Consider the following 72,089-nt stretch of genomic DNA (forward strand, 5'->3'; position numbering starts at 1 on the left):
TTTATCCACAAGTTGATTTTCAGGAGTGGTTAGTGTGATGAAGGAGCCAAAACAGGATCATGTAATGCAGCGTTTGTGGGGGCAGCTTTAAACAGGGCATCCAGAAGGCCTTCCCAAGTGTTATATTAAACCTGGGAACTGAGAACAAGAAGATATCAGACATGCAAAAACCTGAGGAGAAGAGTATGCAAAAGCACTGGGGCAGAAACAAATCGATGTCTTTGAGGAACAGAAAGAGTGAGAGAAAAGTGGTTTGAGGTGGATTTATGTCAACTGGAAGAGAGTCAGAATGGCCTGGTGCAGACCTCTGTACACAGCCCCACTATCCTCAAATTGGCAAGGGTGGTTGAGAGTCATAAGTTGAAGGAGATTCATGTAGAGGTGAAAGACACAGAGAAGGATTCTGAGGACTGAATCTAAGCCCTAGATACTTGGTTGGCCTAGACCAGTGGCTCTCACTCTGATCACAGTCAGGGCTTCTTTTTATAGCAAATATTTCATAAGATTCTATTTACTATCCTGAAATTGTAAAAAATAATATAAACTGGGAATTCCCTGGTGGTTCAGTGTTTAGGGCTTTGTGTTCTCACTGCCCAGGGCCTGGGTTCTATCTCTGGTCAGAGAATTAAGATCCCATAGGCTGCATAGTGCAGCCAAAAATAATAAATAGTAATATTAACTATTTACATGGAATCAGGAAGACCACAAGAATAAAGCAGCCCCACCTTTTATCTTGGCTACTGTTGCTTTTTCCTGAAACACCGTCTGTTGTTGTTGCTGTTCAGTCAGTAAGTCACGTCCAGCTCTTTGCGACCCCATGGACCGCAGCATGCCAGGCTTCCTTGTCCTTCACTATCTCCTGGAGTTTGCTCAAGTTCATGTCCATTGAGTTGGTGATGCTATCTAATCATCTCATCCTCTGCTGCCCCCTTCTCCTTTTGTCTTCAATCTTTTCCAGAATCAGGATCTTTTCCAGAAGCATTGTCTACACTGGCCGAATCATTATTCTTCTGAAAATAAGCAACATTCAGTGACTTAAGGAAGTAAGATGATGAGGAACCACACTAATCACACTTTATCCAAACACAATGTTATGTGTCAATTATGTCACTATAAAGCTGGAAAAAATGATAATAAATAAATTAAAATATCAAAAATAAACACATAATTAAAAATCAGTATAATGCCCCAATTATAATAAAAGAGAAACATTTATAATAAAACAATTTCAAATACATAGTGAACATTTTCTTTCAGCTTTGTAACTTTTTTCAGTCTTTATTGAATTTGTTACAATATTGCTTCTATTTTATATTTTGGTTTTTTGGCCATAAGGCATGTGTTATCTTAACTCCCCAACCAGGGATCAAACCCCAACCCCCTGAGTTTAAAGGTGAAGTCTTAACCACTGGACCACCAGAGAAGTCCCCTGAGCTTTACAACTTGTTACAGTAATTTTAGGATTTTTGTCAAATTTGGGGAAATTTCTATTAAGCCTCATTCATTTACGGGCTTTAAGATTTCTTGGTGTTTCAAGTTTTCTTGTGCAATGACTAATCTTCAATGCTCTCCGAATCATCAACTTTCATCAACGAGTTTTCATACCCCTTCAGCGCTGGGCACTGCAGGACACAGGCACACCCCAAGAGGACTCTTGGTCCTGAATCTACATCACAGTCCAGGTGATGAGGAGCAGTGGGAATTTTCTGAAAGCCAATCCTCCCCTGGAATTAGTTATATAATGGTATCTTACCTAGGGCTTCCCAGGTGGCTCAGTGGTAAAGAATCCACCTGTCAATGCAAGAGATGAGGGTTTGATCCCTGGGTTGGGAGGATACCCTGGAGAAGGAAATGACAACACACTCTAGTATTCTTGCCTGAAGAATCCCATGGACAGAGGAGCCTGGTGGGCTACAGTCCATGGGTCGCAAAGAGTTGGACACAACTCAGTGACTAAACAACAATGACACTTATACATAGCAGAGTCTGTGAATCCTATAAACATATTCTACTAAACCTAACCCTTACCTTGGCTTCCCTTAAGCTGGATCACAGAAATGTTTGTCACATGAAGAGAGGGGAAGTGTGACAGACCTGAAAATAGAATGGAAAAAGAGATTGGTCTTGACCAATTAAATATTACACTTTTGTAAAATTTAAGAAGCTGTATGACCATGTGAGTGGTCTGTGGGTCCTCACAGGCCTATGCATCAGAGGCCCTGGACCTGAAACTTCATTAGCTTCACTGTTAATTTCCCTCTGCTCCAGCTCAACCTCCTTGTGCTTTTGACCCTAAAGCCATCAAAATCCCAACTCTGAATTCAAATTTCTCCTTCCTTGATTGCTGTCCTGCTGAGCACTGCTGGGGAAAGATAATACCACCATGTATGATGTCCCCTTTCAGATGTGACATTTTGAACCTCAGTTAGGCTCTGAATCATGCCTTGAGGTTCAATAAGTCTTGTATTAGTTCCCAATCCACTTCCCTAAACAGCAGTTCTCAATATACCTCACTGTTCGTAAATACTTATCCTAGGCTGCTTTCTCTCTCCCTCTTTTAAGATTCTTATAAAGTTTTATCTATATATATAAAGTTATATATATATATATAAAATCTCTGTACCCATCCTTACCCTGTATCCTCTTTATTCAAAGTCCTCACTTAGAAACTTTCAAATATGCAATTACATTGCATATTTATTAATTATAATCATCATGCTGTACATATATCCCCATGGCTTATTTTCAAACTGGAAGTTTGTAGTTTTTGATCTGCTTCATCTATTTTCCCCACCACCATCCTCCTGTGTCTGGTGACCATCAAACTGTTTGTATCTATGAGCTACATTTTATTTTGCTTGTTTGTTTTTGTTTTTTAAAATTCCACATGCAAATGAGATCATATGGTATTTGTCTTTCTCTGCCTGACTTATTTCACTTAGCACAATGCCTTCAAGCTCCATCCATTTTGTTGCAAATGGCAAGATTACATTCTGTTTCAGTGGCTTAAAAATTACATATATATATATATATATATATGCATATACATTTGCATATGTGTGTGTGTGCACTAAGTTGCTTCAGTCATGTCCAACTCTTTGTGATCCTGTGGACTGTAGCCCACCAGGCTCCTCTGTTCATGGGATTCTCTAGGCAAGAATACTGGAATGCATTGCTATTTCCTTCTCCAGGGTATTATCCCAACCAAGGGATGGAACCTATGTGTCTTATGTCTCTTGCATTGACAGGAGGAGTTCTTTACCACTAGTGCCATCTGGGAAGCCTATATGTATATATATACACACACATATATAGAAGCCTATATATATATATATAGAGAGAGAGAGAGAGAGAGAATGTTGTTCATTCATCTCTTAAGGGGCATTTACTTTGCTTCCATATCTGGAAGCAAATAATGTTATTGTAAATAATGTTGTAATGAAAACAGGGAGGGGATGTGCAAATAACTTCTCAAGTTAGTGTTTTGCTTTCTTTTGTTAAATACCCAGAAGTGGAATTGTCCTGTTATTATTGTCCTGTAATTTTCTTTTTTAATGGCATCTTTGCTTGGACTGGAATGCAAAAGTAGGAAGTCAAGAAACACCTGGAGTAACAGGCAAATTTGGCCTTGGAATATGGAATGAAGCAGGGCAAAGACTAATAGAGTTTTGCCAAGAAAATGCACTGGTCATAACAGACGCCCTCTTCCAACAACACAGGAGAAGACTCTACACGTGGACATCACCAGATGGTCAACACCGAAATCAGATTGATTATATTCTTTGCAGCCAAAGATGGAGAAGCTCTATACAGTCAAGAAAACAAGACCAGGAGCTGACTGTGGCTCAGATCATGAACTCCTTATTGCCAAATTCAGACTTAAATTGAAGAAAGTAGGGAAAACCACTAGACCATTCAGGTATGACCTAAATCAAATCCCTTAGGATTATACAGTGGAAGTGAGAAATAGATTTAAGGGCCTAGATCTGATAGATAGAGTGCCTGATGAACTATGGACTGAGGTTCGTGACATTGTACAGGAGACAGGGATCAAGACCATCCCCATAGAAAAGAAATGTAAAAAAAGCAAAATGGCTGTCTGGGGAGGCCTTACAAATAGCTGTGAAAAGAAGAGAAGCGAAAAGCAAAGGAGAAAAGGAAAGATATAAGCATTTGAATGCAGAGTTCCAAAGAATAGCAAGAAGAGATAAGAAAGCCTTCTTTAGCTATCAATGCAAAGAAATAGAGGGAAACAACAGGATGGGAAAGACTAGAGATCTCTTCAAGAAAATTAGAGATACCAAGGGAATATTTCATGCAAAGATGGACTCAATAAAGGTCAGAAATGGTATGGACTTAACAGAAGCAGAAGATATTAAGAAGAGGTGGCAAGAATACACAGAAGAACTGTACAAAAAAGATCTTCATGACCTAGATAATATGATGGTGTGATCACTGACCTAGAGCCAGACATCCTGGAATGTGAAGTCAAGTGGGCCTTACAAAGCATCACTATGAACAAAGCTAGTGGAGGGGACGGAATTCCAGTGGAGCTATTTCAAATCTTTAAAGATGATGCTGTGAAAGTGCTGCACTCAATATGCCAGCAAATTTGGAAAACTCAGCAGTGGCCACAGGACTGGAAAAGGTCAGTTTTCATTCCAATCCCAGAGAAAGGCAATGCCAAAGAATGCTCAAACTACCACACAGTTACATTCATCTCACACGCTAGTAAAGTAATATTCAAAATTCTCCAAGCCAGGCTTCAGCAATACATGAACTGTGAACTTCCAGATGTTCAAGCTGGTTTTAAAAAAGGCAGAGGAACCAGAGATCAAATTGCCAACATCCGCTGGATCATGGAAAAAGGAAGAGAGTTCCAGAAAAACATCTATTTCTGCTTTATTGACTATGCCAAAGCCTTTGACTGTGTGAATCACAATAAACTGTGGAAAATTCTGAAAGAGATGGGAATACCAGACCACCTGATCTGCCTCTTGAGAAATCTGTATGCAGGTCAGGAAGCAGCAGTTAGAACTGGACATGGAACAACAGACTGGGTCCAAATAGGAGAAGGAGTATGTCAAAGCTGTATACTGTCTCCCTGCTTATTTAACTTCTATGCAGAGTACATCATGAGAAACGCTGGACTGGAAGAAACAAGCAGGAATCAAGATTGCCGGGAGAAATATCAACAACCTCAGATATGCAGATGACACCACCCTTATGGCAGAAAGTGAAGAGGAACTAAAAAGCCTCTTGATGAAAGTAAAAGTGGAGAGTTAAAAAGTTGGCTTAAAGCTCAACATTCAGAAAACAAAGATCATGGCATCCGGTCCCATCACTTCGTGGGAAATAGATGGGGAAACAGTGGAAACAGTGTCAGACTTTATTTTTCTGGGCTCCAAAGTCACTGCAGATGGTGATTGCAGCCATGAAATTAAAAGACACTTACTCCCTGGAAGGAAAGTTATGACCAACCTAGATAGCATATTGAAAAGCAGAGACATTACTTTGCCAACAAAGGTCCGTCTAGTCAAGGCTATGGTTTTTCCTGTGGTCATGTATGGATGTGAGAGTTGGACTGTGAAGAAAGCTGAGTGCCGAAGAATTGATGCTTTTGAACTGTGATATTGGAGAAGACTCTTGAGAGTCCCGTGGACTGCAAGGAGATCCAACCAGTCCATTCTGAAGGAGATCAGCCCTGGGATTTCTTTGGAAGGAATGATGCTAATGCTGAAACTCCAGTCCTTTGGCCACCTCATGCGAAGAGTTGACTCATTGGAAAAGACTCGGATGCTGGGAGGGATTTGGGGCAGGAGGAGAAGAGGACAACAGAGGATGAGATGGCTGGATGGCATCACTGACTCGATGGACGTGAGTCTGGATGAACTCCGGGAGTTGGTGATAGACAGGGAGGCCTGGCGTGCTGGGATTCATGGGGTCGCAAAGAGTCAAACACGACTGAGCAACTGAACTGAACTGAACTGAACTTGCCTGGTTTTGGTATCAGTACTTTGGCCACCTCATGCGAATGCTGGCCTTAATAAATGAATTTGGAAGCATCCTTCCTTCTATTTTTGGGAAGAATTTGAGAAAGATTAGTATTAATTCTTCTTTGAGAGTTTAGTAGAATTCACCAGGGAAGCCATCTGGTCCTGGAATTTTGTTTGCTTGGAGATTTTGATTATTGATTCAATCTTTTACTAGTAATTTGTTCATATTTTTATTTCTTTATGATTCTGTGTTGAAAGATTGTATATATCTAGGAATTTATCTATTTCTTCCAGGTTGTCAAATTTGTTGATGTATAATTATTCATAGTAGTCTCCTATGATCCTTTGTATTTCTGATATTTAGGGTATTTTCGCTTTCATTTCTGATTCTATTTATTTTAGTCTGCTCCTTGTATCCTTGTATAAATGGAAAGGTGTTGTCTTTCTGGCCTATCCTCTCCACCTGTACTCTGCATCATGTTCTGGGGACGTGGATTCTTTAATTATCTTTCTTTTTTCCATCCTCAACTAATCCCAGTCAATTGCTTTCTGTTCTTAGCCTATAAATAAACTCAAATATCTCTAAACTTAAAATTCTTCTTGATTCTGCATCCAACACTTTTCTGTTTCGTTTTCCCATTATAGTCAAAATTCTTTAAAAAAAAGAAAAAAGATTGATGCTCATTATCTTCATTTCCTTACTCACAGTTGCCTCTTCACATAGTCAGATGTCCACTCTCATGACTGTACTGGCACTCCTTCCTTTAAGATTTCTAGCTGTTAAAGAAACTTCTAGTTTCTAAATTCCAGGAGAACTCTACTCTTTAATTTACTTGACTTTCTTGTACATTTGACAGTATTGGTCAGTCTCTGATTTTTAAGAAATATTGATTGCTTTATGCCTGTGTTATCTGAATCGTTACAGCAATAATTTAAAGTGTCCTGTCAAAGTATAAATAATTTTAAAAGATAAAGTAAAAATTTTCAAGTGCTTTAAAGTTTCTCTGGGCATTTAAAATGTGTACTTAACAAAATATAAAGGTAGTTGGTATTGTTACCTCTCTTCAGATAACAGATGATCTAAGAGCAGTCCAGTCTCTTGTAATTGTACCAATACATATAAATAATCATTATATATAATTATCATATATAATAATGTACTTTATACATTATACTAATAATATACTAGTATATATATAATATATAAAAATAACATAACATCTAACATATATGTTAGTGCTATTTTTAAAGAATTAATGATTTATGTTTACCCACACAATTATTAATTTCTTTGTACATTATTCATTTTTCTATCTTTTGCCTTCCATCTGCAGCTACTTCCTTCTCCTTTATTAAGTACACATTTTCAAAGTTTCTTAAATAGAGTCCTGTTGATGGCAAACTCTTGCTTAACTGAAAATTTAATATTTTGTCTTTATTCTTGAAAGAGAATAAACAATCCTAGAACAACAGCTTTGTTTTCTCAGGACATTGGGTATTTTATTTGACTACCTATTTTTGCTGAGAATTCAGATGTTGCTCTCCCTCTTTTAACATGAATGTTCTTTTCTCTCTGTCCACTTTTAAGATGTTCTCTTCTTCTTTGGTATATTGCATATCACTAATGTGCCTTAAAACACATTCTGCTTGAAATTTGTAGCTTGCCTAGAGTTAAAATTGGTTTCTTTAATCAATTCTTTAAAATTTTAACCACAATATCTTCAAATATTACCTCTCTTGCAGTCTTGTACTTGCCTCCTTCCATAAATTTGATTAGTAATATTTTGGACTTTGTATTGTATGTTTAATATGCTCTTTAATATCTTTAATACATGAAACACTTTGTTTTTGCTCTTTGCTTGACAACTTTGGAACATATAATCTTTGTTAATGTGAGAGCAGATCTCTGCTATTTCTGTTGATTATTGTTTCAATGTTTACTTTGTGTTTTAGTATTTGTGGTTTTCTTTTTCTTAATATGATTTCATTTCGAAACAATGTAAAATCTAGCTCACAATTCTGAATTCTTAGAAGAAACTTTTTCTTAGGGTGATATTTTTTCCCCTTTCTTACTGAAGAGAAGCAACTCATACTGGGCAAGATTCTTGTTTTCTTCTTTGGCTGAGTTGATTTATTTATTTTTACTCTTGTACTATAATAAGATTCTCACATTTCTAAAGCATCTCCTATTAGACTCTTCCTCTTATTTGCTCCTGCTTTGTGTACGCTGTGTGGCTCTTAAGGTGAAAGCTCAAGTTCTCTGGAGCTCAATAGTTATTTCTCAGGGCCAGCTTGACTCTCTAGATCTATACTTGCATTATGATTTTTGCTTCTGAGGATTCCTTACTTACCAGTTTGGCAATTCATTTGAAAATATTTAAAAAATTTTTTCCAGCACTTTTTTCCAGAAGGAGGATTGTTCAGGATATCTAGTGTGTCAAGTTGCTGGAATGAAAGACTCTCCTGATTTCTTGATAATTTGTTTTTCTCTTGGCTTGAGATCTTACTAATTTTTCTCTCCCATTTGCTTTTCTCAGCCTTTGTTGGATCCTCTTTTTCTGCTCATCTCCCAAAGGTCAATGTCTCACTGTATTCTATCCTTTACCCTTTTCTAATCTGCTTAGAAAACACATTCTGCTCCCGTCTTCCACAGTCAGCTCTACACCGACTGTGTAGAGCTAACTTGGGGAGACCCCAAGTTATGCAGTGTCTAGCCAAATCAATCTTTGAAGCTCTGGATCCTTGCGTCTAAAAGCCTGCATTACTTGGCCTTACCCATGGCATCACAAGGGCAATGTGTCCAAACTTCACTTAATCACACTCCCCTCACCTTCTTTTTTTATTTTTTGTTTAGAAAAATGACACCAACATCCATCCTGTTAACCAACATAGAAACGTGGGAAGCATTGCAGACTCCTCCCCCTCCCACATTTTCCATCTGCAATTGATCACTAAGTCTGTTGACTCCACTACCTTAAAACCTCATGTATACCCCTTCTCTACATCACAACTCCCACTACCTAATTAATTAAAACCTTCATCATTTCTCTCCTAGATTGATGTAATTGCCTCCTAAATGTCTGCCATCCATCCCCAGTCCTCACTGGAGTCAAAGTAATCTCTCTAAAACACATACACGATCATCTCATAGCCTGCCCCTTCCCCTACCTAAAATTCATCAATGACTCTCTATAAGGCACAAGATAAAATTCACATTCCAAGTTCATCTCTTCTAGTCCATCTTAACCCAGATGGGAGACAAATTGAAATATTTGCAATTCCCCCAGCACATCATACTTTCCATGATGTGCACACGAATTCCTTTGCTTAGAATTTCCTACCTCTTCTTCTTTGACTGGCTTACACATTTTCACTTAGTAGACACAATGTTCCTGTGTCTATTAAGACAGAAATCCTCAAGTGTCCCATCTACCCAACTCGACTGAGTGTTTTTCCTCTGCACCCTTGATTCATTCATTCAAGAAAATGCATTGACTTTGTATTATTTATATCATCTCTCTATGTATCACTATGGTGCTATCTTGGGCTTAGGAAAGTAATAAAAATCAAGAAACAACTTATTACATTGTAGTGTAATAAATACAAGGCAGAGAGCACAGCGAAGGGGAACCTGCACCAGCCTTGAATGAAGAGAAAGGGTTGTTCATAAGCTGATATAATTGCTTCCTCTTCTGGTTCCCTATAGGCTTCCTAGGTGGCTCAGTGGTAAAGAATCTGCCTGCCAGTGTAGGAGAATTAGGAGATGCAGGTTCAATCCCTGGGTTGGGAAGATCCCCTGGAGGAGGAAATGGCAACTCCCTCCAGTATTCTTCCCTATGGGCTCCTCTGTTCATGCGGTTGCAAAGAGTTGGATGTGACTGAGCACATAGCACTTGTTACCTACCCTTGATTTTTTTTTATATCCCTAGCAGCCAATCATTTGTGTATCAAATAAATTAGCATATGATTGATGATGAAATTTTTTATTTTCATAAACTTTGCTGATTTAGTTTAAATCAGCCTAGCCTTGGCTTGTTATTAACATACTAGATATCATGAAGCTCTAAGTAATTGTGTTCATATTTCTAGTGGGGCTTTTCTAACCCTGGGAAAATGCTGGACCCAATGGGACTAGCTAAGGCCAAATCCAAGAAATGAGATGAACATATATTGAACTATATTTTTAGAATTTTTATACATTCATTTTTGTTTTTTCTGAAAGGCACTGTAGAAGTTTCTAAAATGTATTCTGTTCAATGGGATAAAATATATTATCAAGGGAATGAAAGAAGGGAATAAGAAAAGGGGTATTACAAATCTGGAATAAGATAAATAGTTGGAAAGACTAGAAAAGGGCAACCAAATTGACTGTAAGCTTCCTAACAGCCAAAACAAAGAAAGATCATGATTAGAGACAGTTCTCTGTAAGAAAAATAAAACAAACCACTTATTCAGAAAGAGCACAATTTTATCAAAAATTGATTCCCAAGGAATTTCTCTCATGAGCACATAAACTGCTGTGTGATGTGGTAGACAACAGTCCCACCATGAGCCCTTCATTTGCTCCAATCACAGATGTAATGAGTCTGTCTCATTTTAGACTTGTGGGGACTTGGCAGAAGGCCAGAGAACAAGTCAGAAAAAAGCTGTCATACAGGAATAAAGTTTGGTGAAGCTCTTGAAAAATTCCAAGATTTTCGAATCAAACAGTGGAGGATTGAGTCTCAGTTCAGTTAAACTCAAAATATGTGAACTTGATCCTTTTACTTAGATCCTTCCTTAGATCATTAGTAAACACTGTGATGATAATCCTACCTTACTGGTTCTACAGTTTGGTTAAAATTTCAAATAGGTAATAACAACAAACATCCACTAAATTCCTCCTCTGTGCCAGGTACTGTTCTAAGCACTTTACAAGGATTATCTGATTTAATCCTCTAAAGTAAAGTCTGTCAGTTGTGTCCAACTCTTTGCAACCCCATGGACTGTAGCCTACCAGGCTTCTCCGTCCATTGGATTTTCCAGGCAAGGGTACTGGAGTGGGCTGCCATTTCCTTCTCCAGGAGATCTTCCCGACCCAGGGATTGAACCCAGGTCTCCCGCATTGTAGGCAGATGCTTTACCGTCTGAGCCACCAGGGAAGTCTTAACCCTCTAAGCAAGTCCATTATGTGGGAACTGTTATTCTCATCTGCCAGCCAGGGAACTCATACTAGAAAGGTCAGGCAATTTGTTCAAAAACACAAATCTAGGAAGAAGGGAGTTGAGATAATCAGCCTAGACAGACAGACTGTGGAGTTTTATCTCTTAAAGCATTCTGTTCTATGATACTATATATAATTTTAAGGCATCTCTTGATAAAAATCATTTCTCACAACCAGAGTCTTGATAGCAGTTTCATGTTAGAATTATCTCATGATAACCTGAAAAACAGATTTTCTCTGTGGCAATTAAGGTGAGATCCCTTTACTTTGCCAAAGGTAGGGTCATCAAGTTCCTCTAATAAAAATCAAGGAGTCCAGTTGAATAAATAGTGGGTTACCCTACGGAACTCTGAGACCAGAAGAGTTAATCCATGTGTTCTGCTTACTGTCTGTGGCAAAGACAGCCCTTTGCTATCTACTCACCTCATTTATTCAGTTGACAGACAGCTGCTGGCTAATTGGCCTGCTGTGTTGCCTCTTTGGCTGGTGTGTGTGGTAAGTCAAGTCTGGCAGGAGGCCTTAAACAAAACTCACCCAGCGTGTGTTCAGCTGCACTAAACTCTAAAAATAGAAAGCTCAAGCTCTGCAGAGCTGAGGAGTTGAACATCCAACCAGGCGATAGGTTTGTCATCTCCAGGGTGGCTTGTGTTTCCTATTAAACTGGGGTTGAAATGACAAGAGGCAATCTTTTGAGCACTCGAGTCTAAACAGAATGGCACATGACTGCTATGTGCAGGGCCGTATCCTGGCTATAAATCATAACAACAGCCTGAAACTGAGCTATCACAGACCCTTAACTCTCCAAAGTGTGGCCTGGGTAAGCCATTAGGAGAAGTCAGCCTTTGCAGATAGAGGAATTCCATGCCTCAGAGCACAAGGCACACCTTCCTATAATCCACGCCTTTGTCTCACCCAAACTTTTTTTTTCTGGAATTTTCCTCTAAGCTTCATGACTCAATTAAGGGTTAAAGAAGATTCCATTTTCCACATTACAGTAGAGAAAAGTGGCAGCATATCAGAGAGAGGCAGTATGCACCTATGTTTAAGTCAGCCTGTCAGGATCGACATACTGGCTCCATCCTTCACTAACTTTGTGACCTTGGACAAGGTATTTAGTCTTCATGGGTTTCATTATCATGCTCAGCCTTGGTCTCATTATCTGTGAAACATGGGCAATAAAAGTACAAACTTCACAGAGTGGTTTTGAGACAAAAGTGAGATAATCCAAATAAAGCACTTAACATATGTTCTAGAGAAAATGCTCAAAAGTTATTTCATCACAATGATTAATATCATGTATCATCTGGAGATATCTTAGTATACTCATACTGGAAGCACTTGGGAGAAAAGTGGAGAAGATCTTGAATTATTAATAACTTTAGAAATCCAAAGTGATGTAAGAACTCAATTATATTCAGGAGTGAAATACTCCATAAAACACTATACTCCCCAGGAAAAGTCTTTTTCATTTTGATAATTGGGGATTTCCTGTTTCTCGTTCATGTATCTAAAGGGAAGTCTGCTCTTTAGTATACTTATCCATTTACACAAAGTTAAAGTTGTAAAACAAAGTTCCACAAGGCAGAGAAAATCAAATACAACTATCAATACCAATCATCCTTGTCATAAATCTGAATGGACAGTGAAAAATCACTTGAGAACAATATACAGTATTTAAGAAAGACATAATGAAGAAACATAATTGGCACTAGAGGAAATAGAATCAGTGAAGAAGACTAGACTAGAAAATAGAAGACTAGAAAAAAGTAGAAAAAATAGAAAGAAAATAGAAGACTAGGAAAAAACTCTACCAAGTAACTTTGGGAAAATTTAAATACTATTTCATCCAAACCAAAGACAGATTGTTATGACAGAGAAAATAATCAGAGAAGGAAAGCATTTAGGAAATTAAAACATTAGTGGTCCTATAATCAATTGCCAAAAATTAAATGAAAGGGGTCAAGTAAGAGAGTAGATTTGGATGAAGGATATTGGTTATCAAGAAAGTAAGTGGACAAATCTTCCTAGACCATAAGGCAGAAATTATTGGCCAGCAATTTGAAAAAGTGTAATGAAAAATAAAATTAATAACAATCTGACAACCTGAAATGAAAATTCTAGATTATGTCAACAAAACTTTGAGCATAGGTGCAATGGAAGAAGCATGCTGGTGGTCTCATATATTTTAGGAGGGATGGGTTGTAGAAGCTATTATCCATTTTGTTTGAAAATATGTTGAAATACAATTCATCAAAATTTACATATTATCATTAGTGGTGTATAAGTAAAATATGCAGTGTTCAAATCATTTGTGAGAGAGAGAGAAAGAAAACTCAGACAAGAGAAGCAGCATAATCTGAAGGTTAGGATCATGGTTTCTAGAGATAGATTGATAATATCCAAGCCCGGGTTTGGCATTTAGCAGTTACGGGACCTTTAGCAAGTTACTGGATATTACTAAGCCTTTCTTCTCTTGCAATGTAAATCATAGAGTTATTTTAAATGTTAAAAGGTATAAAAACTAAAAAGTACTTGGAATATGAATTGGTACACTGTACAGTATAAAATATTCATCAGTTCGGTTCAGTCACTCAGTCGTGTCCGACTCTTTGCGACCCCATGGACTGTAGCATGCCAGGCCTCCCTGTTCATCACCAACTTCCGGAGCTTGCTCAAACTCATGTCCATCGAGTCAGTGATGCCATCCAACCATCTCATCCTCTGTCATTCCTTTCCCCTCCTGCCTTCAATCTTTCCCACAATCAGGATCTTTTCCAATGAGTAGGTTCTTCATGTCAGGTGGCCAAAGTATTGGACTTTCAGCTTCAGCATCAGTCCTTCCAAAGAATATTCAAGACTGATTTCCTTTAGGATTGACTGGTTTGATCTCCTTGCAGTCCAAGGAACTCTCAAGAGTCTTCTCCAACACCACAGTTCAAAAGCATCAATCCTTTGGCACTCAGCTTTCTTTATGGTCCAACTCTCACATCCATACGTGACTACTGGAAAAACCATAGCTTTGACTAGATGGACCTTTGTTAGCAAAACAATGTCACTATTTTTTAATATGCTGTCTAGATTGGTCATAGCTTTTCTTCCAAGGAGTAAGCATCTTTTAATTTCATGGCTGCAGTCACCATCTGTAGTGATTTTAGAGCCCAAGAAAATAAAGTCTTTCACTGTTTCCCTTGTTTTCCATCTATTTGCCATGAAGTGATGGGATTGGATGCCATGATCTTAGTTTTCTGAATGTTGAGTTTTAAGCCAATGTTTTCACTCTCCTCTTTCACTTTCATCAAGAGGCTCTTCAGTTCCTCTTCACTTCCTGCCATAATGGTGGTGTCATCTACATATCTGAGGTTATTGATATTTCTCCTGGCAATCTTGATTCCAGCTTGTGCTTCATTCAGCCTCACATTTCACATGATGTTCTCTGCATATAAGTTAAATAAGCAGAGTGACAATATACAGCCTTGATGTACTCCTTTCCCAATTTGGAACCAGTCTGTTGTTCCATGTCTGTTTTTAACTATTGCTTCTTGACCTGCATACAGATTTCTCTGGAGGCAGATTAAGGTGGTCCTGTATTCCTATCTTTTGAAGAATTTTCCAGTTTGTTGTGATCCACACAGTCAAAGGCTTTGGCATAGTCAATAAAGCAGAAGCGACTTAGCATGCATGAATGCATTGGAGAAGGAAATGGCAACCCACTCCAATATTCTTGCCTGGAAAATCCCAGGGACAGAGGAGCCTGCTGGGCTGCTGTCTGTGGGGTTGCACAGAGTCGGATATGACTGAAGCGACTTAGCAGCAGTAGCAGCAGCAGATGTTATTCTGGAACTCTCTTGCTTTTTCTGTGATCCAATGGATGTTGGATCTAGATGTTTGGTCTCTGGTTCCTCTGCCTTTTCTAAATCTAGCTTGAACATCTGGAAGTTTTCGGTTCACATATCATTGAAGTCTCGCTTGGAGAATTTTGAACATTACTTTGCTAGTGTGTGAGATGAGTGCAATTGTGCAGTAGTTTGCAAATTCTTTCCTATTGCCTTTCTTTGGGATTGGAATGAAAACTGACCTTTTCCAGTCCTGCAGCCACTGCTGAGTTTTCCAAATTTGCTGGCATATTGAGTGCAGCACTTTAATAGCATCATCTTTTAAGACTTGAAATAGCTCAGCAGAATTCCATCACGTCCACTAGTTTTGTTTGTAATGAAGCTTCCTAAGCCCACCTGACTTTGGACTCCAGGATGTCTGGCTCTAGGTGAGTGATCACACCATCATGGTTATCTGGGTCATGAAGATCTTTTTTGTACAGTTCTTCTGTGTATTCTTGCCACCTCTTTTTAATATCTTCTGCTTCTGTTATGTCTGTACCATTTTTGTCCTTTATTAAGCCCATTTTTGCATGAAAAGTTCCCTTGGTATCTCTAATTTTCTTAAAGAAATCTGTAGTCTTTCCCATTCTATAGTTTTTCTCTATTTCTTTGCATTGATCACTGAGGAATGCTTTTTTATCTCTCCTTGCTATTCTTTGGAACTCTGCATTCAGATGGGTATATCTTTCCTTTTCTCCTTTGCCTTTAGAGCCTCTTCTTTTCTCATCTATTTGTAAGGCTTGTAATGGTGGAGAGTTCTGACAAAACATGGTCCACTGGAGAAGGGAATGGCAAACCACTTCACTATTCTTGCCTTGAGAACCTCATAAACAGTATGAAAAGGCAAAAAGATATGACACTGAAAGATGAACTCCCCAGGTTGGTAGGTGCCCAATATGCTACTGATGAAGAGTGGAGAAATAACTCCAGAAAGAATGAAGAGATGGAGCCAAAGTGAAAACATTGCCCAGTTGTGGGTGTGACTGGTGATAGAAGCAAAGTCTGATGCTGTAAAGAACAATATTGCATAGGAACCTGGAACATTAGGTCCATAAATCAAGGTAAATTGGAAGTGGTCAAACAGGAGATGGCAAGAGTGAACATCGACATTTTAAGAATCAGTGAACTCAAATGGACTAGAATGGGTGAATTTAACTCAGATGACCATTGTATCTACTACTGTGGTCAAGAATCCCTTAGAAGAAATGGAGTAGCCCTCATAATCAACAAAAGACTCCAAAATGGAGTACTTAGGTGCAATCTCAAAAATGACAGAATGATCTCTGTTCATTTCCAAAGCCAACCGTTCAGTATCACAGCAATCCAAGTCTATGCCACAACCGCTAATGCCAAAAAAGCTGAAGTTGAATGGTTCTATGAAGACCTACAAGACCTTCTAGAACTAACACCAAAGAAAGATGTCCTTTTCATCACAGGGGACAGGAACGCAAAAATATCCATACACGTCAGCTATCAATTAATACTACAAAAGGTGGGAAAAATAGTAATAGACAACTTCAAATCACAGCAGTAAGTCCAAGTATATCAGTAACCATAATAAATGTGAGTAGGTTATATTTTCATGTTAAAACACAATTTGCTAAAGTGAGTAAAGATGCAAAAACCAGATATATGCTGCTGGTCCAGGTGAAACAAAATATTTCTAAAATTTTTAGTATGAATATAAAGGATGCACCAGACAAACACAAAAACTATTAATAGTAGACAAAACTCAAGCAAAAATCATTAACTGAGATAAACAGAATTCTTCTGAGAAAAGTGTACATTCATTCACTTATTTATTAACACTAACATTTATTTTTTGAGCATCAACAATGTACCAGCTATTGTCAAATTGCTGGGAATATAACACTAATCTAGACAAACATATTTGCTGCCTTCAAGGACCTTTTATTCTAGTGAAAAAAAGATAAGAAATAAATTTATGAATGTATAAATATAACTGGGAGTGGTTAGAGTGCTATAATAATAATAAAAGGAGATTAAAAATGATGAAGGCTTCTATTTTAGTATGGTAATCAGGAATACCTTTCTGAAGAGATGATCTGAATGGAGTAAGCAAGTCATGTGGATGTTAGGGATGAAATGGTAGGGAAAGTGTTCCTAGGCAGAGTGAACAGCATAATGTCTTCCCTACACACAATGCATACACAAGTGCAAAGGCCCTGCCTGCTGCTGCTAAGTCCGACTCTGTGACCCTACCAGGCAGCCCACCAGGCTCTGCCGTCCCTGGGATTCTCCGGGCAAGAATACTGGACTGGGTTGCCATTGCCTTCTCCAATGCATGAAAGTGAAAAGTGAAAGTGAAGTCGCTCAGTTGTGTCTGACTGTTCGTGACCCCATGGACTGCAGCCTACCAGGCTCCTCCGTCCATGGGATTTTCCAGGCAAGAGTACTGGAGTGGGTTGCCATTGCCTTCTCCGGATGCTCTGCCTGAAGCAAGAACAATTCACCAAAAGAGCATCAAATTAAATAAAGCAAAATCTGCAGGAAATACAAGAAGAAATTCAGAAATTCCATGATGGTGGGTTGCTTTGTCACTGTCTCTCAGAAATTTATAAATTAAACAGCTAAAGATATAAATTTAAAAATCAAACTAACAATATTAGTAAAATATATGTGTATAGAACTTATGAATGAAGAAACAAGAAGAACAGATTTTCCTCAAACAGACAGGAAAAACTGGTTCTATATTTATGAAAAATATCACTAAGTTCCATAAGTTCAAATGAATAAGTGAATATTCTCTAATTATAATGCAAAAGTAGATACTGAAAAAAGTTCAATATTATATCCACTTAGAAATTAAAAAAATAAAACTAGGATTTAAGAAGAAGTCATAGTGTTGCAGACCATTTAGAAACATATAAAATCAATGTACTACATTAAAATATCATTACTCAAATGACTATGTGTTATTTAGTGCATTTTTTTTCTATAAAACAAGAAAGAATATAAATAAAATAGCATTCAACTAAAAATATTAAAAAGTATACACATTCACTGGTGGCTCAGTGGTAAAGAATTTGCCTACCAATGCAGGAGACAGGGGTTTGATTCCTGGGTCAGGAAGATCCCCTGGAGAAGGAAACGGCAATCCACTCCAGTATTCTTTCCTGGAAAATCCCATGGACAGAGGAGCCTAGCAGGCTACAGTTCATGGAGTTGCAAAAGAGTCGGACATGACTTAGCAAATAACAACAAAAAGTGTAAAAGGTAAATGAAGGGGACTAATAAAGATAAAGCAGAAATTAATGGAATATAAACCTAAGAAATTAATAGAAATAACAATCTTCAATTAAACAAAAAAGAATTTTTCTTTAAAACATCAATAAAATAAATATTTAGCTATTTAAAATCACATCATAAATCAACAAAGAAGAAAAAACAGATGCAAAAAGATTTCCAAATTAGAGAATATACTTATCACTTATTTCTTCTCTTTTACGAAGGGGACCTCATAGCATACATAATCTTAGTTCTCTGATCAGGGATCAAACTTGTGTCCCCTGCACTGGAAAATGCAGAGTCTTAATCACTGGACCATCAAGGAATCCCCCAGGGTGTGAGTGTGTCTGCTGTTACTTCAGTTGTCTCCAACTCTTTGCGACCCATTGGTCTATGGACTGCCAGATTCCTCTATCCATGGGGTTCTCCGGGCAAGAATACTGGAGTGGATAGCCATAACCTCCTCCAGTGGATCTTCCCCACCCGGGACTGAGCCCATATCGTTTATGTCTCCTACCTTCCTTGGCAGGTGGTTCTTTACCACTAGCACCACCTGCAAAGCTCGGGGATTCCCCTACTCATCACTTTTTCCATCATTGAATTTGGAATGTATGAACCTGATGACTCTAGAAAAATGTAAAGCAAGAAAGACTACCATATTTCTGACACCATAACTGAAAAGAAGAGTATCAAAAATCTAATAGATAAATGTTACTCATGGCCACACATGTATAGATCATTAATAAATATATGCAAGTAAAATCAAGCAGCTTCTAGAAAAAAAGAAATACATTATACTAGAATGGCTCAACACAGGAAACGTTGAGTGTAATGTAATGTTTTACATTTCTAGATTAAAAGACACAAAAATACATAGTAATTTTAATAGAGAACTCATTGCCAACCTGAAAAATACTTCTAATAAGAATATAAAGAAGTCATCTTTAGTTTGATAAAGGATGACTACCAGGAAAGTCCTGTAAACCTCAAACTACAGGGTGAAACTTTAGAAGTGTTCTCATTGGCATAAGAGCAGGGTAATGCATGAGAGGCCACTGAAATGACATTTGTCAAGAGACAACTTGTTGATTGGAAAAATAAAAAGCACTTGAGTCAGTCAGCATTTCCACAAAGCATTCTTATTCCATTCGTAACTTCCAAGTGAGACTTGTGCATACTTTTTAACCAAAGTAATTACCTGTTTTTATTGTGTGTATGTGACACTGTTAAAAACGCTCCCTTCTAAGGAAGGCTGTTCTTTAGGAAAAGGTCTTTTTTTTTTTTTTTTTTTTGCTTAATTGTAACTTGCTAGACACATTCCTATTGAGCATAGCTCATAAGACAGGAGTGATACTGACTGAACAAATAATAGTTGGCTTTAAGTGCTTTTCTTCTTTCATAAGAACAGTTCAAATGCACAATTAGGTATTTTCATGGGCTCTTATGTTCTATGGGGCATAATAGAGCATAAGCTCTATTTTATGGGGTTCCTTGTAAAGAATCTGCCTGCAATGCAGGAGACCTGGGTTCAATTCCTTCTTTGGGAAGATCCTCTGGAGAAGGAAATGGCAACCCACTCCAGTATTCTTGCCTGGATAATTCCATAGACAGAGGAGCCTGGTAGGCTACAGTCCATGGGGTCACAAAGAGTTGGACATGACCTAGTGACTAAGCAATAACTATAACTTTCTAGTCTGTTCCATTGACCTGTGATTTGTTTTGTTTTTATTGCTCTAAGTTCTCACTTTCAACTAATTTGCCTTTGCCATTCATGTAGATTTATTCTCCATATACCTATAAAAATCTCCAGCAGGGATTGCGATGAGGACTGTTTTAAATTTGTAGATTAATTAGGGGAGAATTGGTATCTTCATAAGATTCCTTTTTTCATCCAAGAACTTGGACCGCCTAACTAATCAGATTTTCCTTTAGATCTTCTATTAGGATGTTGAAATTATCTCTAGAAGCTCTGTGTACTTCAGGTTAAGTTAGATCTTAGATACTTTATTAGCTTTTATAAATAATATATTATACTTTAATAAAACATAAAGCTTTTATATTTTCTAATTGATTACTGATAGTTTGGAAATATGATATTGATCTTTTTTAAAGTACTGAAACTGGATCCCAAATTCTTTCAGTTCTTCTGAGTTTGGCTATTCTTTTTCCCCCCATGTAAAAAATCATATAATCTGCAAATAAGAGCAGCCATATAAGTTATAGTGCCCAGGACAAAATGTAAATTCAGGGTCCTTTACTTAAAAAGCAGGAAAAAAAAAAAAAAGGTAGCTGCTAAGAGTACTAAAGTGTACAATTTTTTTCAGTGGTCTCTCTCTTGGCTTGCTATGGCATTTTACTTTAGCTATTGAATATTGTTCTAAGTAAAGTGAAATTAAAATTTTTAATCATCAGCTCAAATTTTACCATTCATTTTGGACTGTGCAATGCCAGCTTAAAAATGCAACCATGAGAGGGTTTAATTTGTTTTCAGAATTATACATTTTTTCATAGCTCATGCATGCCTATGTTACCAGAACAGTAGAAACGATATGCATAAGACCAACCCAACTAATTTTATTTCACTTCTTGATATGTGCTGAACATTCGAACACTGTCAGCCTTCTACTTACTGGGGAATAAAGGACTGAAAGGAAAGGGAGCTGTGGGTTGCCCTATCTTTCCCTTTTGTTCTGTGTCATAATTTTCAGCATGAGTATTTGGTTCATACAGGGAAGTGACATGAATAGAAGAGTATAGGTTTCTTTAGTCATTCAAATTTCCTTCTTTTTTTTAATTAAAATTCTTAAAATGTATTAAAATTCTACAATAATTAAGACATTTTGAAAGTAGCACTGTAGCTACTTGGCAGGGATGTCACTCTTAGACTTACAAGTGTTCTAACCTTTTGTTCAGAAGAATCATCCTCGTGACTTTATTGCACCAGGTGAGACCCCATACCTTAGAAGAAAATTAGGCTGTCCTTTCTTGATTTCTGCTTTCTGAGTTCTCCTGTAAGTGAGCTGTAAACAGGAAGTCCATAGTGGTCCATTCTGTATAATCCAGCTGAGGTCCTTGGGGAAGAAATGTTGGCTTTTCATCTTATATCAGTTTCATTTACTATCTTTTTTTTTTTTCTACCATGAGTGAGAATAGTTAATAAATAATCTTTGAGAAAAAAAAATAGAAAATAATTGTGTGTGTGATTTTATCTTTATATACTAATAATCTTAATATAATGAAAACTCTATACAAGTCAATAAATAAAAGATGAATACATTAATAGAATATTAGCAATTGACATAAACATGAATATATAAAAATTCTTAGTTTTAATCAGAACAATAAAAATTAAAATTATGTATCTTATCTATCAATTTATCAAGATTTTTAAGTACTTTTTTTTGGCGTGGACCATTTTTAACGTCTTTACTAAATTTGTTACAATATTGTTTCTGCTTTATGTTTTGGGTTTTTGGCTACAAGGCATGTGGGATTTTAGTTCCCTGAGCAAGGACTGAACATGCACCCCCCCGCCCCCCGTGATGGAAGGCGATGTTTGAACCACTAGACCCACCAGGGAAGTCTCAGTACTTAGATGCTTTAACTTCTGCAAACATATATATCATAAAGTTTACTGTTTTAAACATTTTTAAGAGTATAATTCAGTTTCACAATTATGCTGCTTTGCATTCATGATTCTTAGAATATTTTTGCCTTCCTTCTGCATTTAAAGTAAGTTCTGAGGCTGAACTGAAAGGCTGTCTTCTCCTGGCTGTCAGGACCCCACTTACTTTGTCATCAATAGTACATGCTTATCTTTTACTTGTGAGTGTTGGTGAACTCTTGTGCATTGTGGGTCCGCCAGAAGTCTGTGCCCATGAGGCATCATGAACCCTAAGTGCTTAGGCAGTGGAAGAAAGAGTGTACTGTACCCTTCCTCTCTGATCCCACGAATGTTCCATTGTCCTATTAGATTGCACTTAACAGTTCATAAATAAAATTATTAAGAATTTGAGCACAGGCAGAGCACTACACCAAGCATCAGACCCTTCTGAGTGAAGGGTCAGAGGTGGCAAGCCCATGAAGTGGAGCCTTCTGCAAATGATGGCCATTACACTTTTCCCCTTCCAATTCCTACACTTTTTATTTTCTGTTTCATCACATAATTTGCCAGTGATAACAGTAAGCATCTACTCAATTATAGATGTCTGATAATAGTTGCAGTGATATTTGGCATTCTCTTCTTGTTATTGATCACATTTCTAAAGTTTCTGTATAAAATAACATTTTTGCTATATTTCAGCTACATAACCTTTAAAAACAAAGTTTCTTTCTATTCCAAATTTGTTGTATTTTTTTAATCATAAATACATATTGAGGTTTATTCAGTGTGTGTGCATGCTAAGTCACTTCAGTCATGTCTGACTCTTTCTGACCCTGTGGACCATAGCAGATCATAGATGGCTAGGCTCCTCTGTCCATGAGATTCTTCTGGCAAGAATACTGAAGTGAGTTGCTGTACTCTTCTCCAGGGGATCTTCCCAACCCAGGGATGCAGCCCCTCTCTCTTATGTCTCCTGCACTGGCAGTTGGCTTCTTTACCACTAGTGCCACCTAGGAAGCCCTTATTCAATACTTTCCCCCAACCAACTGATGTCATCCTCTGAATTTTCTCCTTAGTCTGTTAGTATGGTATGTTGTATTGTTTTCTTATAAAATCATCCTTGCCTAAATTTTACTCAATCTTGATTCAATTAAAAATGTACTATTGGATTTGGTTAGTTAAAAATCTAAGATTTGTTTGAGCTATGTTCAAATGGAAATAGGGTTTTTCCCCTGAATTTTTTTTTTTTTTTATTCTGTGTTGGAATCAAGACTAACTTCATAAAATAGCCTGTAGAGCTTTTTCTTTTTGTTTCTAATTTCTGGAAAACACTACATAAAACAAGAATAAACCTTCCAGTTAAAAGTTTGTTAGAACTCAAGTAAATGGCATTACCGACTCGACGGATATGAATTTGAGTGAACTCTGGGAGTTGGTGATGGACAGGGAGGCCTGGAGTGCTGCGATTCATGGGGTGGCAAAGAGTCGGATACGATTGAGCGACTGAACTGAACCGAACTGAGAGACGTCTGAGTCTAAGGGTGTTTTGGAGAAGAGTTTTTAAATTGTTCTTAAAGTTTATTGCACAATATTTTCCATTTTTCTTCCCTCAGTTTTGCCACATCATATTTTTTCCAGAAGCATATCTGCGTATATTCATAATACTTTAAAATATTATTTTACTACTGTTTGGTAAGTTCTATTTGTTGCTCTTTTTTTCCTATTAGTTTTGATAAGATTCTTTTTAAAAATTAATTCTTCCAAATAACCTACTTATTTTAACTTTTTATATATTTTTAGTTTATTTTTATTTATTTACTTTTAATTTTCTATTTTATTGTCTTTTTCCCATTCTTCCACTAGTTTACTTAATTGAATCTTATCTTTATCTTTCTTAAATTCTTCCTTTTTGTATAATTGGTTTGACTTCCTTGTTAATATATTTTAGACTTTTAAAATTTCATGATAATTGTACATAAAGCTACAAGTTTATCCATAATAATACTTCTTGCATCCAAGTTTCTTGCCAGTAAGATGGTATAAATTTGATCCTTTTTCCTGTGTAAGTTATTTTTCTTACTTTTAGAAGCATTTTGAATGCCTTCTTCACCTTTGATATCTTTAGGCATGCTGTGAGACTTTTAAAACTAAATTATTTCATTTCATTTTTGGTTAATTCTGAAAAGTTGATCATGATTTTTTAAATATTTTCCCCCTGTATTTATTTTTCTTATTTTGCACCCTCATTATCTGTACACTGATACTTCTAGTTTTTAGTTTTTTAGGTTTTCCTTTATATTTTGCATAAAGTTTTTAGTTTTTTTGTAAAAAATTTTGTAAAAAGTTTTTAGTTTTTTTAGTTTTTCCTTTACATTTTGTATAGCATTTTTATGTTTTTAGTTTTTCTTGTGTATTTTGTATAAAAGACAGTATTCTTTTCTTATTCCCCTCTGATTACCCAAATGTCTGAGCATTATCCATTCTGTTATTGATTTCACCTATTGGATTACTTATTTCAGTTACTATGTTTTATATACTTAGTATATCTACTTGATTCTTATGGTCACTTGCTTCTGATTTTTACTGTTAGTATCATTATCTCTGGGGGGTATTGTGTTTTTTTGTTTGTTTATTTGTTTTTACATTGTGTGTCCATTGCAACTATTCTATTACTAGAGCTTCATATTCTTTGGTTGGTTGTATTCGTTCTATAGTGGATATATTCCTCAGGTAAAAAGTATATCAGTCTGAAAACTCATGTTTTCCAGGGTGTGTCACATACCCAATCACGCATCATTCTTCAGAAATAGGGTAAATAGTCAGGCACCTCCTATTTATCACTAGTTTATCGCCCTACAGAGTCTTTATACTCCAATGAATGTACTTGACAAATGGCCAGGGCTTTATTGTTTTTTATGGTCACAAGACATCCAATTATTGTATGAGGCAATGAGGGAACTTTAAAGAGACCTTCTGAAAACTAGCCTTTCAGAGCTAGCCACATTTATATCTAAATTTTCTTGCCTGGTGTGTAGATACATTGACCTCTGAAGTCAACTGACCACCAAATTTGGCATTCAGAGCTTATGTAGACCTCATTGTTTCTGATGGCTTTTTAATTTTGTCAGAAGTAAGGAAAGAATGCTATGAAAAGGTCAAGGATGCACAATTTAAGGAAGGGAGAATCTCAACCCACAGAACCAGCCAATTAAGACTGAGACCAGGCAAATGATTGGGGCATATCATCTGGAATGAATTTAAAATTTTCCTTAGGACTGCCTTGCCCTGGAAGAGTTACCTGGGTTTGGGAAGTACAGTTGGTATGGTACATGGGAGAACTTTTAAATTTATGAAGTGCTTCATGCAAACACACATGATCTCTTTTAATCCTTTCAATGATCCTATACAGTAGGCGAGGCTGGCAGGATTCCCATGTCACAAATGGGTAAGTGAAGGCTTGATGGCTTCCTTTGGCCACATTCTTGGTACAGCCAGAAACAGTACTTGAACACAGGCCCTTCTGCTGCTGCACACACAGTCCTTTAACGGAGAACATGATCTCAGGTGGCTTAGTGGTAAACAACCCGCTTGCCAATGCCGGATGCAGGTTCAATCCCTGGGTGGGGAAGACCCCTGGAGAAGGAATTGACAACCCGCTCCAGTATTCTTGCCTGAGAAATTCCATGGACAGTGGAGCCTGGCGGTTGACTGTCCATAGGGCCACAAAAAGTCAGACACAACTCAGCAACTGAGCACGCCCCTTTATCAGCAAGCAAATAAACACAGCATTGGTAAAGGCTTGCTGACTCATTTAAACAGAAAGGAGTACACAGAGTATAGAATTACCCTATTAAAAATATCTGCCTGGATTAGGGCCAGCTAGGAATTTCGCCTTAGGTCTGTGGAGAGGTATGGAACTCAACAGAAGGCAAAAAAAGAGAGAAAGAGTGCAGAAAGGAAAGCGTGATCTCAGCAGAACTATTTTAGAAGCCTCCTTTCCTGTGAGTTTTATTCCACAAGATTATAAAAGCTAATCCCAGGCTGCAGATTTTTAAACAGGAAAACAGGCCCTTGGTTTGCTTTCTGACCTAGTCCTCTTTCACATAACTCAACTTGTCCAACACACAGAGCACCAAAGTTACATTTCTTGGAGCAAAACCATAACATATTTCTGGTCTTTCCCAAGCGGTTTGTTTACTAGGTTACGGTTGGTTTAATCTTATCAGTTCTGCTGAGCAAGATGCTCTGAGTAATCTCCCTGAAGTTTGTCTCTCAGCAGGCAATTCTCCACTCCTTGCTACCTCATTAATGTCAGAAATCCCGAGGTGAGGTGTTTGCCAAACTGTAGCTCTCTGCAGAGAGAGCGAGCCCTCCTCATTTCCTGTAGATACACATGTAGAGTACATTTTTCCTCTTCTCCCTCCAATCCCTTCAGAAGGAGGAGGAATAATGTCCCTCAAATAGAATTCAGCCTAAAGCATAAATCATAGCCCTGAGGAGAACAAAAGAAACACTGTAAAAGAAAGTAGCAAAAACGCTTGGACATTATGGTCAGAGATGGCTCCAAAGATAGGTCTTGTGGGCCCAGGATTAACTTCTTTCCTCTTGATCTACTTGTGATTGAGGATTTATATGTCAGTTGTGGTGGGAAGAGGAAGGCTTGGGCTAGAAGGAGTCCGGGTGTGGATGTGAGAGATAGAGGATGGGGAGAGGAAAGCAAGAAAGAAAGAATTGTGGATTTGAGTCTTTCCTGATGCTATTTTAGATATACGTGTGCACATGCTCAGCCATGTCTGACTCTTTCTGACTCCATGAATTATTGCCCACCAGGCTCCTCTGTTCATGGAATTTTCTAGGTAAGGATACTGGAGTGGGTTGCCATTTCGTCCTCCAGGGGATCTTCCCAACCCAAGGATCAAACCCAGGTCTCCTGTGTCTCCTGCATTGGTAGGTGGATTCTTTACCACTGAGCCACCTGGGAAGCCCCTATTTTAGGTCATGGACGTCTAAACACCAAAAGGATGACAGTGTCATGGAAAAAGGAGTCCAGATAATGGGACATCATGTTTGTCACCTTTCCAGTATCCATATCTGCACCCAGTGTGGGGATGAGCGATGGCTAATACTCTGAAACAGGGAAACATATTCAATATTCTGTGATAAGTCATAATGGAAAAGAATATAAAAAGAATGCATAATCAACAAGGACCTACCGTATAGCATAGGGAACTTTACTCAATACTCTGTAATGAGCTATAAGGAAAAGAATCTAAAAAAATGAAGGTTTATATGTATACATATATCAGATTCACTTTGCTGTACAACTGAAACTAATAACATTATAAATCAAGTCCAATATAAAATAAAAATTAAATTAAAAAAGGCAAAATAGAATGCATATATATGTATGACTGAATTGCTTTGCTGTACAGCAGAAATTAAGTTGCAAATCAACTATCAGTTCAGTTCAGTCGCTCAGTTGTGTCCGACTCTTTGCGACCCCATGAACTGCAGCACACCAGGCCTCTCTGTCCATCACCAACTCCCGGAGTTCACTCAAACTTATGTCCACCGAGTCGGTGATGCCATCCAGCCATCTCATCCTCTGTCGTCCCCTTCTCCTCCTGCCCCCAATCCCACGCAGCATCAGGGTCTTTTCCAATGAGTCAACTGTTCACATGAGGTGGCCAAAGTACTGGAGTTTCAGCTTTAGCATCATTCCTTCCAAAGAACACCCAGGACTGATCTCCTTTAGAATGGACTGGTTGGATCTCCTTGCAGTCCAAAGGACTCTCAAGAGTCTTCTCCAACACCACAGTTTAAAAGCATTAATTCTTTAGCACTCAGCTTTCTTCACAGCTCAGCTTCTTCACAGAAATCAACTTTAATTTAATAAAAATAAGTAAATAAACAAATGCTCTGAAAAATGAGTATGAATGTTTCAGAAATAAATATCATCACTGAAACATTCATCCTGAAACATACAGGGTGATCCTGGATAAATTAGAGTAAAACTAAGCAAGAATACCTCATTATATTACAGCAATCAATGATTGTATAGCTCTTACGATACAGTAGGTGTTATCTTAAGGTTCTAAACACTTTACATACATTAACTCATTAATCCCTAATAATACCTCTTCAACTGAGTACTATTAAACCCCATTTTACAGGTGAAAAAAAAAGAAACTGGGGTGAAAGAAGTTAAATAATTTTGCCCAAAGACACATGGCTAGTGGTAGACTTAGGAGTCCAACTTGGGCAGTCTGGCTCTGGAGTATGTGATCTTCATATAACATTTTACTATCTCTCTGGGATAAACTAGAAAGTTCCTACCTGTTCTATTTAAAATATTGAAAAGTTAATAATAAACTCTTAGCAAAAGGGGGAAACTAATAAACTTTCAACCTAAGTTTTAAAGCCATGAAAATTTATATTTTAAAATAATATTTAATAGCATGGGAAAACCTTCATGAGGATAGTATGGAGAGAAAAAGCACAATGCAAAGCAACACCAAGTGTGACCCCTATTTTGTTTAACCACAACAACTTTCATGCTTACGTCTGTATCATCTTTCTCTAAGTAGATAAGCACAGGAAAAAAAAATAATGGAAAGAAATATACCAAAATAATAACAATGGTTATTTCCAGGCAGTGAAATGCATGGCAATTTTTATTTTCTTCTTTATATTTTTGCATGTTGGTTACTTTAAAAAAAATCTACCTGCACATAAAATATTTATAACAAAGAAAATTTTTTACTGCAAGGGCAAATTATGTGATTGAATCTGATTTCTTTTTTCCCACTAAGTGCATTCCATCCTGAGATTGGTCTCATTGCTGGGTGCTCTAAGTCAAGGGGTGTGGGGTTTTATTTGTACCCTCTCTACCCATCCCTTGAATTCCCTCCTGCTCCACACTGATGCTCTATAAACTTATCTCCATCTACAGAAAGGAGCCGTGTGGTGAACTCTGGGATGGTACATACTTCTTTGCAATAAGTTTAACCACTTCCTATATTATGATGTTTTGAAATTTTGGAATTGTGCATCAGATTTCTGTTCATAATGCAGAAGTGTTACCTGGGGGCTGAATTAAAATATACATGATGATTTAATTAAAGAATTTAACATTAATGGTAGAGAATATATTTATATGTGCATGGGAGGGGATATGAAAACTTTAATAGAAATGTCCATACATACCTGTTCATTTTTAAATAGTTGAATGGATTATTTGAAAAACACTTTTGGATCTTTTGCAAACTGATTATCATGCCATGAATACGAACAATCCTCTGGTCTCAAATTCTCTCTTAAGAAAATATCCACTCCCCCCATCCCTCACCTTCTATTGAATATTTCTTTCTTAAAACCTGACAAAGGACTATTTTACTATCCTTGCTATTTGCAGAATTTTCATTTTAGTGTTAGATTATAACCTGAATCCTTCTTCTTGTGATTTACACATTTTTCTCTTGTTTTAATCAGCAAAAGTATATCCAAAGGGCTTTTGGCTCTCTGAGATGAACTAAGACATTAATGAATGGATCTGTTCTATAACTCTTCTAGTGAGAAATTAAAAAACATAAACCTTTAAGGATCCAATAGGACTCTGACGAATTCTAGAATTTCCATGCCACTCACAAGGTACTCCGATGACTGTTGGAATGACTTCCACCATTCTCCAGATGATAAAACGGAGGTCCAGGTGAGGAAGAGGGAGGAGCGGGGGGGGGGGGGGGGGGGGGGGGGTCTGGCTACAGACAGACCCCTGGACTGACTGTGACTTTCCAGCAAACTGGCCCTATACTTACTACCAGCAGGGCCTGAGATTTACCTAGATCCTACACCAAAACGGCTGACATTACAGGATAGAGGGAAAAGGGGGAAAAAAAGGTGGGGGGGCGGGGGGCGGCTGACTGCGAGTCTGCAGAACTCTTTTCCAGTTACTGGTAGGGCCAAAAGTGTCCCACACAACCCTCGCTGACCCAGCATCATCCGTGTCCAGATGTGGGGCCAGCACACCCTGCCTCCGGGCAGCCCATGAACCAAAGTCCTCAGTGCCTCCTGGGCCCCAAGGCATAAATCATTGATTTTCTCTGAATTAGGGATTACTGCTAAATCGTGTGCTTTCTATTAATAGATCTTCATAAATGCTGCAGGTGCGGCCGGAGCTCGTCTTTGAAGTACTGCTTAATCGTCCCCTTTCCAAATCCTCATAATCCAACCCTCATAAAAAACCCCGGGGATTATTGATTAAGAGGGCCTCGGGGATCCCTAAAGGCTCTGCAGCTCAGACGCAGGCCTGCCCCCGAGGTGCGGCTGCAGCCCGGGGAATGCGTGCCAGGTGCGGCGGTGCTGCCACGCCAACCTGGAGGTCGGGCCACGCCCCCCAGGCAGCGACGGGGGCGGGGCCTCAGCGTAGAGAAAGCTTGCCGGGTAGGCGGGCAGGCACTGGCCAACAGGCCGCTGCTGCTTCTAACTCATCCCCTTCAGCCTTGCAGTGTATGGATTTCCTACCCTACCCCCCCTTATTAAATCTTACTTAAAAAATATTCTTCGGCGCTGTAATTCGAGACACATTTTTCAACTCTAATTAATGAATTGACTAAGGCAATCAATGCAAATTAAAATACATGTTCATTTGTTTAAATTTGTTAATTTTGCTTACTTTATGTTAGTTACTTAAAATTTATTTTTATTTAGTTCATGTGTTTCTTTGCTGTAATCACATTTCTGTTCTTACTTGTGCCTCCCCTTCTGGCATTGTACAGTCTCTTAGGCCAGGCAGGGCCATGTTTAATACACGTGTTGGACATGTATATGAAATTCCTGCACCTAAAATGTCTTTCCCTCTCCTATTTCATGAAATCCTGACTCTAGAGTCACCTTCCTTGTGACACTTTTCCAAGATTCTAGGTAGACTTAATCATGTTCCCCTTTCTGTTTCCATAAAACTTTGTTCAAGCCTTATTTCAGCACTGTTAATCTTTGAGTCTATTTTATTAGCATAATTGTTATTTATTCTGCACATCTCTTGTATCCTGGGTTCCAGGCACTTGGATGAATGCAGAAGATACAAAGTTGAGTAAGACAAGGTACCTGTGGAAAATTCTTAAAGAGGTGGGAATACCAGACCACCTTACCTGTCTCCTGAGAAACCTATATGCAGGTCAAGAAGCAACAGTTGAAACTGGACATGGAACGATGGACTGGTTCAAAATTGGGAAAGGAGTACATCAGGGCTGCATATTGTCACCCTGCTTATTTAACTTCTATGCAGAGTACATCATGCAAAATGCCAGGCTGGGCGGCTCACAGTCTTGACTCACGGAATCAAGATTGCCAGGAGAAACGCCAATGTCATAAGATTTGCAGATTATACCACTCTAATGGCAGAAGGCAAAGAGGAACTAGAGAGCTTCTTGATGAGGGTGAAAGAGGAGAGTGAAAAAACTGGCTTAAAACTCAGCATTCAGAAAACTAAGACCATGGCATCCGGTCCCATCACTTCATAGCAAATAGATGTGGAAAAATGGGAACAGTGGCAGATTTTATTTTCTTGGCCTCCAAAATCACTGTGGATGGTGACTGCAAGCCATGAAATTAAGACACTTGCTCCTTGGAAGAAAAGCTATGACCAAACTAGACAGTGTATTAAAAAGCAGAGACATCAAATTGCCAACAAAGGTCCATCTAGTCAAAGCTATGATTTTCCCAGTAGTATGATTTTCTCACATGTACAAATGTGAGATTTGGATCATAAAAAAGGCTGAGTGCTGAAGAAGATGCCTTCCAACTGTGGTGCTGGAGAAGATTCTTGAGAGTCCCTTGGCTAGCAAGGAGATCAAATAAGTCAATCCTAAAGAAAATCAACTTGAATATTCTTTGAAAGGACTGATGCTGAAGCTGAAGCTCCAGTACTTTGTCTACCTGATTAAAAGAACTGACTCCTTTGAAAAGACCCTGATACTGTGAAAGATTGAGGGTAGGAGGAGAAGAGGACAACAGAGGGTCAGATGGTTGGACGGCATCACTGACTCAATGGACATGAGTTTTAGCAAACTCGGGGAGATAGTGAAGGACAGGGTTGCAAAGGGTTAGACATGATTTAGCAACTGAACAACAACAAAAACAACCTGATTTTGAGGAAATCTCAGAATCCTAGGAGAAAGAGAGGAAAATAACTATATGAGTAGAAGATGCTATGCTATGTGCTATGCTAAGTCACTTCAGTCGTGTCCGACTTTGTGTGACCCCATAGACGGCAGCCCACCAGGCTCCGCCGTCCCTGGGATTCTCTAGGCAAGAACACTGGAGTGGGTTGCCATTTCCTTCTCCAAGAAGATGCTAAGTGTTTTAATAAAATGTACTCTGTACTCTGAGGTCTTGTAGAGTAGAGAGTCATTAGTCCTCTCTGGGCTGTGAAAACTTGAGAACTGCCTTAATGAGAACACCCAGTAGGATGCCTGGCTTTTACCCAGTGCTTGAAAAACCTTAATGGAATTATTGGTGCAGTTGATAGATGTCTAGATCTGGACTCCAGTTACTCAAGTTGTTCCTGTCAGAAGCTGTGTAGCCTAAGACAGATCACTTGAACACTTTCTTTCCTTTCTTATAAATGCAATGGGTGTCTAATACCCACCTTCTTCTAGCCCTGTTATCAGAGGCAAATGAGGAAATCTAAGTATTAGCAATTTGAACACTCTGAGGAGGTAAGTGAAGGCCGTCCTCCATTGTGAATGCTGCTATCTTCATGTCACAGAGTCAGGATTCCTGCTTCTGGAAGCAACTCTATATAAAACCCCATGGACTAACTACATGATGTGGAAGACTATAACTATGACCAGTTATACCTTTCTACCACAGTCAGAAAGGGACAGGACGTCCTGTTCTTTCACTCCTCCTGATCATTGGTCCTTCTGATGTATGTGTTTCCATGGAAACCTTTGGGTTCAGAGATTTGAGAACACCATAAAGTAGTCCTTGAGGTGTGGTTGGTCATTTCTATTTTATGTAGAACAGAAGCAGTGCACGGAGATATCCACATCTTCAGGGAGAATTTTCCCAGTCGCTTTTTGTGATCTGAATAGAAATAACTCTTATTGGAAGCAAAATCAGCCAGACAAATGTAGCTGTTATCGGTGGGTCTTGAGAATTGCTGTCATGTTCAGATTTCTTCTCATTGCCTTCGTAAATGTGGTCAGGAATGAGCAATAGCCTGTCAGTGTGAGTTTGAGGGTGGGTAGACAAATCCGTCATTGGTTTAAGCAGTTTTGTACAACACTATAGTGCTAAGAATCACATAATTCCTCAGCTGGTAGAAAGATACCCTTGGTGGTAAATGGGTGAAAAAAGAGGTGAATAGAAAGGAAGGAATATGCCAGGGCTGTATTTCTCATTGTGCCTTAAGTGCTTCCTGGGCTTGTAACAATATGGAAATTTGTGTGATAAGGTGGAATTTACAATGAAGGGAGGCAAGGACTTCCCAGGGAAGAGAGAATGCTTGCTTCTGTCAGTAATATCATTCCAACTAAAATGTATTTGGCAAAATGTTGGGGTATCCTTTCCTCATGGAATGGTGCTCATTCGATGAGGTAATATACAATGAAAAGCAGAGCCCCATCAGTTCAGTTCAGTCACTCAGTCGTGTCTGACTCTGTGTGACCCCATGGACTGCAGCATTCCAGGCTTCCTTGTCCATCACCATCTCCTGCAGCTTACTCAAACTCATGTCAATCTAGTCGGTGATGCCATCCAAACATCTTATCCTCTGTCATCCCCTTCTCCTCCCACCTTCAATCTTTCCCCAAATCAGGGTCTTTTCCAAGGAGTCAGTTCTTTGCATCAGGTAGCCAAAGTAAATGGAGTTTCAGCTTCAGCTTCAGTCCTTCCGATGAATATTCAGGATTGATTTCCTTTAGGATTGATTGGTTGGATCTCCTTGCAGTCCAGGGGATTCTCGAGTCTCCTCCAACACCACTGTTCAAAAGCATCAATTCTTCAGCACTCAGCTTTCTTTATAGTCCAACTCTCACATCCATACATGACCACTGGAAAAACTATAGCTTTGACTAGACTGGAAAAATCTAGCTTTGACTAGGCTGTGTATTGTCACCCTGCTTATTTAACTTACATGCAAAGTATATCATGCGAAATGCCAGGCTGGATGAAGCACAGCTGTAATCAAGATTGCCGGGAGAAATATCAGTAATCTCAGATATGCAGATGACACCACCCTTATGGCAGAAAGCGAAGAAGAACTAAAGAGCCTCTTGATGAAAGTGAAAGAGGAGAGTGAAAAAGTTGGCTTAAAGCTCAACGTTCAGAAAACTAAGATCGTGGCATCTGGTCCCATCACTTCATGGCAAATAGATGGGGAAATAGTGGAAACAGTGAGAGAATTTAGTTTCTTGAGCTCCAAAATCACTGCAGATGGTGATTGCAGCCATGAAATTAAAAGACACTTGCTCCTTGGAAGAAAAGCTATGACCAACCTAGACAGCATGTTAAAAAGCGAAGACATTACTTTGCCAACAAAGGTCCTTCTAGTAAAAGCTATAGTTTTTCCCGTAGTCATGTGTGGATGTGAGAGATCCCTAAGGCTTGCAAAAAAAAAAAAAAAAACTTTTTGATTTACTCCTCAATGTAAGATTGAGTAAGAAGCTGGGTTTAGTCTGTGCATACATGCTCAGTTGTGTCCAATTCTGTGTGACACTTTGGGCTGTAACCTGCCAGGCTCCTCTGTCCATGGGATTCTCCAGGCAAGAATACTGGAGTGGGTTGCCATTTCCTTCTCCAGGGGATCTTCCATACCCAGGGATCAAACCCGCATCTCCTGTGTCTCTTGCATTTGCAGGCAGATTCTTTACCACTGGGCTACCTGGGAGTTAGCCCCCAAACTTGCTAGCCACATAGGGGTGAACCTGAGAAGCCAGGCAGCCATGGCTGAGTAGCTTTGAGGTGCTGTGGTGTGGGGAGCAGAGCCTGGCTTGTGTCTGGAAACCACCGCTCTTCCGTGTGTCTGTTAGTCTCCCAGGAGTGTCCAGCTGTTTGCGACTCCACAGACTGTAGCCTGCCGGGGTTCTCTTCTCTTCCATACCTTTCTACCCAGCAAGTCAGTGCAGTCATCCTTATGGCTGCATGTCCCCTAGCTTTTGTTAACACTGCTCTCTACTCTCTGGAGCAATCACTCCCCATGCTGAGCTTTCAGGGGCAGCCACATTGCATCCACTTACTAAATGGTACCCAGATTTCCTTCAAATTAATTTCCTGGCCACAGAATTGTTGGTGACCCTGATGTAGATATTTTTGTTATAAAGTTTTTAATACAGTTTGGCTTTTTTAAAGATTGTAAATATATTATATTGTATAAAAGAAGCTAAAAGAAGTACCAAGTACTCATATCTATGGTTAAGTTATATATTTTACTCAGAGCTTAATGCAAGATATTCAGCTATGGATGATAATATCATACTTAAGCCTTAGTAATTTAGAGAGTACTTTTTTGGGAGTAAAAACTCTCTGGACCAGCTGCTCCTGGTGGGTCCCCACTAGGACTCTTATCCAAGTGAATAGAATGGCTGCCCCCCTTATCAATAAGATACTGAAGTGGTGCTAATTTCAAACTCAAAGGAATATGCTAACTAAGTAGAATATAGTAGAATTTGGAAGACGAATACTACTGGAGGCCAGTCTGATGACCCGAGGAAGGGACTCACCCTGGTAGATGCCAGTGCTCCCTGTGATGCTCCCTGGAGAACAGCTGGTCCCTAAGGAATCTTCCAGCAATCCCAATTATACATCTTTTCTGTAGGGAAACAGGCATGAGAGACTGAACCATGTTTTCCCAGAAAGACAAATAAAAGTTAAATGAAAGATTTGACCTCTTGACGTAACACTGCGCTATGATTCCCTGATGCGTATGCATTTTCTTTGCAGTAAAGAAAAAGCTCCAGCATGTGTATACCTATGGCTGGTTCATGCTGATGTTTGGCAGAAACCAACCCAATACTGTAAAGTGATTATCCTTCAATTAAAAGTAAATAAATCAGAAAAAGAGGAATAACTCCAAAGAAAAATCCAGTAACAATTCATAATGCTCATAGCAAACACTTAGTTTTCTCCTTTGAGTTGCCATGGAGAATCCATTTCTTTTTCCCCAGTTTGCATTGAAAGGTGAGCAGCTAGAAGCACTCATTTAGCTTCCTGATGCCATCCGGGAGGGCTTACAGTCTTTCCGCTAGCACTAGTAATTAAGGACAGATTGGGGTCCTCAAGGGAGTCGCGCTGCCCTCTAACACCATCCAGCACCACTCAAGAGGGAGGTAGGACTCTCTCATAAGCTGTTTGCTCCGATTCACCCAACAGAGGTGGGAAATTCCCAAGGAAAGTATCAAATGAATTTGTTAATGAGCCAAACATTAGGAAAGAGCACAAGGGATCTGTACACAACAAGAGACTGAGTGAGGGAGTGGAGGATTTATTTATCTGGTTCTTAAATGAGTGTTACTGTGAGGATCTTGATTGAAAGCATTTTCAAGCCAAATCTTTCACTACATTAAAGGATCTCAGATAAACCAAGGGCTTCAGAGTTTACATTCTGAAAAACAAACAAAAGCAATTTGACCCTCACAAGGGTGAATATTTTAATGTGAATTATGGTTATTATTCGTCTGCATTGAGATTTTTAAGTAAGAATTTGTCCTGAATCAAGCCCTGGAAAAAGAAGGGGGAAAAAAAAAACAAACCCACTAGAGAAAAGAAAGAAAATTTGGGCTTCCCTGGTGGCTCAGACGGTAAAGCATCTGCCTACAATGCGGGAGACCCGGGTTCGGTTCCTGGGTCGGGAAGATCCTCTGGAGAAGGAAATGGCAATCCACTCCAGCACTCTTGCCTGGAAAATCCCACGGACCGAGGAGCCTGATAGGCTACAGTCCATGGGATCGCAAAGAATAGGACACGACTGAGCAACTTTACCTTCACTTTCAGAGAAAAGAACTTAGAGGTTCATTTGATGCACGATACTGGATGCACGATACTTGGGGCTAGTGCACTGGGACGACCCAGAGGGATGGTATGGGGAGGGAGGAGGGAGGAGGGTTCAGGATGGGGAGCACATGTATACCTGTGATGGATTCATTTTGATATTTGGCAAAACTAATACAATTATGTAAAGTTTAAAAATAAAATAAAATTAAAAAAAAAAAAAGAACTTAGAGGTTCATTTGTTTAAACTTTTTATAAAGGAAATCAAGGGACCAATCCAACTTTGTACATCCAGTTAAGGATTTGACATGGACTAAGCTCATTTCATTGTGCCACAGTGATGCAATTTCTACTTTTAATTCTGTATTTTCTATTTGTCCAGTTTTATCTTTCTTCTTCCCTCTGCCATCCCCTCGTCTTGCTTATTTTGAATATATTGAAATGTCACGATCCTGCAAATGTACTGCCTCATGCATTCTATCTACTACTTCAGAAACTACACTCTCTGTTTCTGTTCTTTTAACACTTACTCTAGAAATTTTAGCATACATATTTAACTTAAACTTTATAAGATTAGTATCTGTACCCTCCTTTAGTTATGAGATTAGTCAAATAGTTTTACCTTCCTTCTAAGAGACTTTGGGCTTCCCTGGTGGCTCAGTGGTAAACAATCCATCTGCCAATGCAGGAGACGAGGGATCGATCCCTGAGTTGGCAAGATCCCTGGAAAAGGAAATGGCAACCCACTCTAGTATTCTTGCCTGGGAAATCCCGTGGACAGAGGAGCCTGACCAGGCTATAGTCCATGGGGTTGCAAAGAGTTGGACATGACTTAGCGAGTAAACAGCAACAACATAAGAGACCTTAGAAAATGTTCAATTTCAATCACATTTATGTTCTACTATATAGTCCAGTATTTGGCTCTCTCTTGATTTTTTAAATTAATACAAATGTAGTAGAGTGAAGTACACAGATTCAAGAGGGCAATTCTGTGTGTTTTCATCAATACTCAATGTTTGTATTGATGCAACCCCACTCTAATAAAGATATAGAACATTTCCATCAAATTCCTCATTCTTCTCCCAGTCAACCCTCACTTTACACAGGCTACCACCATTCTGATTTTTGTCACTATAAATTATTCTGCCTAGCCTGAGACTTCATACAAATGGAGTAACACAGTCTGTAGCTTTTGCGTCTGGTTTCTTTGGCTCATGTGTTTGAAACCCATCCTACTGTTTTGTGTACCAATAGTTTAGTGATTCCCAAAATGAGTCATTAGGGCACCTTGAAGTGAAAAAGTGAAGTGAAGTCACTCAGTTGTGTCTGACTCTTTGCCACCCCAAGGACTGTAGCCTACCAGGCTCCATCCATGGGATTTTCCAGGCAAGAATACTAGAGTGGGTTGCCATTTCCTTCTCCAGGGGATCTTCCTGACCCAGGCATTGAACCCGGGTCTCCCACATTGCAGGCAGACGCTTTACCGTCTGAGCCACCAGGGAAGCCCCAATTAGAGTCATTAGGGTGCCTTAAGACCCTTTAAAGAGGGTCTGTGAAGTAAAAAATATTTTTATAATGATTAAAAAAGGTGCCGTTTATCTTTTTCACTCTTATCCTCTCATGGGAGTATAGTATAATTCTCCCAAGGATAAATGAAGTCCTGGTATTGCATAATATTGAATGAAGAATTGATAAGATAATCTGGTTACCTTTTCTTAAGCCAGACATTGAAGATCCAAAAAGTAAAACAGTATCACTGCTCTCACTAAATGTTTTGTTTTGAAAAATATTATTTTCATAGACATTTCATTTATGTTAAACTGTAATAAGATTATTATCGTTATTTTAAAGTGAACAATGAATACACATTTTTAAATTTCTCAGTTGGTAATACGGTAAATATTGAGAGCTATAAGCCACATTTAAAAGGCTCTTTTTTGGCTCTGCAATATTTTTAAGGTAGAAAGTTTTCTTGAGACCAGTATATTTGGTAATAACTTCAGTAGTTCATTCTTTTTCACGCTGAGAAGCTTTCCATTATATATAACACAATTTGCTTATACTTTCTTTTTTTGGGTTATTTCCAGTTTGGGGTTGTTATGAATAAAAATGCAAGAAACATTTTTGAATATGTCTCTTATGTACCTATGTTTTTATTTGTCATGGGCAAGTATTTAGGACTATGACTGCAGAGTCACAGGATAGATGTGTTTTCTACTCTATTCAAGGCAGCCACATTATATTCCAAAGTAGTTGCCCCATTCTACACCCCACCAGATGTAGATAAAAGTTCCAGTTTCTACACATCCATCACAAATTTTGGTGTTGTCAGTTTTTCTAACTTTAGACATCCTAAAAGGCATGCCGTATTGTCTGTCTGTGGATTCTGATTTTCATTTCCTCGTGACTACAAGTGTTAAGTAACTTCATAACACTAATTGGTCATCTGTGTATTTTCTTTTGTGAAATATTGAGTCCAAGGCTTTCTTTTAATCTGAGTTTTATTGTTGTCTTTTAAATCTAATTATGGAAGTTGTTTATCTAGTTTGGGTAAATTTCAACTTTCAGAAAAGTGTATTGCAAATATTTTTTTGTACTTTTTTGTTTTTCCTTTTTTTTTAAATGGTGACTTTTGATTAGCAGAACTTTTTACTTGTAATGAGGTTTGATTGCCTAGTATTTTTATGTTTAGTGCTTTTTGTACCTTGTCTAAAAAAAATCATTTCTTCCCTCAAGGTCATGAAGAGACACCTTCATTTTCTTATTTTAGAAGTTTTACAGTTTTACCTTTTGTGTTTAGGTCTGTGTTGTATCTCAAGTTAATTTTTGTATGATGATAGAGGGAAGCCTCTTTCCCTTAGCCCAAATGTAACCTCCAGGGGAACTAGAATCAAGTGTTCTAGTGCAATCCTGTGGGTACCCTAGGCTCTGTCTTATGGAAAGAAGAAATACATCTAAACACATCACTGAGGCATTTATGACAGTTTTCAGGATGGTGACTATCTACTTTTGCACCTTAAACTTTTACTTTTGTGCATATACCAGATAGTCCAGCTAGCTAGCTTTTTTTTCATCACCATATGTTAATAATTCTTTATGAATTCTTTATTTCTGGAAACTCCAATCCCTTTTCTTTATCTTCTGACAGCCTACTTATTCATCAGGTCCTAGAGCAAATGCTATTCAAATCCTAGCTCAAATGTTATTTCTTTCAGGAAGCAAATACTGATTTAATTGCCTTATTTTCTTGCAACACTGACTTATCATATGCATCTTCCAAGTAGGATTTTGCCTTATTCACTTAAAAGCCACCCCAAAAAACTACCCTAGCAAGTTGTACACAGCAGATGCTCAATAAAGGATTGCTGCTGCTGCTGCTGCTGCTAAGTCGCTTCAGTCGTGTCTGACTCTGTGTGACCCCATAGACGGCAGCCCACCAGGCTTCCCGGTCCCTGGGATTCTCCAGGCAAGAACACTGGAGTGGGTTGCCATTTCCTTCTTCAATGTGTGAAAGTGAAAAGTCAAAGTGAAGTCGCTCAGTCGTGTCCGACTCTTCACGACCCCATGGACTGCAGCCTACCAGGCTCCTCAGTCCGTGGGATTTTCTAGGCAAGAGTACTGGAGTGGGTTGCCCTTGCCTTCTCTGGAATAAAGGATTACTGAATCTAATTTTATTGCAGGTTAAGGGTTTATTGAAAAAATATTCTACTGTTGGAGACTTCCCTTTACATTCTGACTTGTCTTATAATGTGCTTCCTGATATAAAATAAACCACAGCAGCATGCAAGCACATACCTAAGTAAAAGACATTCTGGGAAAAACCCCTTTCTAATAGATAAACCCAGACTCTTCAGAATTTCAGCCCAATAGACCAGCTAGATATAATTGAAGTTTCATGCACTAAATGTTGCTCTGTTGATAGAGAGTGCTGGCATTTTTAATGCAATATGAGTTTATCAATAGATTTTGCTGTATATGGGAAAAGTTCTGAGTTGTTTAAATAAAATACATATGCTATAGTTAAAAATCGATCTTCGTTCAAGGGTTCTGTGGAGGTATCCTGTTTTCTCAGACTCTTACTGCAGCTTACTGATAAAATCTTCCCAGATGAAGAAGCCACACATAAGCTAGAGTTTTGTGTTTCCTTCCTCTATTGAAAGTAAGTATATTTTCCAAGGTCTTATCGTTAGGGATGGATTTGGTTGGTTAAAGAAGTCTAATTATTTCATCCTACAGTCTTGGGTGCATGTGATATAAATCAACCTTGGTTAACTTAATTAAGAAAGAAAGAGGAATTCATTGGAAAGGTAGAACTCTCACAGAATCAATGAAGTGTTAGACCAGGGTTCAGAAATTCCAGGAGCAAGGGATTTAGGGAACAGGAGCTGATAGAATGTTTATTTGGGCAACCACCAATAAGATGAACTAGCACCTACTTTTTTCGGGCTTTATCTTATTCATCACTAGATTAAAATCCCCGGAGAAGAGAGATGGGCTATTTTGACTTGGAGCTCCTGCTTCGGCCTCACTGGGGGAAAGAAAGTTCTCTGTGATGAACTGAGTGATAAGGAATGGTGAGAAGATTTGTTTTCTAACGAAAATCTGGGTCCAGTATCAGAAGAATGGGGAGTGGTTGGTGGATGGTCACCAACCACAGATGTACAGTGTGGGCGTTTAAACCCCAGTGTATGTCCCTCATCTCACTCATCTCACACGCTAGTAAAGTCATGCTCAAAATTCTCCAAGCCAGGCTTCAGCAGTACGTCAACCGTGAACTTCCAGATGTTCAAGCTGGTTTTAGAAAAGGCAGAGGAACCAGAGATCAAATTGCCAACATCTGCTGGATCATTGAAAAAGCAAGAGAGTTCCAGACAAACATCTATTTCTGCTTTATTGACTATGCCAAAGCCTTTGACTGTGTGGATCACAACAAACTGTGGAAAATTCTGAACAAGATGGGAATACCAGACCACCTGACCTGCCTCTTGATAAATCTGTATGTAGGTCAGGAAGCAGCAGTTAGAACTGGACATGGAACAACAGACTGGTTCCAAATAAGAAAAGGAGTACGTCAAGGCTGTATATTGTCACCCTGCTTATTTAACTTATATGCAGAATACATCATGAGAAATGCTGTGCTGGAAGAAGCACAAGCTGGAATCAAGATTGCCAGGAGAAATATCAATAACCTCAGATATGCAGATGACACCACCCTTATGGCAGAAAGTGAAGAGGAACTAAAAAGCCTCTTGATGAAAGTGAAAGTGGAGAGTGAAAAAGTTGGCTTAACACTCAACATTCAGAAAACGAAGATCATGGCATCCGGTCCCATCACATCATGGCAAATAGATGGGGAAACAGTGGAAACAGTGTCAGACTTTATTTTTTAGGGCTCCAAAGTCACTGCAAATGGTGATTGCAGCCATGAAATTAAAAGATGCTTGTTCCTTGGAAGGAAAGTTATGACCAACCTAGACAGCATATTGAAAAGCAGAGACATTACTTTGCCAACAAAGGTCTGTCTAATCAAGGCTATGGTTTTTCCTGTGGTCATGTATGGATGTGAGAGTTGGACTGTGAAGAAAGCTGAGTGCCAAAGAATTAATGCTTTTGAACTGTGGTGTTGGAGAAGACTCTTGAGAGTCCCTTGGAATGCAAGGAGATCCAACTAGTCCATCCTAAAGGAGATCAGTCCTGGGTGTTCATTGGAAGGAATGATGCTAAAGCTGAAACTCCAGTACTTTGGCCACCTCATGCGAAGAGTTGACTCATTGGAAAAGACCCTGATGCTGGGAGGGATTGGGGGCAGGAGGAGAAGGGGACAACAGAGGATGAGATGGCTGGATGGCATCACCGACTCGATGGACATGAGTTTGGGTAAACTCCGGGAGTTGGTGATGGACAGGGAGGCCTGGTGTGCTGTGATTCATGGGGTCCCAAAGAATTGGACACGACTGAACGACTGAACTGAACTGTATGTCTCTCCAGACTTCCCACACGGCACCAGTGGTAAAGAACCTGCCTGCCAATTCAGGAGATAAAAGAGACGTGGGTTCAATCCCTTGGTCGGGAAAATCCCATGGAGAAGGAAATGGCAACCCACTCCAGTATTCTTGCCTGGAAAATTCCATGGGCAGAGGAGCCAGGTGGGCTACAGTCCATGGAGTCTCAAAGAGTTGGACACGACTGAAGCAGTTTAGCATGTGTGACCCTCCTGTGCTAGCTGTGTGCTTACACTTAGTCAGAAACAAATGCTTTCTCAATAATAAAGGGGATTTTGGAACTTGTATTAAATAGTGGTACGTGTGCCTTTCCTGGTGTATATTTGACTATAGCTTCATAGAATGAAGTCCTTTATCTCTGCTAATCTGTTTCCTACAAAATAAAAATGCTGCTTAACACAAGAGGTGATCTATACCTCCACCTCCTTTCAATGGAAATATAAATTCAAGATCATATAGACAGCTGTCACAATAGCTTATTGTCATATACCTTGTGTTCTTTTACTCACAAGTGCACGAGTTGGTCTAGTGGTTAAGATTTTGCCTTCCAATGCAGGGTTGCCTATTCGATCACTGGTCAGGAAGCTAAGATCCCACATGCCTCAGGGCCAAAAAACCAGAGCATAAACAACAGAAGCAATATTGTAATAAATTCAATAAAGACTTGAAAAAAAGAGAAAGAATAAGGCTTCCAGTGAGTCCTTGCACTTCCTTTAACTCAACTTGCAGTCTTGAGAAGGCCTTTATTAATAATGATAATAAATAGTAATAGTAACCATATATTCAATGAATATTTACAATATGCGAGAAATATGTCTAAGTACTTACAATGTACCATGTCATATAATCAGTAAAGAAAGCATCTAAGGCTTTCTTAACATCTAAAGCCCAGCTCATGAAAGATAATGTGGGGACAGAGCAGTGGATTGTGCTCAGAGCTTTTGTTCATCATTGTATACTGCGCTATATCACCCAGCCCAACCCTCTCCCTTTGGGCCTGATACAGGCTTATTCTTAGACTGTTGGGAGTACTGCTGGCTGGCAGCCTTCAGTTACCAATCTTCTCTATGAATTGCTCTTGTTTAGTTGCTCAGTTGTGTCCAGTTCTTTGCAACCTTATGGACTGTAGCCTGCCAGGCTCCCCTGTCCATAGGATTCTCCAGACAAGAATACTGGAGTGGGTTGTTATTTCCCCTCCTCCAGGGGATCTTTCTGATGCAGGGATCGAACCCACGTCTCATTTCTATATACTAATTTGCATCTTTGCATCAGCACCTCAGGGAACTTGAGCTACACAATCAGAAAGCCAGGACTCCAGTAAGTGTAGTTTTGTGTCCACGTGGTAGAGTTATTTCTGACTGGGCAGTGAATATGGAACTTGGAATGATCCCCTGACCACCACCATCTCCTCTAGTACCTCCTGATCAAGCCTATGCCATTTCTCAGCCCAGGATAAAGGGAGTATGCATATAGTCAGCACTTTATTCTTCACCTTGTCTTCGGCCTCAGTAAAGATCCCTTGACTGCTTTGTGGATATCTGGATTTCATTCTGGATCAGTTGCTAGGTCACTGCAAGACCACAGAGCCTCTAACCATAAATCCTTAAACTCTCTGGTATTGGAAGAGGAGAAGCTCAGATTTTCTATTTGAGGACATTGAAGTAAGATAATCTCTTCAATTTCTTAATTTAAAAATTCTATGATTTTACAAAAATAATAGTGCTTATACCTACACAAGTTACCTGAATCTCAGTTTCAAACTGAAAATGGGGCAATATTCATCTTTAAGGTCTGATGCAAGTGTTTAATAATAGAGGGAAATGTGCTTTAAAATCTGTGATGGTTACTTTTTTGTCATCTTGACCGGGGCACAGGATGTCTAGATTAAAAATCATTTCTGGATGTGTTGGGAGGCTGTTTCTGGATGAAAGTGCTATTTGACTCTGTGGATCAGTAAAGTTGGTTTTGTTCTCCTACATGAATGGGTGCCATCCAATACATCAAAGGCCTGAATAGAGCAAAAAGCCAAGGAAGGAGGAATTTACCCCCTTTTCTGCCTTCCTGCCTATTTGATCTGGAACCTTCTGAGATTTATGCTATCAACTCCCCTGGTCCCCAGGCCTTTGAACTCAGAATGAATTATACTGCTGGCTTTCCTAGGTCTCTAGCTTGCAGATGGCAGATCATGGAACTGCTTAACCTCCAGCAATTGTGTGAAGCATTTCATTGAAAGAAATCTCTCTCTATATATACCTCCTGGCTTCTTATCTACATAAAGAAAAAGTCCCCAGGCTTCTTGCAGAGGGTATTTGAGCTAACCAGCCTCTTTGTTCTTGTCCTTGATAGCCCCATTGTTCATAGACCCACATATTTGGATGGTGTAATCTTAGTTTGGTGAGTTTCCCAGTAAATCTCAGTCTCCCTTGTTTTCACTCCTTAGTGTGCGTTAGAAACACTGGAAGAAAGGACCTGCGTGGAGACACTGGGCATGATGGACCAAGTGCCAGCATGCAATATTCGTGTCTCGGACTCAGCCATTGCTTTACATAAACCCGTCTGTCTTCCTAGTCCCAGGGGAATAGCTGAAGAATTTGTTCATGCTGCAGAGGGCCAATCTCCTACCCAAGGGAAAAATTTCTCCTAAAGCCAATGTTCTCAAAGGATCATGACTCCCTTTGGCTTCTCAGCTTTCTTTTTTTATATTTTTCAATGAATAACTGTTCATTTTTTTCAAAGCATTCTTCCCATCTGCTTCTAGACAAGGTGTATAACTAAATTACATTCTGCAATGCATGCTGTCTGCAAGCTAATAAAAGAATAACCAGATAAGTAGTAAGTAGGTTTTTTAATCAGAAGACTATATTGAGCTGGAGATAGTAAAAGCCCACATAACTACCTACAGATGCTAAAAACCTATAAAGGTATAGTCTGGGTCAGCATGGTTTACCTCTCTAATATGTCAGCCTTTGTTTTGTACTGAGTTTTATTATTGAACTTAATAAACTATCAGTTTTATTATGTACAGTACATAACTCCTAGAGTTTTACTATAGTAAGTGTAATCCCAGCAGAGTTGAGAAAGACAAAAGAGATCATTTCATGGGCGGATACTTTGAAACACAAAGCTAAAGACAAGTTTATTGAAAACATTTATTTTCACTAAGCAATCTGACTTTTGATAAAATTTGAACATCATTATTGAAAATAACGTTTCATCTCCCAATTCCTTAAGGTGGTGTCTCCTATGATATAGACCCAAATGGATCCTTGAATCACTGAGGCTTTTTACCAGTAATATTCTTATGACTTCCCCAGAATCGGTGTGGAATGAAACCACAGGAAAAAGATGGGCAGTAAGGGAAAGTGACACCCTTTGCACTACCTCTAACTTCTTGTAGAAACCCCAGCATAAAATATCAGGAAGGAGAGAAAATATCTTAGAACACCTTTGGGATATTGATGAATTTTGCAGACTTTCCTGTACTCAACAGTATATTTAAGCCTGTGATTCTGGCATTTGAGTGTCTGATGCGGTTTAGAAAAAAACATATTTTATTGTCATTTTGCTTGGTGTTACTGTTGAGAATGCTCAGCTTAAACTAGATTAACTTGATTTGAAGTCTAACTTGACTAGACAAGAGCCAGAGAAATTATCAGTTTATCACTAGTATCCTGCAAGGAGAGGTTTGCTTTTGGTTTAACCTGAGACTTGAGTTCACCAGAGGGAAATAATGCTTAGAATTGAGTCCAAAGAGTGATCAGCACAACCCACGTTAACCCACATTAACCCAAAGAGCAGAACCTTTAGATTAAAGTAGGTATGACTTTTGCTTTTCCTATCTGCATTTTGAAGCTATTAAGCTGATGGTGCAAATTTAGAGGATTTTTTTTTTTTAGACCAATGTGCCAGTTAAAATTTGGGTCATCTCTTTCTTAGACCTACCTTTGCCACCCAAGCACAAACTTTTTGAGGCAAGAATCCTGTTTTACATTTATTTGGCCCCTTCTCACATCTCCTAGCAGCCACCATATAGGAGATGGCTCCATGGCACTATCACAGCTCATCTGGTTTGCCTGGCACACGACAGGACACAATAAGGGAACAGCAGAGATGAGTCCAGAGACTCAGCATCAGAGGACCTGCACACTGTCCTGGTACTTTGGATTCCTTGGAATTTCAGTAGCACTTATAGTGGGTCTTGCCAATTTCACATCACTGTAGTTCACCTTGTTTTAGTACACTTAATAGGTGCTTATTTTCATGAGAATGTGAATGCCTTAACGGTTGAGGCTGAAATGGCTTATTCTTATCTGGATTCCTCTTAGAGTTTGATATCTTAGGAGAGGATGACAAGATGTGATGACTTTATAATGTGAGAAGCATTACTGAGCATTTGCCTCAGCCATTGGATTACCTGTACTTTGCTTCTCTTTTCTGGAGGCTGGTTGGAACAGGGTAAACGGTACCTTAGGAAACTGACTTCCTATGTTATGGAGAAGTTCTGCCTTGTCATGATGCTTCTATCTCTGAGGTTTATTTTTAAGTAATTCTGACATTTTGAGAAATGCTGCAAATGACCCAGCAGTTCATTTGAACATGGGGCTCCTAATCTTTTGACCCAAGAGAAGGAAAATTCAGTCACACTTACACATTCATAATCCTGGAACAGGATAACTTTCTTGTTTGTTCCCATGAGAAATCTTCATTCTCCAAGATCTGGAGGACTTGATTGTCAGGAGGGTGGAAGATGACTTGTTCACAGTAGACACCAGAAGAATAAGGGACCTCACTCACACTTGGAACGTGGGTTTATTTTCTTAAGCAATTTAAGGACCATCAGTATCAATAGTAGATGGAATGCGTATTGGAAAAAGAGGGGGGAATGAAGTTTCAGACAAATAATTCAATTTACTATTGTATTCTGATCGACTCCATGTCATACATACATTCCAGGTTATATACTTTTTCTAGCAGCATACCCAGCACCCAGACTCACACAAACATTTATGAATGAATTGTTTAAAGCTAGATAATTAGAAAATAACACAGATACATTCTAATATAAAGATGAAAGCACAAATGTCAACCTGCACTCTTTTCCTGTGAAGCGGCAATGAATGACACGTCACTACCCGACTGTACACTTTGAATTGTTTCTGCTTCACTGTTTGTGTCATTCACCCAATTTACAGCCTATTTTTATTGGCCTTTTTGGCTTGTGACAAATAGCACAGGGTGGTGATTCTGCTAAGATTAAGACTGAAGTGGCCATAAACTTATTTCTCTCATTGAAATGCCAAGCCATTGTCATCTATAGGAGTTGGGAGGAGTATGGCAACCTGGCCACATGCATCTGGGGAAAAGAAGTAGAACTCTTGAGTTCTCAGCTGCGACCCAGGAGAGGGATGCTGGGTATTTTTGTAAGACCATCCTTGAAGAAATCAGAGCACCATAGAGTTCAGTTAAAAGTGCCCACAATATCTTCTCAAGAAGGGCACAATATGGGACTCCCCTGGTGTTCCAGTGTTTAAGACTCCATGCTTCCACTGCAGGAGACGCGGGCTCAATCCCTGGCTGAGGAACTAAGATTTAGCATGCCGGTGCAGCATGGCCAAAAAATAAATAAATGAAATGTGTGTGTGTGTGTGTGTGTGTATATATATATATATATATTTTTTTTTTTTTTTTAAAGAAAAAGGCTCAATAGGCTGAACTGAGCTGATATCACTACTGGTCAAAACCATGGTGACTCTGGACCTGTCTGGACCTGTGTAACTAAAAGGCACTGTGAACATCCTTGCTTTAGGACAGAGATAAGAAAACTGGGGAAAGTCTCAAGTAAGGTGAACATCATTTGCACAATGATGGGACACCTTTAGGAAAAGGTGTTATATCTCAGGTCACAGAATCGGAAGTCTGTTCCCTTATTAGAGTGCTCTTGCTTTATGCACTCATTTTGCTCTTTCCCTCCTTAAGCTGGGTCTCTTTTCAAATATTACCTCTGGGAGATGTCCCTCAGAGCCACGTCTGAAATAATAGCCTCTTCTCTTTCTACACTTTCCTCTTAGTTTCCTTTATTTTATCCCACCACTAACTATTGCTCTACAGTACTTGACATCTTATCATACACATGTTTATTTATTGTCTCTTATGAGCTGCTTATTTAACTTATATGCAGAGTGCATCATCCAAAATGCTGGGCTGGAAAACTCACAAGTGGAATCAAGATTGCTGGGAGAAATATGAACAACCTCAGATATGCAGATGATGCCACTCTAATGCAGAAAGCGAAGAGGAACCAAAGAGTCCCTTGATGAGGGTGAAAGAGTAGAGTGAAAATAACTGGCTTAAAACTCAACATTCAAAAAATGAAGATCATACATAAAGTCCCATCTTCTCATGGCAAATAGATGGAGAAAAAGTAGAAACAGTGGCAGATTTTATTTTCTTGGGCTCCAAAGTCACTACGACTGCAGCTGCAAAATTAAAAGACATTCCTTAGAAGAAAAGCTATGACATACCTAGACAATGTACTAAAAAAGCAGAGATATCACTTATATTTTTATAGAAGTCCATATATTTTTCCTTTAGTCATGTACAGATGTGAGAGCTGTACCATAAAGAAGGCTGAGCACTGAAGAATGATGCTTTTGAATTATGGTGCTGGAGAAGATTCTTGAGAGTTCCTTGGACTGCAAGGAGATCAAACCAGTCAATCCTAAAGGAAATAAAGCTTGAATATTCATTGGAAGGACTGATGCTGAAGCTGAGCTCCAATATTTTGGCCACCTAATGTAAAGAGCCTGATGGTGGGAAAGATGGAGGGCAAGAGGATGAGATGGTTGGATGGCATCACTGACTCAGTGGACATAAATTTGAGCAAACTCTAGGAGATAGTGAAGGACAGGGAAGCCTGGTGTGCTGCAGTTGATGGGATCACAGAGCCAGACACGATTTAACAGTGACTGAACAATGAGTTGGAATGCATAAGGGACAGGGGCTCTGTTTTGTAGTCTGGGGATTGAGATCAGTCTCCAGCATATAATGGGTTTCGCAGTAAATACTCATTGCATCTATTCACTGTCTTTTATCCAACAGAACTGCAGATCTGGAAGTAGATGAGCTTCTGAGTGCCACGATTTTGTGTCTTACTCAGGTTTTATCGGGCGGGTGAGTGGTTGAAAAAGGGGTTCTGACTCCCTGTCAAGTGCTCCTTCTATTCCCTCACACCACCACCCGGTAACCACAGCTCTTATATAGCCTTTTGTCAGGAAAACAGCTATTTGGGGGGTGGAAGCCTATGAGATTTTCACCAGGAAATGATCTGGGGTCCAAAGTGAAGCTGGTCCAATACACTGCACTGCTAGGAATCGCATTCTGCCAACCTTTGACTCCTTCTTCTGAAATATAGCCATAAAATAATGGCTCTGTAAACTGCTCTGGGCAATTATGGTGCTCCTGGAGTGAAAGTGGGCTGTCGTTAGCCCTGCTTATGGAGACCAGCTTGCCGCTGTTGGCTGTTAGCCAGGTCGCGAAACTGCCTTCCAGTGAGAGGACACAGGTTCAAGGGGATAATTAGGCAGAGTTTGGTGCAAGCTTGTTGATATAAATGTGCTACAGATTAGCCTTTTCCCCTTTCCGGGCTGAGTAAAGATCAGAAAGAACAGGTGGTAAGCTAATGGGGGAACATGAAATTAATACTTTGTTTCCTGGTCCCACCTTTGTTGTTTTTATACAGAGGATTTCTTCAGAATCTTCAAACACATTGCAAGCACCTTTTCCCTCCCAGTTTTATTTAGTTTAGTCTAAAACCTCTGGCCCAAAGGGATCTGACACATCCAGGGTTTCAAAAGGAGTTCCCCTATTTTTGTGGGAAATGATCTAGGAATAAACATCTGGAAAATGGAACAATTAAAAACAACACAAAGTAAAATACAAAGCTTTCGAACTAGTTGTTAAAACCCAACCCATGGCACCATCTCAGACACCAAATGTCAGCTCAGCCTTAGTCCAAGCAATTTGTACATGCTTGAAAAGATGCCAGGCTGTAAGATTGCAGCTACTCATTCCTCTCTAATGACAGAGTCTCTTGCATGGTGAGTGATGGGTTTTCATTATGTTTATGCCTCCACAGGTACTGAAGACCCTAGAGCTTACTTCTAGATATCAATTTTCAGTCTACAAAAACAAAACGAAACAAAGCAAAGCAACAAACAAATTGGCCCCACCCTTTACTGTGATGAAACGAATTTCCTTTCCTCATCTTTGGAGTCAATAAAAAAAAAACAACTCAGAGTTATTTTAGAAGAATCTGGAGATTCAGGGTTTCTATCTTTATGGAAGATCCTCAACAATAAAAGCTTGTCCCGTGAGATGCATTTGAGTGTGTGTGTGTGTGAGTGTGTGTATAAGTATAAGGCTCAGGCTAGTTACTCTTTCTTCCATGAAGTTTATTTTTATTATTCCAGCTTTGATCATTTCTCTCTGTGCTCAACTTGTGCTGCCTCAGGCTTTCGACTTAACTACACTAATGGTTTAAATGGCTCTATTTTGTGTTGCTCTGGCTTCATATGGGAAGCAACATAGCATAGTTACAAAATATGGACTTGAGACTGATGTCAGCAAGATGGCAAACTAAGAAGCTTTGAGTCCTTGGTCCCCAGTGGAAACACCAAGTAAGCAGCAACATGCAGACCAAAGTAGCTTTGTGAGAATGCTAGAAATAAGTGAACAATCTGCAGCAGTCAAGCAAATGCCTACCCACGGGGAAAACAAAAGCACATTCAAAATGGTGAAAAAAAAAAACAGTTGCATTGTTGCTCACCCTTGTCCCATTGCTTCTCCAGCACAGCTGTCACAATCAGGAGAAAAATCACCTGATTCCTAGTTCCTCTGTCAAGATGGAGAGAAAAGAATGGAACTTTTAGGCAATGTTCTTGCTTGTCTAGAAACTACCCAAGGGAGTAGTATCTATTTTGACTGACTCAGAGTGCTGGGAACAGTGGCATAATTTTGATACTATATTAGAGGACGATGAGGTGGTTGCTGGAGCCCATCAGATCTGCAGGGGGGGCAAATATCTATGAGCATCTGGGAGTAGAGATTGTAGGGTGGAATAATATGATAGAACATCCAAGACCCTGAGAAGAAATAGCTGTGAGATGTGGGGAAATTAAGACTTTTATGGGGAACACATGAGAAATAAAGGAATAAAAAATTAAAAAAAAAAAAAAGCAATCATGTGTGCAAGGGTGTTGGGAGTAAAGTGCATATGCATATGTCCAGAGAAAATGCATACGCACAGGCCCAGAAAGGCCTGCAAAGACCTTCAGCCTGCATGCCAGGCTAATTAGTGAAGATATTCTCCTGCACAGAACTAGTTCACCTAGACTGGGGGAAGTGACTGGGTTTTCAAATGTCCATTTCAGCAACAAATCAGGAAGCGTACAAAGAAACAGGGAAACATGGATCAGTCAAAGGAATAAAATACAGATCCCAAAACCAAACTACAGGAATGCAAGCCTCAGGTTTGCTTGAGAAAGGTTTTAAATCAACTGTCTTAAATATGCTATGAGCTATAGGAGAACGTGGACAACTAAAGAAGTCACAAAAATGGCACGTGAACAAAGTGAGATTGTTAACAAAGGGATGAAAATTGCGGAAAAAAAAAATCTAATAGAAATTCCGGAACTGAAAAGTGCAATAACTAAATTGAAAAGAGTCATAAAAGTTGTTCATCAGAAAACTTCAGCAGGTGGAACAAAGAATAAATGAACTTAGAAACAGATAATTTGAAATTATAGTGTCTGAGGAACAAAAAGATTAAAAAAAAAAAGAATTAAAAAAAGTGAAGAGAGCTTAAGAGACATGAGACACCAACCAAAGGACCAATAACACACATTACGGGAACCCATAAGAAGGGACAGAGAGATTGGAAGAGAAAGGGTAGGAAGCTTATTTGAAGAAATAATGGTTAAAAAGTCCCCCGATTTGAGGAAAGAGATGAGGTGTAATGCAAAAATTTCAACAAATTCCAAGTAGATTGAGTCCACAGACATAGTCAAACTGATGAAAGTTAAAGACAAAAAGAGAATCTTGAAAGCAGTAAGAGAAAAGTGACTGTGCTGCACAGGGATCCTCAGTGAGATTTTCAGCAGATTTCTCAGCAGCAATGTTGCAGGTTACAAGGCTGATACATTTAAAGCATTGAAAGTAAAAAAAAAAAAAAAAAAAAACACAAGAATTCCATATATGACAAAGCTGTCTTTCAAAATTGAAGGAGAAATTAAGACATTCTCACAAAGAAAAGCCGGAGAAATTATTTAACTAAACCCGCCCAACAAGAAGTGTTAGAGAGTTCCTTCAAGTTGAAACAAAAGGACAGTAGATAATTACTCAGGAAACACACAAAATATAAAGTTTCCTGGCAAATGACAAATACAAAATCTTAGCCATCGTAATTTTGTTTGTAATTCAACTTCTTTCGTTTGTTTTATGGGATCTAGAAGACAAAAGCATAGATATAAATATAAACCTATGGTGATAGGTACACAATTTATTAAAATGGAATCTGTAACATTATACATAAAATTGATGAAACATGCTACAACATGGATAAATCTTGAACACATTATGCTAAGTGAAATAAGCCAGTCACAAAAAGATAAACATTGTATAATAATTCCATTTATATAACATGCCTGGAGTAGTCAAGCTTATAGAAACAGAAAGTAGACTGTGGTTACTAGGGGCTTGGCACAGGGAAGAATGGGAACTGTTCTTCATAAGCACAGAGTTTCAGTTTGGGAAGATGAGAAATTTCCCGAGGTTAGTTGTAGAGCAATATGAATGGACTTAGCTCTATTGAACTGTATGTTTAATAATGGTTGAAATGGTAAAATTTACTTTAAAGAATTTTTTGATATGGATCATTCTTGAAGTCTGTATGGAATTTGTTACAATATGGCTTCTGTTTTATGCTTTGGTTTTTTGGCTGCCATGCATGTGAAATCTTCAGTCCCTGACCAGGGATTGAACCTGCACTTCCTGTTTTGGAAGGCAAAGTCTTAACCACTGGACATAGAAAAGTCCCCCATACCATGTATATTTTATCACAACTAAAATTTTAAAATACAGGCTTTGGAGCTAGTCATGAGTTTACATTTCAAGCTCCTTTAAAGTATTAGCTGAGTAACCTTAGGGAAGTAACCTATATACCCTGAGTTTTAGTTTCCTCTGGGATAATCTGTAAATAAAGCCTTGTGGATTGCAGTGAAGACAGAATGAGCAAAATGATGAAATGGAAAGCACTTGGGGCAAAGTAAAGAGAGTATCCATTCTATTTAGCAACTTCCTCAATGGCATGCCTCAAGTCTAATACAAGTTCAGAATGCCCAGATAATTGCAATTGTACTTAGGAGTTTCGTTTTGTAAATGTTCACGTAAACAAAGGTTTTGGAATGGAAAGAAGTCACAGGTAAGTCATCACAGTGAAGCGGAGAATGGCTTTCTCACTTTTGTTTCTGTGAACACACTTTAAAGGGCTTCCCTGGTAGCTCAACTGGTAAAGAATCCTCCTACAATGTGGGGGATCCTGATTTGATTCCCGGGTCGGGAAGATCCCCTGGAGGAGGGCATGGAAACCACTCCAGTACTCTTTGTCTGGAGAACCCCATGGACAGAGGAGCCCTGGTGGGCTACAGTCCATGGTGTTGCAAAGAGTTGGACAGTACTGAAAGACTAAGCACGCACACACACACACACACACACGCGCACACACACACGCACACACACACACACGCACACACACACATTTTACAATAGAAAAAAAGTCAGTCTCCCCAAACCAATTTTTAAAAATCTTTACTGGAGTGAGAAGGGTGGAAACAAAAGGGCTAAAAGAATATATAACCATGAACATTTTCCCACTCTATAAACAATATTTTTATAGGATGTCCCAACTGATGGCTTTGTGAAAACCCACACTTTGTCCTTTCCCATCCCCCCCTTGTCCTGAGGGACCGCATCCCCCAACATGCACATGGTTTCATGCAGATTCAGCATCCATAAAGAAAAGACCTGGGACACCTTCTGTTCTTGCTTATCCAGCCTCATCTGACAGCTGAAGGGGAAGACTACAGAATGAGAATATAGGGAGAACGGACTTTGGATTATTATTATTTTTTTAACTGCAGCCTATCTTACCAGAATCCTGCCCACCAAACCCCAGCCTTGGTTTCAGCTACCACATGAAGCATAGCTTTTTGATGACTAGCTTAGGTTCCAAAACCCTTGTTTATATGGATTTATTTGGAAAAATAAAGCCTTAAAATAGAAGTCTGGGCTTATCATGTGAAGGCCTTTTCCTACCAACCTATAAGCAGCAAACTGTTTGGTTTATTTTTCCCTTCTCTTGCAGATAGAATACATTCCAAGAGGAAGTTGATGTCAAGTATTTGGACAAACAGTTAAGATTTGAGCACCAGTTTTCCTGGGATGGGGGAGGCTTTATTTTAAAAACAAAACAAAAACTTCATCAGACTTGTGAACTACAGATTTCACACTACACACTTTCACAAAGAAAAAGGGGAAAAAAAAAAAAGAAAAAGAGGCATTTTCATCCCATAGGAAAAAAGATGTCTAATAGAGTACAGGGCACATTGGTCCTGGTCTCTGGAACTAAGTTCTCTAGGGTACCCCTTTGCCCTAGGAAATTACTCAGGAAGCCTGTTGGACAATCTTCCCAGGGGAAACTGAACTAACAGGGTGACCAAAGAGGGCCAAGACAGCTTCTCAGCCCAACTAGGGAAGCTGATGACTGAATGAGGAACAGTTGCTGAACACAAATGCTTCTCTTTTTTGTTTGTCTTCCTGGGAGCAGCTTACACTGCCATTCGGGTGAAATGCTTCCCCGTGAGTCCCATGGGGATATGGCGTCTTACAATTGACCCATCTAGTGACGCACACACTATCAGTGGTGTCCACTGACTTGCCCAACAGAGAGAACTTCGTGAAAAACCATGTTGTGTGTGTGTGTGGGTCTGTGTATTCCAGATGTCCAGGAGGGCTCTGCAGATTCTTACTCAAATTGCCACTAGCTAGTAAGTGCTTGAACCAGAGCTCAGATGCCTATACGGAGCAGAGAGAAAAGGACTGAAAAATCTGCTCTGGTGACGAGCCAGTTTGTACAGCAGTGAAAGCCAGAGAACTCAAGGCTCCTTCCTGAGAGTGTGAGAGATGGAGACAGATAACATCAGAGCATCAAAGCCGCCACATTCTTGTGGTTAGATGGAGATTACAGTACAGAGTGAAGAGATAGAATGTTAAGATCTCCAACATTCCAGTGTGACCCAGCAGCCCCTCCCCTTTCTGCCCACAGGAACTGTTCTCTTGGCCAGCGCTGCCTAGAGAGGATAAATCAGTTAGCCAGTGGCCTAAGGGTTAGGCCTTTGAAAAAAAAAAAAACAACAATAAAAGCCAAACAAGTTATAAACCCTGAGTCCACAGGCACTCCCAGGAGACTTGCTTCTGTATCACATCCATTCTCCATTTTTTCCCCCGGGCGGACCGGAGGGTTGTCTGTGCAGCCCGGCGCTCTCAGTGCCAGGAAGAGGGAACAGCTCCGCTTGTTGCCAAAATCCCAATTGGTTATTTAGGGTGAGGTGCATGCTAAGTTGCTTCAGTCATGTCCTACTTTTTGCAACCCTATGGGACCTTAGCGAGCCAGACTCCTCTGTCCATGGAATTCTCCAGGCAAGAATGCTGGAGTGGGCAGCCATTCGCTTCTCCAGAGATTTTTCCTGACCCAGGGATTGAACCGGTTGCTCTTTACATCTCCTGCAATGGGAGGCGGGTTCTTTACCACTAACACCAACTGGGAAGGCCTAGGGTGGGGGTAGGTAGAGAAACAAAAATCGTTCATGGGCTGGGACCTGAAGGGATACGGAGGGAATAATTGTCCTATCAACTAAGCAGGGCAAATCTGGGTCATTTCATCAACTGTCTTCTCTAGAAAAGCTTCAGAAGCAACCATCAGTGGAAACTGAAAACTGTTTTGGGCTAGGGATAGGGAACACTGGCACACAAGGCAACTGCTGGTGTCACAAATTCACTCTACAGACAACTTGCTTCATGATATGCTCTGTCTTCCTTCTCAAAATACATGAGTGTTTTTCCAAGTCCAAAAGTCACTAGTCCTTTTCCCTCTTATTTACTCATCTTGACTTTTTTCCCCCCATAACACCATTTTTTTTTTTTCTTCTGATATCAGGATCCAGAAAAAAGTTGAAATCTGTTACCTGACATAGTCAATCTTGGAGTATTGGGGACCCCTTTTCAGCTCCTTCATTGGTGTGATCTCTTGGGGGCTGTTCAACATATAAATTGAGTTCAAGGTTCATTTCTTGTTCTGCAAAACAGCACCTTATTCTTTATGTTCTCTTCGTATTTAGAAATCAAGGTTGCTTCTCATAGAGCTCTCAGATCCTCTGTGTCATATGGGACCCATTTTCTGAAACATCTTTTAGTCACCAAGAGATCCAGAGATAGTTATTTTAGAGTTCAGTTTTTGGTTCTCCTCTATGCCACAGAGTAATAATCAGACATGCCTGCTATGAACTGTTCTGAAGTGCCTAAAGAAAATGATTTTGAAAGTATACTCTATGAGCTTCCTAGCTGACAGTTTTTACAGGTAAAAGCTATCCCTTTTATTTGTGAATATGTATCTCTTCGACTAGGGCCGTCTTAATTCTACAGAGACTGTTTAGTCTTTTCTAGAACTCTAGGTTACATTTGAAAGAAACACCAGGCTTTATATTAATACCAAGGCTTTGAAACTAGGGTGGTTAATGACTCGACCAGCTGCCTTTCCTCGTCTTTAATACTGATCTCTTTTTAGGAATAACTGCCATCCAATACCTCCCTGTCAAATACTGGGTCAACAGAGAGTCATTTGGCTGATTTTTCCATCAACAAGCTGGAGAATTGGGGGTTGGCACCAACTGGTTATATCCATTTCTTTCTTCAGCCTCTCGCTGTGCCTGGGTCTTAATATTTCTCTGATGAATACTAGTTGCCTCTGGTCACAGTATAATGATGATGCTATTAAAATCTTGCCCTACTAAGTAAATGTACTGACCTCTTGCCCCACCTCCAAAAACATAGACACACAAACCATGTGCTGGTAGCCTCTTTTCTATAAATACAGTCTCAGTATATTTAAATATTTGTGTTTAGCATTCATCTTCATTCATCACACTTTTGCCTTTGCTCCATTATGATATGCCTACAATTATGGTTAATTTCAAGGCATCCAGCCTGTTAGGAGGAATGTTAGTCAAGCTAAAGCTTTTGTTCCTTGGGTAACAAACTTGCTAGGGTCAATACATGGGAGCATCCGGGACAAGTATCACCAGAGTGTGAGCCCATTACTCAGAGGAAGTAAACCCGGGAGAAGGCCTTCCAGAAGAAATGACTAACTTAAATTGGAGGTGGTTCCCAACTGTTTATGCCCTGTTGGACTTTCTGCCTATTGCTCCTCTGGCCGATGTCCTCCCCATTGATTTCAAGATTCGGACTCTAGGAGTGCGAAACTTTCGCTTGGGGTTGATGGCTGTCATCTTATAATCATGGAGCCGAAAGGTCATGATAACCTCATCACAGTTACAACATGGGCTTCCTCGCTGTTCTACTTTATGTCTATGGTTTATGTATTATATATAATCAATCATAAATCATTAGTCAATGTATTTGTAGGTGGAGTTATGTAGTATTTAAGATCACAGGCTTTAAAACTGGATTCAAATTTTGTCTCTGCCATTTACTAGCTGCTTGGCTAGAGGAGGGTTACTTAACTGAACTCCAGTCTCTCGGCTGTAAGATGTTGATAATTACATCTACTTTATGGGGTTAATGAGAAGCTTCAAAGAAATAATGTACACAAAACGACAGCCATGATATTTTGCATATTTTAAACATTCAAAATAAGTACTTTTATGATTAGTAACATTGATATGATTTGTAAAAATATTCGATTTTCAGAGGGGCATACACTGAAAGAGTGGGCATTCTGGCCCACAAGATAATGTATTTTCCTTTTCGTCTGAGGCTGAGGGCCTAAGATCTCTGAAGGTTTCTTTATCCATAAACTTTATTCATAGACTCGAGTTTGACAAGGAGTCTTCCTCTGAGGTTGAATTTGTCTTCTGTGAAGTGAAGGACATCTATGTTCATTCCATTGGCAGAAAAAGGGAGTCATATTGAATTTTTTCATTCAACAAATATTGAGTGCTGACATGTAACAGGCACAGAAGATATAAGCAGTAAACAGATCACATTAAGCATAACGACCAGAAGTGTAGACTTCGAATACATTTTAAAATTTGAAAAGAGACTTTTTAAATGGCATAATAGAAAAAAGCTTAAGACTTTCTTAGGAGGAAAAGCTGATCCAAGGTGAGCCCTGAAGGGTCATCAAACCAGAAACAGACCAGCCCTCAGACTACAAACAATGTCACCCTTTCAGAGAGGGGGGTTCTGTGGGCACAGATGTGCCAGCTTGTGCTCACTGTGAGACTAAAACCTGCTCTTTAGAGTTTTTATTATAAAAACTGATGTGCTTCCAAATGGCGCTAGTGGTAAAGAACCTGCCTGCCAATACAAGAGATGTAGGTTTGATCCCTGGGTCGGAAAGATCCCCTGGAGAAGGAAATAGCATCCACTCCAATATTCTTGCCTGGGAAATCTCATAGATAGAAGAGCTTGGTGGGCTACAGTCCGTGGGGTCTCAAAGAGTTGGAAATGACTGAAGGGACTTAGCACACAGGAGGGCCTAAGAAGCAAGCTAATGGTAATAACCCAATTCAGAAATTTTTTTTTTGGTCATAGGTTCAGCTCCATAGATATGATTCCACCCAGGTTATTAGGATTTTCCTCAACAAACTTAATTGTTATTCAAAGATTCTCATAACATGGAATCCATTTTGTCGTTTGAATAGTGCCAATCCATTATTCTTATCATCAGATACCAAATTCAGCCCTCTCCTTTTCCAGCCTTAATTGAAACTATTGATAATTACCCAGAATTGTTTTCTGGTGGAGAAGGTCTAAGGCAAAGTCATAAGCAAAAGTCCAAAGTGAAGTAGGAGGTGGTTATTTAACAATCTGGGGCTTCTCAGAAGTCTCAGCAGTAAAGAATCTGTCTGCAATGCAGGAGACCAGAGTGGGGAAGATCCCCTGGAGAAGAGAATGGCAAAGCATTCCAGTATTCTTGCCTGGGAAATTCTGTGGATGGAGGAGCCTGGAGACCCCCCATGGGGTCATAAAAGAGTCGGGAATGATTTAGCAACTAAACAACAACAACAATTTAAGCATCTATGCTTCATTGTAGATGGTATGCAGCCATCAAGAAAATAGAAATGGTACAAATTTGAAAGTTTGAACAAAGTAGGCAATAAGGAAAAAAAGTTTCTTTGATATACTCCTGAGGAGAGAGGTCAAAGATGCAGTATATTTTGTGTGTTTTAAGGGGTGTGTGTGAGCATGCACACTCACACACCCACACATATTCACACACGTGCACCCCTGTACAATGGGGAAACAATTCTTCTTGATGATTTAAGGCTGCTTACAAAGCACATTTACAATTAACAGCCCCCATCCCCTGCTTTTTGGCCGTGGTCTCACTTTCCAAAATCCATATGTTGTAACTGATCTGAGGCGCCACAACTGCTTCGCTGCACATGTGAATTTAATAGGGGCAAATTTAGACAAAATTGTTCAAATCTACCAGTCTATTTTCATCAGCGGCAACAGTACCACGTTCATTCTTTTTTCCAAGCTGATGGTGAGGCTAGGCTTCTCTTAATGGATGATGGATCGTGCTGACTGCAGCCTGGCATGAAGATCAGAAGTGCTGGATTGGAAGCTGGCTCCTCTGAGCTCAACCCATGAGACTTAACCTCTGGGCTGCATTGGCTCCCTCTTGAATTTTAGTCTTCACGTTCCCACCATCACAGAGCTCTTGTCTTTTGTTCTCTCTACTCTGTGTAGGTGGATGGATCCAAAGAGATCATAGTGCTGGGGATTTCTATTGCATTTCCAACCCTGCAGCTGGGGGCTGACATGGGTGTGCTATTGTGCTCATCACTGTTTGCAACTCTGCTCCTTCCCCTGGAGGTTGCTTCAGAGTTGTTTGCTTAGTTCTTCTACTTTTCTAATCTTTCAAATAATAGCTTCTTCTAAGTTTCTTTATTTCACTGAAGTATGGTTCTTTTTGGAGAAGGCAATGGCACCCCACTCCAGTACTCTTGACTGGGAAATCCCATGGAGGGAGGAGCCTGGTAGGCTGCAGTCCATGGGGTCGCTAAGAGTCGGACATGACTCAGCAACTTCACTTTCACTTTGATGCATTGGAGAAGGAAATGGCAACCCACTCCAGTGTTCTTGCCTGGAGAATCCCAGGGACGGGGGAGCCTTGGTGGGCTGCCGTCTATGGGTCGCACAGAGTCAGACATGACTGAAGTGACTTAGCATGGTTCTTTTGCCTGTCTTGTTCACTTTAATTTTACTTTTAAATCACCTAATATCAGCTGTTGTAGTTCAGTTGCTAAGCTGTGTCCAGCTCTGTGACCCCCATGGACTGCAGCACATCAGGCTTCCCTGTCCTTAACCACCTCCTAGAGATTGCTCAAACTCATATCCATTGAATTGATGATGCTATCCAAACATCTCATCCTCTGTTACCCGCTTCTCCTCCTGCCTTCAATCTTTCCCAGCATCAGGGTGTTTTCCAGAGTTGGCTCTTTGCATTGGGTAGTCAAAGTATTGGAGCTTAAGCTTCAGCATCAGTCCTTCCAGTTCAAGGTTGATTTCCTTTACTATTGAGTGGTTTGATCTTGCTGTCTATGGGACTCTCAAGAGTCTTCTCCAACTCCACAGTTCAAAAGCATCAGTTCTTTGGCTGAGGGGCATCCTACTACCTGCTGTTGCCTACGAAGACCAGAGGTGCAGATATTTGTTTCTGTAAGATCCAATTCAAGCTGGTTAGAGTGCCAAATAAGAGTGGATACTGCTTATAAAGCATATTCATACATCTTATTCTTTTGTGCCCTAGGAGAGGTTTTCTGGACCTAATATTATGATGTCATTGCTATTATATGCACGAGGTCACTCAAAAAAAGTTGAGCTTCACAAAGTCACCCAGTCACTGATTTAGCCAGCAGCTGAATCCAGTCATTTGTCTCAGACTGTTTACTGATTCTACTGGACCACATCTATTTCTGAATCTGGGGTCCTGAGTTCCACCAGCAGACTGCTGTGGAAGCATTTTTATGGTTCCTGGTGCCCCAGACCTCCTCTCCAGATCTTGGGGTGAGGTAGAAGCTGGGCAAGAGTGGAGGAGGAAACAGCTACCAAAACCGTGGGAACTAATGAGGGTAGCAACTGAAGGGGATCAGAAGGTCACAGATCCTAAAAGGAATGGGACATTCTCCAAAGCCAAGGGGGTTGGAAGATGTGTCAGAGATGAGGAGCGGATGGAAGAATAGGTCATGAGTGAGCAGACAAGAGTAAAAGCAGCAGGTTGAGCATACGAAGGGAGTGGTCCAGGATAGGTGTCTTGAACCAACTTAGTTGTCTAGTCGTAATTATAATTCCATGGATGGGGTTTATTGCTAAATAACCAGCAGCTTTCTGAGCTGATATTCTCATATTGTGATATTGAAGTGTGACATTGATTTTACAGTTTCTTAAAAGGAATGGATAACCACTGCCAGGTTATCCACTAAAGTTCATTAGGAGGTGCTGGAAATGGGAAAAGTCAATGATCTGGTCCCTTCCCTCCATTCCCCCAGTTGAGAGATGATGAAAATGGAGTATTTACCGAAGTCAGACTACAGGCTGCACATTTGCTTTTGTGGGATTCTTCAAGTTTCTGGTGGTTCCCAATGTATGGATTTCAACAAGGTCTGGCACACAAGCCCAGCCACGTAACTGGTAGAGCTTCTGAGAAATGAATACTGTTCAACTTGTGTCATCTAGAATTCTAAAAGGCAGAGAATTCTCCAGGACAGATTCAGCTTTGATTTCATTCCTAGAGAGGCAAGGTCTGATGAACCTCCAGCTTCTCTTGAGAAGTCTTCACTATCTTGCCACCTTGCAGTCTTAGGAGGGAATAGTGCCTCTTACCTCAAATACTGCTAATGAACTAGATTTAAGACTTGAGGCCCCCAGATTGATCTCCTCTTTAGTGGGAACTCAAACATTCCTCAGGAAAGACTGCCCTAGCTTTATTTTCATAAATGTGTGACTTCTTTAAATTCAATGCATGCTAAGTCACTTCAGTCTCTTTGAAACCACATGAACCACAGCCTGCCAGGCTCCTCCGTCCATGGGATTCTCCAGGCAAGAATAGTGGAATGTGTTGCCATTTTCTTCTCCAGGGTGTTTAAATTCAATGCTGTACAATTTATCCCTTCATTCATTTGTCCAAAAAAATTTTAAATTCCAATATTAGGCATGGGGGAAACAAAATTCAATGAGATTATCTACTAAGTATATTTCTCTTTTGATTTGCACTGAAAAGTGTTTTTACTGCTATTATGGAACTTAACTTGGAGAAGGCAATGGCAACCCACTCCAGTACACTTGTCTGGAAAATCCCATGGACAGAGGAGCCTGGTGGGCTGCAGTCCAAGGGGTCTCGAAGAGTCGGACACGACTGAGCAACTTTACTTTCACTCTTCACTTTGATGCATTGGAGAAGGAAATGGCAACCCACTCCAGTGTTCTTGCCTGGAGAATCCCAGGGACGGGAGAGCCTGGTGGGCTGCCATCTCTAGGGTCGCACAGAGTCGGACATGACTGAAGCGACTTAGCAGCAGCAGCAGCAGCAATAGAACTTAACCTCCATTATGATGATATTCTGCTTATTTATCTACTAATTAAAATGTAATCAGTATAAGTATAAATTTTTATATCACTGGTGAATATTGTACCTAACGGATGCAATACATTTTCTATCTAGCATGTGAAACAAATATTGATTTGATGAAAATAGTAGATATAGATAGTACTAAAATTAATTATTAAGTAAGGTGGTGATCAGCATTCAAGTACTAAATCATTTAATTCTTCCTCCTAAGGCAGAGAACTCTTATTTGTGGGACCAAAATTTATTATCCTTCTGCATTTATTCACCTCTTAATGTAATAAACATTTATTGAATCATTACCAAGTTTTCAGATAAATCTTATGAAATCTTTAGTGTTCAACATTTATTATTTAACTTTTTTAAAAGAAAAGTATTCCCAGTTCCATTCTAGGAGTTGAGGACCACTTAGGACCTGTATTAGTAAGGAGCAGCCTTCTTGTAGCTGATGGTTAGCAGGGACATTATATCCCCACAGTACGGGACATTAGCCAATTATCTCTCTAAGCCAGCCAAAGTGGAAAGACAAGAGGTTCTGTGAACTAGGCACCATAAAATAAGCTCATCCTTTTCAAGATATTATCATTTTATCCTGAATTACATTACCTTTGAGCTTTTTGGATGGAAAATCCCCTAACACTTCTTTGATGATTATCCCTCACCTTTGTCTATCATTCACATTCTCAGTCAATTCTCAAATCTTTCAGTTTTTGAAATTGTAACATTTCTAGTGGATTCTAGGATTCCTTCGAAGTCTGTTTTCTAGATGTATTTGGTAAAATGTAGCATCATGATCATGATGACTCCTTATTCTTTTTTAAGTTTAGACATCTTACTGCTCCTCGGCTCTCTCTCTTATTACCAGATTCTGGCTAATTTTTGCCAATTTTCTTCATATTCTTGTTGCAAAATATTACCTAATAACTCAGGGCTCTTATGTTTTGAAAGCTCAATTTTTCATTTGGCAATTCTCTGACTCCCGAGCGAAAAGTATTCTTCAGAATTAGAGGTGAGTCAATGTCTAATTTCCAAAATGGAAACCAAGGAGCCATAGATGTATGGAACCACTCTTTGCTTTAAAACAGATTTTTAGTAAGACCACACAACTCCTTTGTTTCTTGCTAACCAGTGATTGAGGCTGAGCCCTTTGAGCCATTGTGTAAAGCAAAGCAGAGGAATGAACTCTGATTACCAAACCTTGGGACTGAGTTATAGAAGAAAGGTGCAGAAACTGCCAAATGTCTAAGGAAGTTGAGACGACAGTGGATTCAAATGGGTACTGGGGCTCTGAGGGACCCCAGGGAGTTCCTATTTACACTAGAAAGATCACAGGTAGTTAAGATAGGAGCAAAATGTTCTTTATGCCCTGAGTATTTCAGGATCCCTGAGTATTCTCTTTAGAATCCTTCAACTTAGGAACTGAACAGAATATAGCTGCTTTTGCTGTAAATCCCAGTTTTAAACCCAAACTGAAGGAGTTCAGAAGCTATTTTCAGAGGTTTTAAGATTCACATTGGGGTTCCTCATGTCCAATGGTGCCAAGGTGAAAGATATATGAAAGAGGAGATAGAGAGGATGAGAACGGGAGAATGTGTCTATCGTGGGGTGAGAAGTCATTACAAGCATGCTATTGTTACTTTCCTAAGTATGTTAGGTAAAAAGCAAAAGGAAACAATGTCTGTTATAAATATTTCTTCTCTGTCCTGCACAATACCAAACTCGCCTACTGTGAGGAGGATTTAGACTGGTATGTTGGTCCATGTTCATCTTTGTAGGCTCATTTGAGCGAGAAACACATGGTGTTAATTACATGCAAATGAATTGGCTATGAGGCAGAATAGTAATACTGGTTTCCTATTCTTGGTTCCTACTGCTGCCAGAGAACTGAATTACCTGGCAGAATTTCAGGGTCTGCTTTACTTGACCTGCAAAATGGTGATGATGGTCATTTCCTCAGTTGAGACAGAACATCTCAAAAGGCAACTGTGGCCTAATGGAAAGAATATAGACTTCGGTATTTAAAAGATCTTGGCTACAGTCAAATTTATGACATTTATTAACTATACACCCTTGTCCCAATCACTTAATCTCCCTAAGCCTTAATTTCCTCCATTCTTACATGGGGATAATAATACCTGCCTCACAGGATTGTTATGGGGATTGTTATGTTATGAAAGGACATAAAGTACATAAAAGTGTTTTGCAAATTTAACAAACATTTAAGCTCGAGTCAATTTTTGTGCCAGGAACTCTGCTAGGGGTTGATGATAAATTGGTAAAGAGCACAGTCTTTGTTCTCAAGGAATGGGAAGTACAGAGTTGTCAATAAATAAATATAATGATACTAACTCCATAATATAATATAGTTGATGGTGTTAAGCAGAAAGTACAATGGGATAAATGCCTGAGCTGAGAAATAAAGGATGAGTTAAAGATTGCTTAGGCAGACACATTTATGAACATTTAAATGAAGGGATTGTGCAGGCAGAATAGGAGGATGTAGGCCTCACCTCCCTACATGAACAGATCCAAAATGCATCTATACGCAGAATAATTCTCACAGAAAACTAACTGGAAACTGAAAGAAAGCACCCTGTACAACCAAAGCTGAAAGAAAGATCTGCGTGAAATCAAGTAGGAAGGGAAAAGACAGGGACAGGAGATTGGGACCTGTGCCCCCAGGAAAGGGGTTTAGAGGAAAAGGGAGATTACATGGGTGGAGATCCTCCCTGGGGAGTCAGCATTTTGAGCTACACATTGGGTGCCCCAGCCCTGAGATCCAATATGGAAAGATGTGCCCCCTTGGCTGGTTGGAGGGCCGATGGGACTAACTGAAAGACTATAGGAAGAGTCCGCTTGGGAGGAGTGCCAGAACATTTGCTTGCTCCTGAAGCAGGGCAGAGAGGACAGATTAAAACTGCACAGATGGCTGACTGGTTTCCTGCAAACGTCTCAGCCTAACCTGAGTGAAGGCCCCAGCCGCCCTTTCTTCACACTGCAGCTCCACATTCGAGCAAGAACCACCATGACCAAGGAAAGAGCTTAGGCATCAGAACAAAGCCAGATTAGACTCAAAGCAGCATCTGAGCTGGGGACAGAGGGCACAGCCATTCCTGGCACTTACACAGGCAATGCTTCAAAAACAACCCTGACCACTGCTGCAGCCGAACTGCCACAGCCTGCCCTTGATTCACGCCAAGAGTCCACATGGGACCTGCCTGCCCTACAGCACAGCTCCACATGATGGGGGAACAGCAGAGGCTGAGGGAAGAGACTGACCGTGAGGGATAAAGGAGATTCAGACATGAGTGGCATCTGAGCAAGGCAGGGGCATCCATTCCTGACGCACAGGCAGCATGTCAGAGGCAGTTCTGAACTCTGTCTGTAGAGAGACGGCCACAACCCACACACCATCACATATACAAGAGTTGCCACAGCCCCTCTGCTTCTGCTACTGCTCCTCTCAAGGGCAAGTACGCTGGGGTGCTGTGCTAAGTCTCTCAGTCGTGTCTGATGCTTTGCGACCCCATGGACTGTAGCCTGTCAGGCTCCACTGTCTATGGGGATTCTCCAGGCAAGTATATTGAGTGAGTTGCCATGCCTTCCTCCAGGGGATCTTCCCAACTCAGAGATCAAACGCTCATCTCTTATATCTCCTGCATTGGCAGATGGGTTCTTTACCCCTACTGCCACCTGGGAAGGGCTATGCTGGGGTAGTGCTTACACTTAAAGGGAACAGAACCAGCTTGGACCTGAGCCTCAGTGCTTCTGCTTCAGCAACTTGCTTCTTAGTCCTACCAGTGATAGGGTGGGGACAGCCACTGAGCAGAGTGGAAGCCTGGGCTCACTCCTACCTCTGGTTCTAACCACTCTTTCCATAGCCCTACCTTCTAGCGAGGTGATATTTGTCAGCACACCCTGAAGAAAGATGTGACTTGGGTTCATGTCAAAATCCAGCTCTCCCACCAAAACCACTGGGCACATTCAGACTCTACAGGGATGCTCCAACATAAGGACATGCCTTCAAAACTTCATGCAGTCGGTAATGCCGCATCTCAAAAAAAGTTAAGCAAAATGAGAAGACAGAAGAAATTTATCTTCCCAAAACAGCAAGAGAAAATCCATACAAAAATGAAACAGAAACAATTTAATAAATGAGTAATTAAAGGATGCTAATATTTATTATTAATAATCCACTAATAAAAAGATGCTAAGTGAATTAAGAATAAGAATAGATAAACAGTGAGAATTTTAACAAGGTACAGTTCAGTTCAGTTCAGTCACTCAGTCGTATCCGACTCTTTGCGACCCCATGAATCGCAGCACGTCAGACCTCCCTGTCCATCACCAACTCCTGGAGTTCACTCAGACTCACATCCATCGAGTCAGTGATGCCATCCAGCCATCTCATCCTCTGTTGTCCCCTTCTCCTCCTGCCCCCAATCCCTCCCTGCATCAGAGTCTTTTCCAATGAGTCAACTCTTCGAATGAAGTGTCCAAAGTACTGGAGTTTCAGCTTTAGCATCATTCCTTCCAAAGAAATCCCAGGGCTGATCTCCTTCAGAATGGAAGGTACAAGAATATATAAAAAAGAAATAGAACTGAAGAATACAATAACTGAAATGAAAAACACATTAGAAGAAATTAATAGCAAACTGGGTGATACAGAGAATCGATAAGTAGTTTGGTTGATGGAATAATGGAAATCACCAAATCTGAATGGCAAAAAATAAATAATTAAAAAATGGATAACACGAAGTATACTAAAAATTGCATTATGGGGGTCCTAGAAACATAAGAAGGAGAAAAGAGGGGAGTCAAAAATATATTTCATGATATTATGATTGAAAAATTCCTAAACCTGCAGAAGAAAACAGATATCCAGGTACAGGACACCCAGAGGATTCCAAATAGAATGAATTCAAACTGCGCTAAGAATTATAACATCATAATTAAAGTGTCAAAAGTGAAAGATACGGAGAGAATTCTAAAGGCAGCAAGATAAAAAAAAGAGGCCTTCCCTGGTGGCGCACCCAGTGAAGAATCTGCCTGCAGTGAAGGAGACCTGGGTTCAATCTCTGGGTTGGTAAGATCCCCTGGAGAAGGCCATGGCTACCCACTCCAGTATTCTTGTATGGAGAATTCCATGGACATAGGAGCCTGGAGGGCTACAGTCCATGGGGTAGCAAAGAGTCACACATGAATGAGGACTAACACTAAATAAGTAAATAGGCTATCAGCTGATTTCTCTGCAGAAACTTTACAAAAGGGAGTGAGTGGCATGATATATTCAAAGTGATGTAAAGGAAAAATTTGCAGCCTATTCAACAAGTACACTCCACCCGGTAAGATTTAGAATAGGAGAGATAAAGAAATTCCCAGACAAGCAAAACCTAAATATAATACTTCAGTACTAAAATTTACTCTAAAAGAAATGTTTAAGGGTCTTCTCTAAGTGGAAAAGAAATGGCTATATCAAAAAGTAAGATACTATGGGAAAGTATTGTATTAAATTCATTAGTCGTTGTTGTTCAGTTGCTAAGTCATGTCCGACTCTTTTGCGACCTCATGGACTGGCCCACAAAGCTCCTGTCCATGGGATTTTCCAGGCAAGAACACTGGAGTGGGTTGCTATTTCCTTCTCCAGGGGATCTTCCCAACTCAGGGATCAAAACTGTGTGTCTGCATTGGCAAGAGGATTCTTTACCACTGAGCCACCAGGGAATAAAAAGGAACTACAGAAAAGGAAAAATCCCACAAGTAAGCTCAAATATATGATAAAGGCAGAGGATCAACCCTTAAATACATTATTATGAAGATTACAACACAAAAATTGTAAAAGCAACTATAATTACAATAAATTAACAGTGGAAGGAAAAATATAAAGATGTAATAATGTGACCTTTAAAGCACAAAATGTTGGGGAGGGAAATAAAAATGTAGACCTTTTAAAATGTGATTAAACTTAAATAACTGTTTTAAACAAGTAGTTATAGTTATTGATCAACATGTATAAACCCCATATATGGTAAGCACAAATCAAAAACCTGTAATAAATGTGCAAAAACTAGAAAGGGACACAAGAATACCACTAAAGAAAATCTGCAAACCTCAAGGAAAAAACAAAAAGGAGGAAAAAAAAACAAAACAAAACCAGAACTATGAAAACAAGCAAAGAAGTAAATTTAGAATAGCAATAAGTACATGTTGTTGTTTAGTTGCTAAGTTGTGTCTGACTCTTTGTGACCTCATGGACTGTAGCCCGCCAGGCTCCTCTGTCCACGGGATTTCCCAGGCAAGAATACTGGAGTGGGTTGGTATTTCCTTCTCCAGGGGATCATCCTGACTCAGGGATCAAACCCAGGTCTCCTGCGTCAGCAGGCGGATTCTTTTTATAGCTGAACCACCAGGGAAGCCCAATAAGACCATACCTATAACTTATCAAAAACTATGCTAAATTTCAGTGGACTAAATGCTCCAAATAAAAAGACTAATCATGGTGTATGATGACTTGAATGTGCTGTTGAATTTGGTTTGCTAGGATTCTGTTAGAATTTTTGCATTTATATCCATTAAGAATTTTTTTTACACATTTCTTTTCCTGTGGCGTCCTTATCTGCCTTTGGTATCAGGATTAAGCTGGGCTTGTAAGGTGGGTTTGGGAGTGTTCCCTCCTCTTCAGTTTTTTGTAAAAGACTTAGAGAAGGATTGGCTTTATGCTTCTTAAATGTTTTGTAAAATTCACCAGTGAAACCATCTGGACCTGGACTTCTCTGTTGTTGTGAGGTTTTGGCTACTGCTTCAATCTCTTTAGTCATTATTTGTCTTCAGGCCTGCTTCTGAATGGGTATGTCTCCTACCAAGTCTCTGAGTGTACTAGACTGTCCATGACGGTGTTTGAAGGGCCTGGAGCCAAATAGAGGGCCCTCTCAAGATCCCTGAGGCTCAGACATGGGTGTCTCCTGTCTGGTCCGTGTGCAGGAGAACTGTTTGTGGACTGTGGCTGAGAGGGACTGAAACCCTTGCAGGATCCTCAGGGCTACAGATGGGAGTGTCTCCCAATGGTTCCTTGAACCAGCAGAACCACTTGTGGACTGCAGCTATGGCAAGGTTTGAGATCAGTATAAGGCCCTTCAGGATCATTAGAGATACAGCCTGGAGGGTTTTCTGTCGTGTCTCTGAACCAGTCGGCCTGCTCATGGACTGTGCCTGGGACGGCGTTGATTCATTCTAAAGTTGGAGGGGAACCAACAAAGGGAGGTAAACTTTGCTTTGAAACCTCGTGCAAATCTCTGTACTTACCCTCAAACTCTCTGTACTTACCCGCAAACTCTTGAATTTGAATACATGTGTTTACTTGAGGATCACAAAGGAGAGGCAGAGGGATTGGGACAGGCCTCCAGAGATTTATTTAAGTCTCTAAAATTTCTGTGAATGACAAATTGGGGTTAAAACACCATATTCGGATGATTTAAGTGTAAATGAGCAGAAACATATGGATTAAATTTCCTTCCAATTGCGTACGAGGTGAACAATTAAACACAAAAGGGTGCTTGGGGTAAAAATCTTACTGGGGCTTTATTAGATCTAAGATATGGGAGCAGTGGTTAGAGAATCAGCAAGATAAGCAAGCAGCGCAGCTTGCCATGAGAAATTGAATCTGGATTTTACTGTTTCTCTCCCTCCATCTCTCCAGGTTTCTCTCTGCCTCTGTCTGTCCCTCCTGGTCTTCCTCCCCTAACCAGCTCTGTGTTCAGGCTACCATCTGGGTTCTCTCAGACATCTTGAAACCACATTTTCCAGCTGTCTAAAAGCCATAGCCAGGCCCTCTTCTGTTTGTAGAATTCCACCAATAACTTCCAATTTGAGAGGAGAAAAATCAGTAGCAGGTGTCAGTTCTTCAAGTAGAATGTTGTTTATTACGGCCATTCTCTAAAGAAATGTTAAAGCCCACACTACAGTACATACTATATTGCTTCATATAATTTTGCATTATAGCCTTTCCTTTATTTCTTCCTCCAGTCTTTCTACTCTTACCTTGGCCCCCAGCTTTCTCTCGCTAGGTAAGCTTAATGCAAAGGAATTAAAAGCCATTTTCCATATGTTTTTAAGCATGTCTGAAGAATGTGTTCATACATTGGTTGAACACTGGTGATAGAAATTACATAGTGATTGTGGAGTTGAGCATGGGCTGTGGTCAGAGTGGTTTACCTTGTTCTAAAATTTTTGATGAAACAGTGGTA

Source organism: Bos indicus x Bos taurus, chromosome 16 (assembly GCF_003369695.1).
Source record: "Bos indicus x Bos taurus breed Angus x Brahman F1 hybrid chromosome 16, Bos_hybrid_MaternalHap_v2.0, whole genome shotgun sequence".
Lineage (NCBI taxonomy): Eukaryota > Metazoa > Chordata > Mammalia > Artiodactyla > Bovidae > Bos > Bos indicus x Bos taurus.